The sequence below is a fragment of the Sorex araneus genome, chromosome 9, assembly GCF_027595985.1.
Source record: "Sorex araneus isolate mSorAra2 chromosome 9, mSorAra2.pri, whole genome shotgun sequence".
Classification (NCBI taxonomy): Eukaryota; Metazoa; Chordata; class Mammalia; order Eulipotyphla; family Soricidae; genus Sorex; species Sorex araneus.
In genome coordinates this window covers 1842528-1911776 of record NC_073310.1, presented here as the reverse complement: position 1 = coordinate 1911776, position 69249 = coordinate 1842528, and the positions used below count along the sequence as shown (strand labels likewise).

Genomic DNA, 69249 nt, shown 5'->3' with positions numbered 1-69249 from the left:
CGACGCCCTCGGCCTGGTGCCCGCAATCCGGGGTCATTTGGGTGGACTCCAGTGCTCAGGCCCCCAACTCCCCTGGCTGCTCCTGCCTCACCCTGCAAAGGGGTTTCTTGGGGGCCCTGGGGTGGGGGGCTTGGGCCACGCTCAGCTGGGACCCCGCCCACCCGCGGTGCCAGGGCTCTGGCCCTTGAGCGTGTTTCATTTTGACGTTTTCTCCCCTCCCCTTCCTTCGGTGCTCACTGTGCCCTGGGCTCAGTCCCTCTGTGCCCACACACACCGTGGCCGGGTGTCACACCACGTGGCAATGCCCAGGGGTTTGTCCCCCAGCTCTGCTGCCCACACCACACCCATGGCCCAAACACCTTCTCCAGGGGCCGTTCCCGGCAGTGAGGCTCGGCCGGGCTGCTGCGGGGCCGGACCCAGGGCCTTGCTCGTGCCACACTTGTCTCTGCCTCTTGGGGTTATGTCCAGCCCCTGCGTCTGCTTTTAAGGTAGAAGAGAGGCCCAGAGTGTGGCCCTGGCCCGCCCCTCGTTCCCCAGGCCGGGTGATGCCCGTCCCGCTCTCAGGGGACAGGACTGTAAGGCCTGAGGGCCCCGGGAGAGACCCTGCTGGCCCCCAGACACGCCCGGCCAGGGAGAGGGGCAGTGCTGACTGGGCCCCCAGCCCCACCCTGCAGACTCCGAGCACTGGCCACACTCGGGGGCGTCCTGGAAGGCAGAGGGGCCCTGAGGGGTGGCACTTGGGAAGAATGTTCTGGGGGAAGTTGTGGAATTTGGAGTGAACAGGCCTGAATGCCTTTTGTTTTGTTTTGTTTTGGGTCACACCCGACGATGCACAGGGGTCACTCCTGGCTCTGCACTCAGGAATTACCCCTGGCGCTGCTCAGGGGACCATATGGGATGCTGGGAATCGAACCCAGGTCGGTGTGTGCAAGGCAAACTCCCACCCCGCTGTGCTATCGCTCCAGCCCCACCAAGAGTCATGTTTACCCTGGAAACTCCCGCTCTGCCTGGCTGCAGCTTCAAAGCAGACCCACAGGTTTCTGTGATGACAAGCAAGAGAAAGGGCCGCCTCAGGTGTGGCTGGATCCAGGCACTGCGGTGTGGGCCTCGGGACACCTTCTCTCAGGAAAGGCGTTGTTGTTGTTGTTGTCTGCTTTTTGGGTCACACCCAGCGATGCTCAGGGGTTACCCCTGGCGGTGCTCAGGGGACCATATGGGATGCCAGGAATTGAACCCGAGCCGGCCATGTGCAAGGCAAACGCCCTACCCGCTGTGCTATTGCTCCAGCCCCAAGAAAGGCGTTTTTTAAATCTATTTTGGGGCGGGGGTCTATGTTGTCTCCTCAGGCAGGCCTTGCCCTCACCACGGAAAAGCATCCAGGCAGGGCTGGTCAGTCTCCCCAAACTCTCTTCCCAACGGCCCCAGCCACCGTCCCGGGACCCCTCGGCCTGGGCCAGGCTGGGCCGACTCTTCACACCTGAGCCAGTCCTGGCAGGGGCGCGGGGTCAGGAAAGGCTGGCCGGCGGCTGCAGTGCCCGTCTCGGGGGCCGGCTGCCCCCCGAGGTCTGCACCCGAGCTGGGCCCGTGTCCCCTGGGCAGCGCCGGGTGTGGGCAGGGGGTGGCCCCGCCACAGGCCTTCCCGGGAGCGTCCCAGCAGCCGCCAGGGCCTGCCGGGGGCGCCCGACCCACAGCTGCATTTCAGAAGACAGATGGACGTCCACGGACTCGGCCGCCGAGAAATCTGGAAACTGCGGCAGTGAGCAGGAACGGGCTCACGGGCACGGGGCGACGACACCAGGCTCCCCTCAGGGGCTGGCGCTGCGGCTCCATGGGTGAAAGTCGCGAGATCAGACCTCTCAGGGTTTCCGTCATGAAGAGATAAAAAAGGCGGCAGCGGGGGACCCACACGGCAGGTCACGCACGGCCGGTGCCTGCAGACGCCGGGAAGGAGTCGGGGAGCGGAGGGGGGGCACGGACCCTGGATGGCCCCACCCGTGGCACACCCCACGCCAGCATGCACGCCCAGACCAGCGCCCAGGCCCGCGGCCCTGTCGGGGTCACCCTGAGCCCGTGGGCCCCGGGGGGGGGCACTGCCAGGCCAGGTGGGGGCAGTGCTGCCCGAGGCACACGGGGAGCCCCCAGGAGCCAGGCTCAGAGCCCAGCGGGCACCTGCCCCCCCGCCCCCCGCCCCGTCCCAGCTCCCCTGAAACCTGCGTGCGAGGTGTGGGGCAGCTCGGGTCCGAGTCCGTCGCAGTACCCTGCGACGTGGGCTTGCAGCCCAGTGTCCTGCGCTGCCCCTCCTCCTGCCCCCTCAGAGGCAGCTGCTGCGTGGGGGTGACGGGGGCCTGGGGAGCCCTCGGGCCCCGCTAAGCGTCTCCGGCTGGGCACCAACCCCAGGACTTGCCTGTCTGCGTCTGTCCGGTCTTGGGGCCCCCTTAGTGTCCTGGGGTGGTGGAAACGGGCTGGGGGCTGGGGGCTGGGGGCGGGGGCAGGGGCTGAGGAGACGGGGAGCCAGGGGGCCATGGCCCCCTTTATTCTTGCCCCTGGGGGCGGCCAGTGGCATCGCTCCCGCCCCCACCTCAGGCCACCCCGCCCCTCCCTCTCCCAAACCCTGGTTCCCAGCCCTGGGGCTCCCAGGCCGGGCTACCGTCCCCCCCGCCCCAGGGCCAGGTCTGGAGGATGTTCCCAGGGGCGCAGCACGGACCCCCGCAGGTGTCCCCGAAGGCCGAGCGTGAGAGTGACCGTCAGACGCCGCCTGCCTCCCGCCAACCTCCGTCCCTCTGGGGCTTCATGTCTGAGTCGCCAAGGGCTGCCCGAGGGGGACCCCGGACGGGGTGGGGGTGGGCAATCCGGGGCTTGTGGCAGTGCCTGGCCCCCCAGGCAGCCCCTCCCTGTCCGGCCAGGCTGGGGCTGCGTGCATGCATGTGCGTGTGCGTGTGTGTGTGCATGTGCGTGTGTGTGTGTGTGCGTGTGTGTGTGTGCGTATTTGTGTGTGTGTGTGTGTGTGTGTGTGTGTCTGTGGTGCTGCAGCTCTCCCACACCGCTGCGCCCGCGCTGCCAGCCTCGGTCCCCGCAGGCTCCGTCACCCGACAAGTGACATTTACCCATTCCTCACACAGGAGCGCGCTGGCAATTAATTACTGAGCACAGGGGAAGCTTTGCACACGAAGCTGAGGGTGACCGTGACATTCCAGGGATAACGCTCCCTCCGCCCCCGCCCGGGGCGCTGGCTGCTGGGAGGAGGTTCTGGGCCCCAGCCCGCCCCCAGCCCGCCCCCAGCCGGGCCTGAGAGCTGGGAAGGAAGGCTCTGGGCCCAGAATTCCTTTTTATTTAACTTATTAATTGGAGGAGGGTGGTGGAGAGGGAACCACAGTGGGCAGTGCCCAGGGCTGACTCCCGGCTCTGTGCTCAGGGTCACTCCCGGCTCTGTGCTCAGGGCTGACTCCCGGCTCTGTGCTCAGGGTCACTCCCAGCTCTGTGCTCAGGGTCACTCCCGGCTCTGTGCTCAGGGCTGACTCCCAGCTCTGTGCTCAGGGTCACTCCCGGCTCTGTGCTCAGGGCTGACTCCCAGCTCTGTGCTCAGGGTCACTCCCGACTCTGTGCTCAGGGTCACTCCTGGTAGGCTCAGGGTATCTGTGGGGGGACGGGAGGAGCCCAGGGGGCCGCGTGTGAGGCGGTGCTGTCCCCTGAGCTGCTGCTCTGGCCCAAGTCCAGATTTCTCGTCTGCCTGAGAAGGGGCAGTGAAAGACAGGGACAACGGGGAGGAAAGGGGGTCCCACAGGCCGCGCCCATCCCTTTGCCCCTGTGCTCGCCCGCCCGCCCCTGGCCCCTGCCCCATGAGGCCGTGGAAACGAATCTCAGCCACGCACGGAGCACAAGGCCCCTTCTGTAGAGACGGGGTGTGTCGGGCCAGAGACGGCCTGACCCAGACCAGGGCGGAGGCCTGGGGGGGGGCAGAAGCAGGAGCCCCCCCGTAGGAAGGCGGCTGGAGCTGAGAACCCTGAGTGGGAGGCCCCACTCTGCCGGGACCCCACAGCTCTGGGCCACGACCCCGCCCCGAGGGACGAGGAGGCCAGCCAGGGCTGGGGCCGGAAAGGCCTGTGCCTCAGTCTCCCTCTCTGCAAGGCAGGAAGGGGCTGTGCTGCCTCTCGGGGTTGTGCTCAGCGGCTGTGTCCTGGAGGGGGAGCCCCCCGACGCCCCCCACCTTCCTCCTACAGCTCAGGAGTCTGCACCCTCGGACCCTCGCCCCCCCCCCTCGGCCTCCTCACAGGGCAGGGGCCGGCCTGTGCCTCGTCCAGCATCCAGCCCTGACCCAGACGGGCTTGGCGGCCCCTCCCCCCCCAGGGCTGCCCACACTCCGGACCCCTGAGCCCAGCAGGACGGAACAGCCGGGCAGCGGCTCACGCAGGCCCCGTGGGTAGACTGAGCCCAGGGCCCGTGCACGGCAGAGCAGGGCCGAGTCAGAGCCCCGTGGGGCTGTGTGGCCTCTCTGGGTCCCGTCAGTACTAAAGGGGACGAGACTCGGGTGTCTTGGGGCGGACAGCGGGGCTGGGGCAGCTGCTCCCGCAGGGCGGGGGGCCCAGGCCCAGCCAGGCGGGGCTGAGGGGCTCCTGGGTGGCCCCCAGCCCCCACCGGGTCGAGCCTGAGAGTCTCCAGGCTCCGACTCGGCCTCCTCAGCACCTGGGGCTCGGAGGCAGCTGAGTCGCAGGGAGCCGGACACGGCAGGCTCCAGTCCTGGGGGGCTGGGCTGTAGCCCACCCGCGGGAGGCAGGCCCTGCGGCCCATCCTCCGAAAAGCAAAGGAAAGAAGCCCAGAGGGCACCTGGCAGGGACAGACCCAGAGCGGCACAGCGGGGGTTCTCGCGCCTCAAGGCCCCAGCCGGCTGCAGCGGGTCCGGCCATCACGACTGACTCCATCCACAGGGCCAAGAGCCGCCCAGGGAAGCCGCCGTCCCTTCCTCTCTCTTAAGGTCAGCAAACACGCCCCACAAGCCCCTCCCAGGGCAGCCCCCACACACCCCATTGGCTAGACCCGGCAGGGCCTGCAGGGGTCAGCAAAGTGCCCCCCCTGGAGGGATCTGGCCCCTGTTCTGACGATAAAAATCAGACTTATTGGGTGCGGCCACTCCCTGCTCTTCTCTTTCTGTTTTGCCCGTGGCGCTGTCCTGGCCAGCAGGCTCAGAGTGGCTGTGCGGGTCCACCCACGAGAGGGGCCGCGTGGGCCCCTCCGGACACAATGGACAGCAGGGCTATGTCCAGCCTGCCCTGAGCCAGGGCCACTGCGGGCTCGGCACGGCCGCCTGGGGCACCAGTCGAAACCCCGGGGCTGGCCCAGGCCCGTCCTGCCTCCTGGTGTCCCGGGCCTGGGTCAGCGCCTGCTCCCGGAGGGCGCCCAGCCCACTCCCTGAGGGTCCACCGAGGGCCCCACCTTAGTGCGTTCACGGCCCTGCGGGCGGGCACACGGTCAGCCCTCACTCGGGCAGCAAGCGCGTGGCGCAGCTCAAGCGGTGTCCAGGGCGACGGGCGGCGGGACGGCCACTGGCCAGCTGCTCGCAGCCTCCTTCCAGGTCAGGCCTGAGCACTGTGCGAGCACCCACGCGGGGTCCCTGTTTCAGGGCCCCCACACCCACGGCCCGGCAAAGCCAGCATCGGACTACGAGGCCCCTAACGGCCCCGACAGCCCCGGCCCCGCGCCTGACCGCTAAGGCCGCGTGCGGGGCAGCCCCGAGAGCGTGAGGCCGACGGCCCAGGCCCTGCCAGCCGCCTTCCTCCCAGTGCGCCCGGGCAGCGCAGGGACCCTCGGCCCCCGAGCCCCGCACACGTGTGAGCCCCTGCGAGGCCTCCGCAGGGCGTGTGTCCCCGCCCCCGGCACGTGGAGAAGCTGGGGGAGGGGGAGGGAGGCTAGCATGGACGCGGCCACACACAATCAGCAAGAACAAGGCACCGGCCACGGGCTGGGGGAGGCTGGCACGCGCCAGGCCGAGAGTCCTCCTGGGGCCACGGCCAGGAGCGCGAGCCCGGGCTCCGTCTGTGTCACAGCCACCCGTCACAGGCCACCCCCACGGGAAGGAAGAATTTAGATGCAGACAAACACGTGTACACGGACTGCACGCACCCACATGCATGTACACGGACCACACACCTACACATTTATATGGACTGCAAGACATATGCACATGAAGTGCACATACATATACACGAACTGCACACACCTAAATGTGTACACAGACTGCACATATTCACACTCATGTTCTCAGACTAAGAACATGCACACACATATACACAGACTGCACACATTCATACACGTGTACAGACCGCACAACCACACACGTGTGCAGACTAAACACATTCACGTGCATACACAAACTGCGCACACACCTACGTGCATACACAAACACGCGTACCTATAAATACGCCTGCAAATATGTCCATTTATAGCATGTACACACCTATATAGACGATGTACACCTGCAAACATGCATACACATGCAAGCATGCCTAACCACATGAACATGTGCACACACATACATATAAACATGCCTAGGTGATGCTCACATGTCTAACACATGTGAATATGCCTAAATACGCACAGCACGGACACGCATGCACATGCCTAAACATGGACACAAACCTACACAAACATGCCTACAGAGACACCTGTGCGCCTACAAACACGCGTGGAGCAGGAGCGCGTGGCCTGCCGAATGCGGGCCAGGGGCACCCACTTGCCCCGACGCCGCGCCCAGCCCCGTCTCCCCGGCCGTGCCAGGCGGGCACACGGAGCTGCGGCCCCCAGGCCCCGCCCTGCACTCGCCTGGGAGCCCCGCCCCGCCGTGGAATTTTCCAGAAGAGCCTGTTCTGTGCAGGAGCAGTGCTGGTCTCGGCTCCCGGCGCCGGGTGGCCCCTGGCCAGCGGGAGGCGCCCCACGGCCCACGGCGGCTCGGGCCTGACATGCTTCCCGCTACCAACGCACACGCCCTTTCTGTCCTGATCCTCGAAGGCGCTTACACTCGGCCCCATTTTACAGAAGGGGAAACGGAGGCCTGGGTGCCGTTCTAGCCAGGGGCGGAGCAGCGTCGGGGCCGGCCTGGGTCTGACGCTGACGCGAGCATCATCTCCTGCAGGAAAGGCTCCGGCTTAGCTCCCCCACCCGCCACCCACCCCAGTTTTCATTCTAGATTGTTCTACGACACCTTTGGCCGCAGCACTTCACATCAGGGACACCCTCGTGCCCAACAGCCCCGGGACCCTGTTCCCTTTCAGGCCCCTGCGCGCCCACGCGGGGCCCCACAGCCTGGTCCGCGCTCGCTTCACTCCGGTCACTCCAGGTGCCGGAACCCGCAGCTGCCCGAGAGCACGGAGGGACCCAAGGCCCGGGGGCGCCGGGCAGGGAGATGAGTGTCCCCAGGGCCCCCGGCTGTGGGGGCAGCGCCGTGGCCAGTCCCTGCCTGAGGACCGGGCTCCCGGGGCGCCCCTCCACGTTGCAGAGCCGGCCCCGCCTCGGGCCTCGGGGTGCGGGCGAGCACCAGCAGGAGGGCGGCGGCTCCCCGGAGTCGGGCGCCAGGCCCTGGGGAGCTGGCGGGGGCGGGGCTTCGGCGCCCAGCCTGGACGCAGAGCCGAGAGCTGCTGTTGGCCCACACGCCCTCCAGCCGCGGGCGCAGGGCAGGTGCTGGACACAGGCGTGCACATGCGTGTGCGGTCGAGGGCAGCCTGTGGCCGGGGACCCCACGACCCGGCCCCCGGCTCACGCTTCACTGCCCAGAGGTGTGTGCCCAGCAAGCCCGGACACGCGGGCCGTGAGGGGCCGCCCCAGCGTGACCGGCCTCTGCCCCCTGCGCGCCTGGACGCCGCCAGCCCGGGAAGCCACGGCCGGCCGCACCCCTGAGCTCTGGCTGAGCTGCCTCACGCTCCCCCGGAGTGCGGTCAGGGGTCTGGGCAGGACCGGGGAGACTGGCCTGGGGTCTCCGAGGGACAGGAAAGCCCAGGGGCTCTCCCCAGCCTTGGCCTGCAGGCAGCCAGCCCACGGCTTTCTCTGGACCTGCCAGTCTTGACACTACATCACCTCCTCCAAGAAGCCCTCCAGGATGACCTTGTATGGATTCCCGCCCTTGCCAGTGGCTTCTGTCCTGTCCACCCCCCCTCCCCGTCTCTCTCCCAAGTCTCTCCTACCGCCAGCCTGTTTGGGGGTGTCATCTGGATCGTGAATGAACCCCTCTCGCTTCTGCCCCTTGCCTGGGGTATGGGGGGAGGGGCAGGGTTTTTATGGTGCCGGGTGGACAGCAGCTGCTCAGTGAAACGTTGCTCAGGCCGCCGAAGCCAAGGGGGGGGGGGTCTGAGCCTAAAGAACCGAGAAACGGGCCCCGTGCCCTTGGCACAGGCCAGCCTGCCTGCCTGCCTAACGGCCCTCTCACAACCTCGTCCTCCAAGTGGACGCAGCTCCACGAGCACTGTGCAGGGAGGGCGCCGGCTCTCTCCATCCGACACTGCGAACGGCCCCGGGCCCTCCAGGAGCGATCCCTGGGCACCCCCGGGTGTGGCCCCAAAGCACTAACGGGAAGACTCGAAGTGGGGTGAGGGGCCGCAGGGGAGCCCGGGGTTGGCCTGCAGGATCCCGGCCACGGTGCCCTCAGAGGTGTGAACACTTAGGGGTGAGCAGCATCTCTGCCCCTCGGCTGCTGGTGGGGGCTGGGGGCGGCTGGCGGCGGCAGCAAGAATGCGGCCCCACTGCATACCTCCCTGACCACAGGCCTGAGCCGCCTCCTCCGGCCACCAGGAGCAGTTCCTCATTCCCACAGTGGGGCCGGCCCGGCCGCCTGCGGGCTCGGGGTCCCCGAGGGCCGGAGGCGCTCATGAATCTCTAACTGCACAAGCCTGGTCCTGGGGCACGGCCGCGCCGCGGGGGGGGGGGGGGGCCGGGACTGGGGACGCAGCCGCCCGCCACCCCCTGCCCACCCTCCCGTGGAAGCCCTGTAGCTACTGACTTTGACCAGGACACACGGCGCCCCGGGCCCTGCCCCCGCCCCCGAGGCCACGGCTGCTGGGGCTCCTCCGTGAAGCTAAAGGGTCTCTGGAATTCCTGGGGCGCTCCCCCCGCCGGCCCCCCGCGCCCCCAGAATGGCAACGCGGCAGACGTTCTGCTGCACTCAGCCCTGGCGACCCAGCACCCACCCAGCCGGGCCTCGGGGCTCTCTCCCCTCTTTCTGGAAACATCCATGCTCCTCCTGGGGCCCCTGGACAAAGCTCGAGACAAAGGAAGTGCCTGAGAGCGGCCGGGACAGGGCCGAGACCAGGGGCGAGCCCCGGGCCGGGGGTGAGGGACAGGCGGGAGCACGGGCCGCAGGCGGGACACCAGGGCGGCCGCTGGCCTCGCACACGCGACCTAAGTTCAGTCCCCGACTCCCAGGGTGGCCCAAAGCAAACAGGAGGACTGGTCAGTGTCTGGAGACTGGCCACAAGTGTGTGGGGGGAGGGCAGAGACGGAGGCCAGAGGAGGCCCACGGTGACAACAGGAGCTGGGACCGTCACTCGGGCAGGAGCTGAGCGTGGAGAGCAGGTGAAGGACACACCTGGCGGCCTCTGGTGTCTCGATGGCAGCCAAGGTGGATGGAGGGAGGGAGGGAGGGAGGGAGGGAGGGAGGGAGGGAGGGAGGGGGCGGCGAAGGGACGGGTGCTGGACACTGCATGCTGAACCCCAATCGTGAACGGCTTTGGAACTGCATCTCGCTGTGCTTCAGTTTTCCAAAGTGAATCAATTAAAACACAGACAGAAAGAATGGACACGCAGGGGAGGTGGCAGGACACGGCTCACCCTCGGCGGGGGGCAGCCAGGGGGCCGCTGAGGGACGGGTGAGGACACTGGCAGCCCTCCCCCGAGGCTGGGGCCACCCCCGCCCCCGGGAGGACCAAGGGAGGGGCCAGCACGCCCCCAGGGCTGCCGCCGCGAGCCTGTCCCGGCCCGACCCCCACAAGCACGCAGGCCCCACACGCGGACGCCCTGCATCTGGCCAGCGGGCAGCCCCGAGGAAGGCTGACCCGCGTCTCGAGCCAAAGCAAACACTGGCTCACAGAACCTTCTTATTATCTCACCCCTGCGCGGAACAGGGCCGCATTGACGGCAGGAGCCGCCCGCCCCGCCGCCCGCCTGGGCTCGGGCAGGCCCGCCAGTGTTCCCAGGCAGGGGGTCTGTGCGTCTCCACAGCAGCCCCCGCCCCCCAGACTCCCGACCGTCCCCCCGGGGAGAGTGAGCCACTCCCTGCACAAGGGCCTCCCAGCCCCTGCTCGGCCGTGAGCCGGAGGGAAGTTTCCAGAAGGAAGCGCTTGTGCAGGGAGGCCAGGGAGAAGCGCCCAGGCCTGTCTGCCTGCCCTGTCGCCCCTACTCCCGCGGTGTCCCAGGGGCCCGCACGCGGCACCAAGCTCCCCGAGGGTGCCGGGCACCTGCGGCTTCCGCCCCCCTGCAGGAAGGCGGCCTGATCCCCGTGCCCGGGGCTGGGGCCGGGGCCCGAGAGGGCTGCGGGCGGCTCGGTCAGCAGTGACTGAGGGTGTCTGGCCCTGCCCTGGGGGCGCCTCACCCTCGCCTCAGACGACGGCTGTCCCGGGACTCGGGGCGTCGTACCGCGGCAGCCGCCACCCGCTGCCTGCTCTCCGGAGAGCAGGTCGGGAACCAGTGGAAGGGCCGCCCTGGGGGGACCCGCTGCAGGGACGTGCTCAGAGTGGGGCTTGGTCCTGACTGCCACTCCCGGGTGACCCTGGGCGGGTGCTGCCCCTCTGGCCTGTCCGTTCCTAAACGGGGACAGCGTGGCGAGGGCCGGCCGGGAAGGAGCGGGCAGGGGTGAGGGCGACGGCCACCGCGGGCTGCAGAGCCAGCAGCGGGCGGGGGGGTCCTCCCGAGGAGTCTCCCACCCGGAACGAGGCCGGTTCGCTGGTCGGGAACAATGAGGCCGGAGGGACCGCGGCCCCCTCCCCCCGCGTCACGGCTGACGTCAGCCCCCCCGGGACCACCAGGGCACCTCTGGCCATTCTGAAGTGTCTGTGACGGTGCCGAGAGGGGGCTGCCCGGGCGGGAGGGGCCGGGCTCGGGGCTGCCCCCGGCTCCCTCCCTCACGCGGCCACCTCACTGCGGCTGCCCGGGGCCCGCCCTGGCCTGGACCAGCCGAATCTGTGTGTCAGACGCTGCCCCGCCCCCGCCCCCACGTCCCGGGGACGAACCTGGAAAGCACTCCAGATTCCCGCACGATTACGTGCTGCTTGGGGCGAGGAATGCACATTCCGGAACATTCCAGAACAAATGCGGTCAGCAGGCGGGAGGCGGGTCCAGCAGCAGGAGGCCCACGGCGGCCAGGGCGGCCTCCCCACCCTGCTGGCCGGGGTCTGCCCTGACCTGCACGCTGGCCCCCTGCCCCCCCACAGGCTGTGTGTAAGCAGGGAGTCCTTCCGGGTCAAGGGCCAGGCCTGAGCAGGGGTCTGGGGGCGCCTGCTTCGGGCCACCAGGGACCTGGACACGAAAACCCCTTGGCTGCCAGGGGATAGGGAGAGTTGAGGTGGCCCTGGGGTCTCCAAATGTCCAGCTAAAGGCCCAGAAACCCTTCCCGCCCACCTTCCTGAGGTGGTCACGGCCCGGCACGCCCAGACGCCCAGAGACAGGCCCTGGCGCCCTGTGGTCCCTTCAGAGGGGACGCAGAGCCACTGCTCGTGGGGACGCGTCCTGCGGCGGGCGACTGCGTGCCCTCAGCCAACCTCCCCGCAAGGATGCTGGGGAAGGAGAAATATTCATACGTTCCGCCCTAATCGAATCTGGGTGATTCCACTAGAAACCTGCCCGTAATTTCATCAGCATTAAAGGATTACAATAGCAACAAATTAAACCAACAGGCAGGAATTCAGTTGCTCAAGAGGAAAATGTAGCCTGATTTAGAAACGGATGTTACAGTTTATTAACCAATCTAAATTAATTCAATTTTGAGCCTCTGTTAAATATACATCAGGACATACTACCAGGGCTGGCAGGGAGAGGCGCGTGGCGCGGGCTGCCCTGCCGACGGGAGCGCCCACGCACCCACGCGCCCCAGCACCTCACGCCCACTCGGCCGGGCCGCGCTCGCCCTGGGCACTCGCTGCCGCAGTGTCTGACCCCTTGGGCTGTGCAGGCTTCAGGCAGGGAAGGTCCCGGTGGCCAGCCCGTCCCCCTGTGGAGCCCAGCGCCTGGCGTGAGACCCGGCTCCCCGGAGTGGGGGTGGCCGCAGCGGCCCCAGGGTTCCGCTCGCCATCGGGAGAGCAGCCAGGGCCTCACTCCAGACCCCGAGCCCAAGAGAAGGGCCGGAGAGTGGGCCCGCAGCTGGGCCGCCCAGTCGGACAGCGGGAATACAGCCTCGGAGCCTCCGGACGCCGCCGTGCCCCCGAGACGCAGGGGCGTGTCCAAGTGCCCTGATTCCGGGTGGACAGCGAGTGGCCCTCCTGAGGGCGGGGCACTGGCCCCCCCATACTCGGGTATTTTGAATTCCTGACCGGCTCTAGCTCCCTCCTTCTCAGAGATAAAGGCCGCCTCGGGCCTCCCTTCACGTGGAGGGCCCAGCTGACCCCCCGGCCCCCAAGCCCCGAGCGCGCGCCCGGCGCCCGTGAACGCCCTCACCCTGCTCTCACACCGCAGGTGTCTTTGACAGGCAGGGTCCCTGCTCGGGTCACTGGTCCCGGGCCGGAGCCATCACTCACCAGGTCGCGGGGGCCGCAGGCCCAGGGGGAGGGGACGGTTTCCAAAGATCTCCCCCCACAACTGCTGCTGTTTCAGTTTTCTCAAGTGCCTGCCTCAGTCACTGTTCAGATTACAACGCAGAGCTGGAGTGTGCCGGCTCGGGGGCCTGCACAGCCGCAAGCACGCGGCGTCCAGGCGCTTCTGGAACAGATTCAGAGGCCGCGCCCGGTGGGGATACCCCTTACCTCGCAGGCCAGGCTCATGCCCTTCCCGAGACCCAGACCGCATGGTCCTTACTGGAAGCACCTCGCATCCGTCTGCCGGGAGCCGCTCGCTCTATGCCACTGCGTTCCTTAACACCGACTCCGAGGGCACCCTAGGCTCAGGAGGGGAAAATGGGCATTTCCTGAGTGTCAGCCCTGACAATCACATCATCTCATTCTGTCTGCACGGGGCATCCTTCCTATCTCATGGCTGGAGCTCAGAGAGGCTGTGGAACTTGCCCAAGGCCACACAGTTCTCGAAAGAGAAGCAGGATCCAGGTAGGGAGCGATAGCACAGCAGGTAGGGCATTTGCCTTGCATGAGGCTGACCCGGGTTCGATTCTGGCATCCCATATGGTCCCCTGTGCACCGTCAGGAGTAATTCCTGAGTGCGGAGCCGGGAGTGACCCCTGTGCCCCGACGCAGTGGGCAAGGCGGCCGGTGGGGAAGCTCGGGGAGACCCAGGCGTCTCTCTCCAGCACAATCGTCCAATCCGCGCCCTGCTCTGCAGCTCCAGAGCACGACTGTCCAATCGGCGGACACTCGTGCAGCGTCAGCCAATGGGAATCCGATCCGCACCCTGCGCTGCGCAAAACTGTCCAATCAGCGGGCACTCATGCAGCTCAGCCAATGGGAATCCGATCCACGAGGGTTGAGGTCCCTCCACCTGCCTGTCCGGTGCCCAGTGACTCTGCGGCTAAACTGCAGCCGTAAATAAAAACCCACGAACCTTCTGTGCGGGGTTCTGGCACAAAAGCTTTGCAACATGTTACTTGGACCAGAGAGTCCTTGCATATGACGCCTGGGTGCTTATGATGGGGGTCCCCTGAGAACCGACCCCACCCCTGGAAATAGCCTGGCAGTGCCCGCGGGAGATCCCAGGGGACTCGGGGGAGCTCAGGGCCCTTTGTCCAGCTCACGTGCAAGGTAGCCAGGCCATCGCCCTGGCCACTGAGAGCGTTTCTGGGCGGGAGCAGCCCTGGCGTCCTCCCAGCCCCAGACTCTGAGAACTGTCTCCACGTCCTGCCTCAGTCTCCGCCTCTGCAGGACGGACACCGCCGGGCCTTCACTGCAGATCTGAGTCACAGCCGCCTGGGTGCTTGGTCGGTCCCCACCGTGCTGGACCTGAGCCCTGTGAGGACGGGAACCCCGAGTGCGGATGCATCCCTGCTCCCCACCTCGCTTCCTGGGGCACTCAGACACCAGCAGGGAGATCTCCCGTGGGGGGGCAGAGAGGGGTACAGCGGGGTGCCCCCCGCCCCTCGACCAGCCCCCTCCCTTTCCTCTGTGGCTGCGGGCTGGGGGTGCCACGCTGGGCCTGTTCCCGAGACCGACCACCTCGTGCCTGTGGCTGGTCTCGGAACAGGCGAGGTGTTCCCGAGCTCAGGTGCTCGGAGCTCAGAGCTCAGGTGGCCCTTTGGAAGCTGCCCGCGGCCGACACGTGGCAGGTTCTCGGCCACCCAGCAGCTCCGCAGCCTTAGTCACTCTGTGGCCGAGTGGGGACAGCCCTAAGTCGGGGGGGGGGGGCGGGGGGGGAGGGAACAGGAACCAAGTGCTGCCGGGGTGCTCACCCGGGAGAGAGGCAGATGCTACAGACCCCAAACCACTCCACGACCACAGGGCCAGCGAGAGGGACGGGCAGCAGCACGCAGGACCTGGGATCCGATCCCCGCCTGGTCCCCGAGACAGCTGAGGCCCCGACCCACTCTCCCGGGATGTATCGGGGGAGGGGATCAGGACCTGACCTGCACCCCAGTGTGGACAAACAGCAGCACGCCAGGGCCAGCAGGCCAAAGGACAGCCCCAGAGGGACCCCGGAGGCCACATGGACCACAACGGCCCTGTGTGCGTGATGACCCCGCGGTGGCCTGTCACCCGTGTGGGGGACGAGGGCCGGCACAGACGATGGGTCCACACAGTCCGTCTACACAGCCCAGCCCGCTTGGCCAGGCCGGCCCCTGCCTGGGCGCACCCCTGCTTGCCCGCCCATGCCTGCCGTCCCCCGAGACCACCCCGCACTGCCTCTCCCTGGCTCGCAGCAGGGGGTGGCGGCTGACTCTGGGCCCAGGCCCCCACCTTGGGCCTGGAGTCTGTGGCTGGGAGGAAGGGGGGACGGTCAGGCCCTCAGCCCCAGCGCCCTGCCCTCCCGCCCTTGGGACGCGGCTCTGGGCCCAGGGGAGGGCGCACACTGCCCAGTGGCCAGCGCTGCCCGGCGCAGATGCGCCGGAACCGGGGCAACACGTCCTGCCGGGGACGTGGGGGCAGTGGGGGCCCGCAGGGTCCCGGCAGCGGCCTGGGGGGCGGGGACTCCCCTGAGGGACCTGCTCAGGGCCGTCCGTCCGGGATGGCGGCAGGGACGTCCCCTGGGCCGAGTCCGGGCAGAGGCGGCTCTGCAGAGTGAGCCCGGGGAGGGCGGCCAGGGGGACACTCAGGCCTCTGGGCCACACAGGCTGTCCCGGGGCCGCAGGCTGGGGTGAGAGCGGAGCTGGGACTCTGGGTGGGTCACTGGCGGGGGTGACCCAGGGCAGCGGCTGACACCAGCAGGACCGCAGAGCCCCCAGAGCATGGGCAGAGCAGGCCTGAGGGGGCTCTCGGCCCTTCAGCCCCAAGGGCACAGAGTCAGCATGGGGGGACAGGGCAGGTGGGTCCCCCAGGGCAGGCGGGGGGGGGCAGGGTCCCCTGGGGGCGGGCAGGGGGCAGGGCAGGCGAGGTTCCCCCAGGGGGCACAGCTACGGAAAGTTCCCGCCCTGGGCCGCGTCTCCCCAGGACCCCCCCATCTCTCCCGGTCTCCCCTGGGCACCATCCTGAGCCCCCCGCCCCCCCCCCCCCCCCCCCCCGCGCGTCCTGGCCTGAGGCGCCCACGGCTGAGCTCAGCGGAGGCGCAGGCGGCACATTACATCAGCCAGGGACTATTCCCGGCACCAGGAACCTCTCGGCGCCTCCCAGCCCCCAGGCACCAAGTGTGCGCGCGCGCGCGCGCGCGCGCGCGTGTGTGTGTGTGTGTGCACGCGCGTGTGTAACGTGCAGCTGTATGTGTGCGTGCATGTGATGTGTGGCTGTGTATCTGTGATGACTGTGTACGAGTATGCGTGAGTGATGTGGCTGTGTGTGTGCATGTATGTGATGTGTGGCTGTGAGTGTGCATATGTGTGCTTGTGCGTGTGTGTGGCTGTGTGTGATCTGTGGCTGTGTGCGTGTGTGCATGTGCATGCATGTGTGTGATGTGTGGTTGTGTGCATGTGTGTGTGCGTGTGGCTGTGTGTGTGCATGTGTGTGTGCGTGTGGCTGTGTGATGAGTAGCTCTGTGCATGTGTGTGCATGTGTGTGCTGTGTGTGATGTGTGGCTGTGTCCAGGTGTGTGCTCTGTGTGATGTGTGGCTGTGTGCGTGTGTGATGTGTGGCTGTGTGCGTGCATGCGTGTGGCTGTGTGTGATGTGTGGCTGTGTGTGTGCGTGCGTGTGGCTGTGTGTGATGTGTGGCTCTGTGCATGCATGTGCGTGCGTGTACTGTGCATGTGACGTGGGCTGCGTGTGTCCCGGGAGGGCAGCACAGGTGTCTGGGCTACTCTGGGAAGCCGGGGGCTGCGGCTCCATTTTTCAGGAGAAGAAACTGGGGCATGTTCAGTGACAAAACTCAGGGAACAAAAGGCGAGACGCAGACGACAGGGCCCCGGGAAGGCTGGGGCAGCGAGCATGGCTGCAGGCACAGGCCCTCTGCACTGCAGCCAGGACACGCGAGCACTCGGCTGGGGAGCACCCGCTGGGCTGTCGACAAGGGGGGGCAGGCAGAGCCGGAAACTCCTGAGCACAGCAGCAGAACATACACACACACTCACATACAGACACATACAGACATACACACATTCACACAAATACACCCATGTACACAGACACATATACACTCAGACATACATACACATACATATTCACACATACACACATACATATACTCACATATACACATACGTATGTACACGCATATACACACACACTCATATATACACACACACATACACAGGTATGTATATACACACATACATCACACACATACACTCACATACATACACACATACACTCATACACAATACACATATACATATACACACAGACACACACAGACACAGACACACACACACAAACACGCACGCAGACACACAGACACGCACAGACACACACGTACAACACAGAACCGCACACACAGACATGCACACACTAGACATGCACACACAGACATGCACACACACAGACAAGCACACACATACACGCACAGACACGTGCACACAGACACGCACACACACAGACACACACAGACACACGCAGACATGCACACATAGACACACATACACAGATACACACAGACACGCGCACACAGACACGCACACATAGACACACGCACAGACACGCGCACACAGACACGAACACAGCTCTCGGCTGGGCCTCGCCTGACTCCGTGGCTTCAGCCAAAGGGGACTTGGCGCTGTGGGGCCCAGAGCTTCAGGAGTCGGATCGTTTCAGGCGCAGCCGATCCGGAGCTGAGAGAGTGTCCGGGCGAGGCCCCCTCCCCGCGCTGTCCCTGCAGCACGCTGCCCGTGTTAACAGGCGCCAGGGGTGACGGGTTGTGGGAGCGTTGTGCCTGGCCGTGGGTCCAGGCAGCAGGAGAGGGGCCCTGGGGGCGCCGGAGGGTGGTCCTGCGCCGGCCCCAAGGGCCAGGGGCCTGCCGGGTGGGCGCGGGCGGGCGCTGGCGGCCCAGGGCTGGGCTAAGGGCACCAGGGCTGCTGCCCCACCCCCGGGCCCTCGCAGGCCGCCCCTCCCTGCATCCCCCTGCCCCTGCAGGGCCCCGGGGACAGCCCAGCCCCTGCCCTGAAGCCTGTCCCCCCCTTCTCGGCACCCCCCGCCCGTCTCCTAGCCCAGGTGCCCCCACCCAGGACCCCCCAAGCACCTTTGTCTGGCGCTATTCCTGTGGCGCTGGGTGCAGTGCCGGGACCGGGCCCCCGCTCAGCCCTTAGAAGGTCTCCCGGGCCCGCGACAGCCCCCTGGAGCCTTGGACCCCGTGACTGTGGGGACACCCTGTGGGGGAAGCTGGCACGGCTGGGACGCCCGCCTGCAGGCAGGAGAGGCCAGCCTCAGATGGCCCAGCGGGACTCAGCGGGACAGTGCTCCCCTGCCACGAGAGGCCAGGGCAGTCCCTTTCCCGGACGGGAACCGAGCACTTGCTGTCCACCTGCCACTTGTCCCTGCTCGGGAATGCCCGGCCTAGATCAGGGCCACCCGGCTAAGGGGCCTGGCCACCAACGGGGACCAAATCGCGGCTCCCGGGGGTCCGTGAGCAAACGTGGGTAACAGGCGCACCAAGAAGCTGGTTCCCGGGAGGGCCCTGAGTCAGCGAGGGCCGGAGGGCTGGCTCGGGACGGGGGACATGAGGCCTCCTGACACCCTGGACTGCAAGCCTGATGCCCCAGAGCAGAGAGAGAGTAAGAGGGACGGTGCCTGCCACAGGGGCGGGGCGGGGCGGGGTGGCGGGAGGGATACTGGGGCGGCGGGTGGAAAACAGGCACTGGTGGAGGGATGGGTCCTCAGAGCGTTGCATGACTGAAACTTGTTTTTGTTTTTTTTTTTTTTTTTGCTTTTGGGTCACACCCGGCGATGCTCAGGGGTTGCTCCTGGCTCTGCACTCAGGAATCACCCCTGGCGGTGCTCGGGGGACCCTATGGGATGCTGGGAATCGAACCCGGGTCGGCCACTTGCAAGGCAAACGCCCTCCCTGCTGTGCTATTGCTCCAGCCCCTGCGTGACTGAAACTTAACCTTAAAAGTCTGTAACTGTATCTCACGGTGATTGACTGGAAAAAAAAGTAACCGATTCTCTGCTTTCCTGCAGAACCTCAACAGTCTCCGCCCCCGGCCTCTCAGCCGGTAAAAGTGACTTCTCTTTCAGGACTGACCACAGTCGACCACAGTTCCTGCTCTCTAAGCCACATTCAAGTGTGAGCCACCGGTGGTACACACTGGCCTCACCGTGTCAATCCTGTCTCGGGGGTTTCCGAATTGAACCCCGAGAGCTAAGCGAAGCCTGAACTTCTTCCCTCTCTCTCCCGTGGAATTCTCCAGAAGCGAGGACCGGCGGAGCCAGGCTTCATCAGGCGCCGGCAGGCAGGCAGCGGGGGCCCCCCGGCCAGGGAATCGAAAGCCCGGGGCGTTCCCCCTCCGCAGCTGCTGCTGCCTGCACACTCGCTGTGTCTGGGAACTCTGCCCGGGGCCTGCGACCTGCCGGAGCTGAGGCCCACGCGGCCCCTCTCACCCCACCACGTGGGCAGGGCGTACAGATGCTGCCTGGCACCGCCCTTCCTTCCTGGCCCACGGAAGCCTGGCTCTGGAGGGCGGCAGCCATATGCCTAGCCCCGGGCACGGAGCTGCCAATCACAGCAGCCGGCTCCTCTGCCAGCGAGTGGGCCGCCCAGTGAGCCGTGAAGGGAAGTCAGCCGGGACCTCGGAAAGACTTGGCTTCCTGGTAGAAGAGAAACAAAGGGACCTTCCTCGCCGCCACCGCAGCCGCTGCCACCAGCCCCGGCCCCTTTTCATCCTGCCTGAGACACCCTTGTGTGAAGAAGTGATGCCTGGAGCAGCTGCAGCTATTTTGAGACCGTGAGGAGAGGAGAAAAAACAAACAAACAAACGTTGGCAGAGGGATGAGAAATGAGCAGTTTGGTCTTGAGGCATCACTGAGGGCGGGGCCAGGCGGACCCTCCCGCCTCTGACTCAGGAGCAAAGGGCCTCCCACGAAACCCCAGGTGGGTTTTCTGCTCGCCTTAGTGGGCTCAAGCTGGCTCACGTGACTGTGACGTCAATTGTTCAAAGTCGATTCCTGAGCTCAGCTCCAGTGCTCCTTCCCTTCAGAAGCCCCACTCCAGACTCACCCCAAGGTCCTCAGCATCCGCCACGGGTGCTGGTGACTCAGGAGACACCTTCGGAGCCGGGACCTGGGTCCAGAGGAAAGCGGGCAGGGACGGCTTGCTGGCCGACCCCAACTCACAGGGTGGCGTCTGGCTCATCCTCGCCACAGGCCAGCCCGGGTGCTTCCTCACTGGGCCCCCCAGGCAGCGGCCACACCTCGGGGCCCAGGGAAGGGCCACTGTGGGGCTGAGGGAGGGTGGCCCCCACCTCCCAGGGCGCTGGAGCGAGGCTGTCGGGGACCCCGCCAGGGAGCGATGCTCAGGGCCATCTGATCCAGACGTCCACGGAAAGGTCAGGAGACCTGCCTGGCTTCCCCGTGACTTTCTGGGGTCAGAGGTCAAAGGCCAAGAGAGTCACTCACAGTCCCGGAGTCATGCATGGTTCTGGGACAAGGCACCTGCCAGGGGTCAGCCCAGGACAGGTCAGGGTAGGACCCAGGGGGTCCAAGGCTGGCCCAGCCACCGGGGAGGGCGCAGTGGAGCCGTGGTGGCCCAGGCTGACATGCTCATGGGGACCCGGGCACACCCCGAGCCCAGCCCCCGGGCCCCGGCCCCCACGATCCCCGCTGACCCCACTGTCCCTCTGCAGCCCAGACCTAGTCCGGGACCTCCCACGGGGCACTGGGGTGGGGGCGGGGCCTGCGGCTCCTCCAGCCAATCAGAGCCGGGCACGCCGGTGACGAGACGTGTCCAATGCATGCGGCGACCCCAGGGCTCGAGCCCAGTCTGCAGCTGAAAGTCCTTTCTCAGCCTTGACCCCGCCCCAAGGGGAACTGGGCATTGCAGGTCAAGGCCTGGCCTCGGGCTGAGGAAAGGGCCTGTTGGCTGCGCTGACCCGGGCTCTGCCGGGGGCCTGCAGCCTCCTGCTGCCTCCTGCCCCGGGTGACCCCCACAGGGGGCACGCAGCCTTCAGCGTTTGGCCTCCTCCGGAGACGGCGATCGAGAAAGCAAGGGAAAACCTAGTGAATGTTTCTTTTCTTTCTTTCTTTTTTTTTCTTTTTGCCTTTAATCCCGGCAATGATTAATCCCAGGAGTGATTCCCGAGTGCAGAGCCAGGGGTTACTCCTGGCTCTGCACTCGGGAATCACTCCTGGGGTGCTCGGGGGACCCTATGGGATGCTGGGAATCGAACCCGGGTCGGCCGCATGCAAGGGAAACGCCCTCCCCGCTGTGCTATCGCTCCAGCCCCTCTTTCTTTTTTTTAGAAAAATTTTTATTGAGTCACCATGCCAACGGAGTTACAAGCTGATCATACAGTGCTCCAACACCGTCCCTCCACCAGGGCACATTTCCCACCACCACTGTCCCCAGTTTTCCTCCCGCCACCCTCCCCATCTCCCCCCCTCAGTCCCCCCTCTAGGGCAGATACTTTCCTTCTCTCTCTGTCTCTCCCCTGGTAACGTTTCGAGCTCCTGGATCGAGCCTCACCTGAAGCTGCACGCCTGGCCTCCAGCTCCCGGAGGGTCCTGGGCTCCCTTTCCTTCTGGGCCGCCTTCAGGTTTCCTCGTGCTCCCCCTGCGGCTGGGCAGTGAGAACAGGCCAGGTCCCCACAGCCTGCCCCACGCACACCCGCCCCTGCGCCCTCCTGGGGCGTCATCCTGGCCTCTGTCACCCCTGGCCGGGCCCAGCCTCAGCTAAGCCAATCCCCCTCCTCCTGCTCTCCCCGCAGCCGGCTGGCAGTGCCCAGGACACGCTTTTCCTTCCCGGGACGCGGCTCCCACACGCCGGCGCCCCTGGGCCCCCCCCCCACACACACACACACTGGCTGGCCGGAGGGGCGGCGCTTGTTTCATCACCGTGATTCAGGAAAATAACCAGGGCTGGCGGCTCAGGGCCGAGCACGAGCCGGGCAGGTGAGACCTGGGTCTGCCTGGGGCTCCACGGGCCCAGCAGCCAGCAGCGACCTGCATGCACCGGCTCGGCCCGCTGCTGGCGGCCTCGGGCTCCGGGCATCTTCACCGCCGGCCACCAAGAGGAAGGAGCGGGTGCAGGGCCCAGCTGCCCAACCGCCACACTCTGCCGAGGCGGCGACCTCCCCACCGCGTCCCCAGCTGCGGGACCCTCCCCTGACCTCACGGCGGGGCCCCCGGGGACACTCAGGACACACGGCCGGCCGAGTCGTGTGGGGGTCACACTGCCCCGGGAGGCGTGGTCAGCACCCTGGGGGAAAGCGACCCTGGCCACGGGGACGCCCAGCCCGGGCCTGAGGCGAGCTGGGGGGGACGGGGCGGGGCGTGAGGTGGCAGTGGGTGTGTGGAGGCGGGCTGGCCGGGACTCGGCCACTGCCCCCTGAGCTGGGACAGTGGGCAGGGCAGGAGCACCAGCTCTGGGCGCGCCTGGGCCGACCCTGAGGGTCATAGGGGCAGGGACGGTGCCCGTGGGCAGCTGGGCGCTCCCGTGGCTACCCAGCCAGGTGGCGGGGGCGAAGGGGACACTCTCTGTCTTCTGCTTGTCACTGTGCCCAAGACACGTCCCCGCCGGGCCGGGCCCCGACCAGCAGGCCGCCTGTCCTCCGCGGGCAGCGTGGGGCTGACTCAGGCCAGACCTGGCCCCGGAGGGGGGTGGGGAGGCCCCGTGGTGGCCGCAGCGTCCTTGCCCCCTGCGGCCCGGCCCCGGCTGGGAGCTGGAGCTGACGTGCCGGAGATGAGAGCTGGGGCCGGCCCCACCCTGCCACCCCACGGCCCGGCCGCAGCACCCGGGGCCCCAGGAGAGCCCCAAGCTGGTCCTGCCCTGCAGGGACCCCCTGGGCGTGCCTGGGCCTGAGCGAGGCGGGAGGCGAGGGCTCTGCCCCCGGGACTGACCCTGAGCCGGCCAGGAGACAGAAGTGGGTCTGGGGGGCGACAGACCCAGCAGGGGCAGGCAGGGACGCCGGGCGGGAGGCAGGCCCTGCGCCCCCTCTGAGGGGCCTCACAGGGAATCACAGCCAAAGCCCAGGGGCCTCTCGGGGGCGGCCTCAGGCCACTAGCGAACCCAGGCACAGCCCCGGCGCCCGGCATTTGCTGGAGGGGCCGGACAGTGAGGGTCGGCGACCCCTCAGCCAGGCCCCCGCCGTCCCAGGAAAGCCGGGGCTCGAGGGGGGGCTCAGCCGACCCCAGCCTGACCGACGGGGGTCTCGTGGAGAGACGGCACAGCAGGGAGGGCGTTGGCCAACCCGGGATCGAGCTCCGGCACCCCACAGGGCTCCCTGAGCACAGAGCTAGGAGTAACCCCTGATTCGCCGGATGTGGCCTGGAAAGACAAAGGTCCTGGATGGGGCCTGAGTCAGCCTGCGGGCGCCATGGGCTGCCCCGGCATCGGGCTCTGCGTCACCTGGCGTGTCGTGGGGGCAGGCACGCGTGGCAGAGATGTGTCGGCAGACGGGGAAGCACGAGGCGCCCCACGGGCCGATGGTGGGTCGCACCCCGTGAGTCGCGGCCCCGCCAGCCCCGGCGGAGAGAGAGGCCTTCCTCTCGTGGGGCTCGGTCTGCTCTCCCGGGCCTCAGCCCCGTCCACCCCGCAGGACCCAGAGGATGCCGCGGTCACGGACTGCAGGCCCTGAGCAGAGCGGAGAGCGCCACTGCCCCAGCCAGGGTCCGACCGGACCCACCAGGCTCCTCCGCAGGGACACGGCAGGCGCCCGGCCCTGCTCCGGCACCACCCCCTGCCCCGTCCCCTGCCCCGTCCCCTGCCCTGTCCCCTGCCCTGTCCCCTGCCCTGTCCCCTGCACTGTCCCCTGCCCTGTCCCCTGCACTGTCCCCTGCCCTGTCCCCTGCCCTGTCCCCCTTGCACTGTCCCCGGCAGCTCCTCCCGGAGACCGTCCTGGCCAGAGCACGCCCAGGCCGGCCCTGGGGCTAGAGTGGGGACCCATCCCGCGAGGCCTGGCCGTGCCCGAGATCAGGACCCCCGCCCCCGGCAGATGCCGTTTCCCGCCAACACTCACTTCTGATGGACGCTGCGCCTGGCCCGGCCACCCCAGCAGCGGGGCGGCTGCCCGTCACCCCCGACATTATCTCTTAGTCAGAATACGCAGCGCGGGGAAATGGCACGTGCAGGGCTCACGGGGGCTCACGGGGGAGACACGTGGCCACGGGGGGAGGGGCCGGGCCATCAGCCTGGCGCCCACCGACGCCCGGCAGGCAGCGGCTTGGGGACCTGAGCTCTGCTCGGGGAGAGGCAGAGAGGGGCCCCAGGACCCAGAGGGGCCCAGGAAGGGGCTTCGGGGCTCCTCAGGGGGCGGCCAGGGCGAGGTGGGCTCCGCCGGTCAAGGGAGCTTAGGAACTCGGGGGCCGCCACTCCAGGCCCGTGAGGGCCCCACTGCCGGGGCCCTGAGCAGTGCAGAGGGGGGCAGCCCTCTCCAGAGCCCCCAGCCCAGACACTCAGGAGTGCAGAGGGCCCCTCCCCACCCCGGGCGTGTCTAGAAATGTGGTGTTGGGGCTGGGGGCTGCTAAGAGTCCCCGGCCCAGGCAGCCCCCAGGGGGAGGCAGGCGGTGAACACGCCTCCACGGCCCGGGAAGTGAAGAAACGCGACACTGAAAACCAGCGTTGGGGCTGGGGAGACACAGGAGGGTCCCCGAGCCCCCCCAGGCAGGAGTAAGTCCCGAGCAGTGCTGGGGACCCCCACCCCAAAAGAAAAGCCCAGCAAAGGCAAAGACCGCAGGAACCCAGAGGGGTCCGTCCAAGGAGGATTCCTTCGGCCCAGAGTATTCTGTTTCATCTGGAGAGGGGCCGGGCTGGGCTCGCCGAGCACTGCTGGGGGAGTCTCCCGGCCTCCTGCAACGCTCCTCCCGTGTCTCCGGGAGCCGCCCGCCTCCAGCAGGGAAGAAGCTCCTGCGCCAGGCCGGGACAGCCCAGGGAACGTGCCGTGGTGGTGACGGCAGTGGCCGGCCCACCCTGCTGCCCTGGGCCGGGCGGGGGGTCCAGTCCCTCACGTCCTGGCAGCTGGGGGCCCCTGTGTGTCCCTGGCCAGGACCCCACGCCTGCTCTGACACACCCAGGGCCGCTGACGGCACTGAACCCTGGAGGCTCCAGGTCAACCGTCGGACATCAGCCCCGGGAGGGCCAGGCTGGCTGCGGGGGAGGGGGGTCCCTGCCGGCCCTGGCCCCCCTCCGACTCCTGGCCCCTTCTGCGGGGCCTCAGCTGCGTCTTCAGACCCGTTTCTTGTGGGAACCCAGAGACTCGGGGATGCCCAGGATCCCGGGGGGCCACCCAGGCCCAGGGGCCCGCGACCCGGGTTCACAGGTCGGAGGTGCCTCACCCTCAAGGGCTCTGGGGGCGCCCCAGGCCCCTTTGAAGATCTGAGGGTGAGGGCAGGGGAAATGCCTGGACGCCTGCGTAGAGCCCCACTTCCTGGGGTTCTGTTCCGGAAGCTGAGCCGTGACCTCAGGTAACCCCTGCCAGCCCACAGCGGGAAGCGCTTCTCCCCGCAACCTGCGTGCGCAGCTCGCCCCCCAGTGGCCAGTATGGGAACTGCGCAGGAGCCCGGCTGGACCACGTGGCCTGGCCACTTGCCAGAGATTTCCCAAGCCCGGAGCGCAGCCAAGGCCGGGAAGCGTCCACGGGGTAGGGTGGTGGGCGCACACGCGAGGTCCCTCCCCCCAGCTCCTCTGTGCCCCGGGGCAGGGAGTAGCCCCTCAGGGAACGGGACGTGGGTGCAGTGACTGGAGGGCAAGGGGGGGCGGGGGGTGGAGGCCCCTCCTGGTCACGCGTCCACCCAAGAGCTGTGACGGCCCCGAGCCAAGGGGCTACTGCAACTGGAGTTGGGAGTGCACATTCTGAAACATTCTAGAACATTCTAGGGTACGCATAGCCACTCATGCAGACATAAATCCAGCCGCTGTGCTCTGAACAAAGGTTCCCAGTGGTGCCTGGAGGCGGTGGGGGTGGGCCCCCGGGGCCCAGCTCAGGGAGGGGGCAGGGCAGCCGGCCGCTGTCCCCGAGAACTGAGAGCTGGCCTGGACAGCAGCGCCGTCTCCCAGGCCCCCGGAGGCCCCTGCAGCCAGCTCCTGCCCCTGTGGGGACACACCCAGTGAGGGGCCTCGAGGGTCTGCAGGTCGGGACGCCTGGGCCAGAGGGGCTCCACAGGGCGTTTCCTCACGCACAGCAGGGTCGGCGGACTTATGGGCGCTGGACGGGGCGGTCCCCACCCTCGGCCCGGACCCAGGCCCGGAGCACCTGGGACATGCCTCTCGGTAGGATCCGGGGGGCTGGGGGCGGCCATGGAGGAAACCCGTCACTGGGACCCCGAGGCCCCGCCCAAGGCCCAGGCAGCAGCTTCACGTCCATGACCGCCACAAGGGAGACGACACCCATGTCCTTCTGCACTGGACGGTTCCACTGACAGAACTTTCTGGAATGGGGGGAGCTGCAGACAAGGAGCTTGCTCTGGAGCCTGGCAGGCGGCAGGCGGTGCCCACACGCTGTGTGAATCCTGGGTCAGCTCCACCCGCAGACAAGCCGTGCACGAGCGCGCGCACACACACGCACACACGCACACACACGCCCACACACACACACACACACACACATGCACACACGGGGGTCCCCCGGGCCGCACCCCCTAAATACACACATGCACGCACATGTGCACACACGCCCACACACAGACACACACGGTGGCCAAGCCCAGATCACTTTTTTAAAAGGTTTATTACTTCAATTATGATTCTGAGACCGTAAAATTCACGTCTCTTCCAGTAGAAAAAGACCAGGATGGAGGCTGCGGCCCGGCACCTCTCGGGGGGCTGTCGCGGGGAGTGGGCGGAGTCTCTGTCGCCAGGAGGGCTCAGTGCTCATGTGCTGTCAGTCTGGCGGGGGAGGGCGTGTGCAGCTCAGGGCCACGGCCTGACGCGGCCTCCCCGTGTGGCCAGTGCCCTGTCCAGCGGCGGCTGCTGGCGGTGGAGGGGCTGCCCCGCGCTCAGCCCCGCACGTGTGCTTGGAGAGATGTGGATGTAGAGAGAAGGTTCCAGAACAGCCTCGAGGCGGGGCCTCTTCCGAGCCTTCCGTCCCTGAGTGTCCGTGCCTGAGCCCACGCGCACTGGGCGGGGCAGCGGCGTGGGGGGGTCAGACCGAGGGGCTGCTGGACCGCCGGCTGGGTGGGTCCTGCAGGAGGGGGGTGTGGGGGCTGGGGGCCTCGGCGGGCGAGGGTGCCAGGCTGGACTGGCTCTCGGCTTCTTTGGGTCCCTGTGGGGAGAGGAAGGCCTGGGTGACCCCGCCACGCCCTGCCTCGTCCCCGCACGCCCCTGCGGCCCCCTCTGCGCCTGCGGTGGGAAAGCCCGGGGCAGCCCCCACGGCCCCCCGCATACAGGCACATGGAGGGCCAGGACTCGGCCCGGCCGGTGCCCCAGACGCCCCAGCTCGGCTACTGAATGGCCCGGGGTCCGCGGGTGGTTCGGACACGACTGTCCCGGCGAGACGGCGAGACGCGCCGCGGCCGGGGGTGAGGCCCGACACCGAGCGGCTTCAGACGGGCAGACACGCGAGGACAATGCGCCACCCCCTGCCAAGGCGGCCAGCCGCACCCCAGCCTCCCGAGCCGGACGTGCACGTCGCCGTGGGCATTGCCGTGGGCACCCCGGTGTGACCGAGCCTCCCGGGCCCGGGGCCGACGGGGTGGCGGCACCTGGACAGCGAGTCCCCGGCAGGATAGTCTGTCCCCGGTGGCTGCCGTCGGGGCTGCCCCGCCGCAGAGCAGAGGGAGGAGGCCTGTGTCCGGCGGTCAGACGCTGTCCCCCCCGGGCCACCCGGGCCTGCCTGACACCCGCCCCCGTGGGGGCAGGGCTGAGGCTGGGCTCGCGCCCCCTCGGCTGTTCCAACCTCAGCATCTCAGGAGCAAGCCCAGACAGACGGGCCTCGGGCAGGCCCGCTGGGGGCACGCTCAGACCCGGCCTGGCGGGTGACCGGTCCACCCGCAGCTGGGCCCGACCCCCACGGCGCCAGCCCGAAACCCGCGTCCATTCTCGCGTGGGCACGTCGGCAGCCTGCAGCGGGGTTGCACAGACGGCCGGCCCGAGCCTGCCGAGACCCTTTCCTGGCTGGTCAGCGCTTCCAACAGGGCCCGTCCACGCAGACCAGCGCCCCTGCTCCAGGAGGCGGCCAGAGCCAGGCCGGAGGCCGCCGCTGCCCCGTGTCCGGGGCCTGGCGGGGTGGGGGGTTACCTGGTACCCACCTACAGCCTGGCCTCCTGCAGCACCGTGCCCCTGGGGGTGGACGTCATCAGGGACTCGGAGTAGGCCTGAAGGGCCTCCTTATCCTTGGGGCCCTTTTTACTACTCCAAAAGAGATAGCATTTCTCCTAGAAGACAACCGGGCTCGTTGGCAGTCACACCGCGGCCGCACACTCGAGGCCCGAGAGCGGCTCCGGGGGTCCGGAAGCAGAGAAGGGGCAGCAGATGGCCGGGCCCAGAGAGAGAGAGACAGAGAGCGAGAAGGGCCTTGCTCGGCCGGAAGGGGCCCGGCACCGACAGACAGCCCGAAGGACGCGCGCTGGCAGGAAGGTGGCGCTGCGACCGCACCGGAAACACGTTTCCCACAAGGTCCTGATTCCGTCTCCGAGCCTGGCGGGAGGCCCCCCCAAGAGCGATGTGAAACGAGGGTCCCTGCAACGTGGCTTTTCTCACCCAGGACAGACAGCTCAGGGCGGCCAGAACGGTCGACTCTGTGAGTCGGCCGGAGCGACCCGCAGGGCCTGTGTCAACCTCCTGACCCCAGGGAACCCGCGGGGCCACCCCGACCACTCGGCCGTGCAGTGCAGGGAGGGGCCGCGGTCTTCCCACCAGAGAGGAAGTGAGTTTGTGAGTTTGCTGGCCTGGGCGGGGACAGGGACCCTCGCCCCTGCTGCGCCCCCTGACGGCCAGTTAGGGCACAGCAGGGGGATGAACCCGACCCCCTCCCCCACCCCGGGTCCCCACGTGGCCCTGCAGGTCAGGGGTTCTGCTGCCCACAGACCCCGAGGGTCTCCTCCAGCCCACCCGCACGTGTTCCTGAGTGTGGGGGGTTCGAACGCGCCCCTGCCCCGCGCAATCCTGGTCTCCCCTGGGAGGGCGACAGGCCGGGGACAGGGCCCGGGAAGGGCATCACCCGCGCGAGAGGAGAGGAAGAGGAGGAAGCAAGACAGAGGCGCCCCGCGGCCCTGCCACCTGGGGAGGGGCACCCAGGGCTGGCACGAGTGACCGGCACCGTGGCCAGTGAGGAGGCGGACGTGTCGGCGAGTGGACGAGCGGCCCCATGGGGACCCCCTCCCCGCTGGACACAACTGCAGGCTCCTTCAGGCCCCCGGCCCCTGGGGTCCCCCGCAGAGAAGGGCTGAGGCCCAGCGTCCGCCTCCTCGAGGGGCCTGGCTCAGAGCCACCCCTTGGACAGAGCCCTGGGCAGGACTCGAGCTCACAGCTCAGTGCTCACTTGCACACGGCCGGCGGGTACCCGGCAGCAGTGCAGACCCTCCCCCGGCCCCAGGTCTTCGAGGTGGCCCGTCCCCCAGCCGGGCCCGGGGCGCGAGAGAGCAGGAGAGGACGAGGGACAGCGAGAGGCCCGGCCCAAGGACAGCAGCGGGGGCTGGGCCGGGGTCGCCCCTACCTGGCTCCGGAGGAGGAAGGCGACGGGCCCGAGCAGCAGGACGCAGCCCAGGCCGAGCAGGACGAACTGCGCGTAGTACAACACCTTGGGCATCAGCACCAGCTGCCGGTAGAAGGTCCGCAGGGGGGCGCCCTCCATGGCCCCACTCTGGGGAGGATACGAGGCTGGGCAGGTGTGCGCCTCCCTGCGCCGCCCCCCCCCCCCCGCCAGGCCAGCCACCCTCCCAGGATCCCGCCGGCCCCGCGCCCCCCGCGCCCGGGGCGGGACTGACCTCGCCAAACCACAGCAGCGGCAGCACCACGGGCTTGATCTTCCCCGTTTGCCTGCAGCGAGACACGCAGACGCCACTGAGGGGCGCCAGCCCCGCGCCCACCCGAGCACTACCAGGTGTGGCCCCTAAGCAAAGACCCTCCTGTGCCCGGGGTTGGGGGGCCCTGGCCGGGCTGCGTGGAATCAGGTGTGGCCAGGCCTGCACCCTCCCGTCTCTCCGCCGCCGAGACCAACGTGGGCCGAAGGGGGTCCCCGAGAAAGGGGCTGGCCGGAAGGAGGGGCAGCGGGAGCTCCAGGGGGAGCAGGGCGGGGCACCGTGCCAGGGCGTCGGAACAGGGGCACGGGGCATGTCCCCAGAGCCTCACGCGACACGGCAAGTCTCGGCCCCTTGACAGGTTTCTTAGACGTTGGGGCCCCGTCCCCAGCACCCGACACGGTCCCCGAGCCCGCCAGGAGTGTTCCTGGGTGCAGAGCAGGGGTGAGCACCGGGCACGGCTGGGCGTGGCCAAAGAAACCCTGAATAAACAAAACTGATGGTGGTGCCGGGTGCAGCCGCCCACCGGGAGGGAGCGTCTGGGGGGGTCCAGGCCCGGCCCCCCAGGCCCTCGCCCTGCTGGGACCGACGCTCAGTGGCCGGGCTGAACGCGAAAGCGTCTGGGCGGAAGGTTCTGGCGAGCTCGGGGCACACGTGAAGACGGGGATCGGGCAGGGAGTCGGGTGTCGGTCGGGGGACGGGGCCCCACGTACCCGATCCCGTCCACCTTCTTGATGAACAGGCTCAGCTGCAGCTTCACCGAGCAGTTCATGGGGATGCCCGTGACCTGCGGATGGGCGTGGTGAGCCGGGCCCAGGACACGCCCTGTCCCCAAGGCCCCCCGACACGTGACACAGACGCCCTCGGGCCATGCGGGGGCTCCTCCCACCCTGGGGGGTCAGACACCGTGAGGCGAGGCCGCAGTCGGCTGGGACCCCACGGAGAGCCTCGCGCCCACACCGGGGCCGCCCCCAGCCCGCCCCGTGCCCAGTGCTGCAGGCAGCGCCCGCCGGCACGAGGCCGGGCAGTGTCCGTCCGCCTCAGGTGGGACGGGCACATCCCTCCCCGTGACGGCCGCCCCTTCCCGGGGTTCCCTGGGTCTCGACTCGCCCCTCCTCCCCCAGGGGCCGCGCCTGGCGCCGTCTGTGACAGGAGTTCTACTCTGCCCACGGCCTGGCCTCCCGCGCCCAGGACGGGACCCCACGAGCGACCCCGCGCTCGCCACCCCCAGACCCACGGCAGAGCGTGGGCGTTCCCGGGGCGGCCAGGGGGAGGGGTGGCGGGAGACGCGGGACACCCCTGGGGTCGGCTCAGAGACAGGCCGGAGCGTGGAGCCGGGGCAAGGCAGCAAGGGGATGGCCACGTGGCGGGTCGGGTCCTCCCGTCCCTGCCACTGACCACGTCCCCAGGACAAATTCCCCAGGGCTGGCCGTGGGCGCCTCTGGTCCCGGGTGCGTCCGAGGGTGTCTGGGCACGGCCCGGAGGCGCCTCCTCTAATTTGCAGACTGATAATCCCTAATTAATTTACTGCCTTATGGCCCTCGCAGACAGTTTCCTCCTGCAGACGGTGCAGCCTGTGGGGTCAGGGCAGAGGGGAGCGTCCCCGGGGGCTGCGGGCGTCGACTCACCGGGTGGATGTCCAGGAACAGGGAATGTTCCTTGGCGTTCGGGTGCAAGCCCTGCACGGCGTCCACCAGCACGGGGTCCGCGTTGTAGAAGTGGGGGTGGGAGAGGAACAGGGGGGCGCCTGCGGGCAGAGGCCGGAGGGCGTCGGACACGAGCGAGGCCGGCACCTGGGGCCAGTGCGGGGCCGGGCGGGCAGTGCCCAGGGGGGGCCGCGAGGGGGCTCCCAGGCAGAGGCCAGACCAGGAGCGGGTGACAGTGCCAGGAGGGCAGGAGAGAGGGATGTGAGGACAGAGGGGTAAACTGAGGCAGATTTGAACCGGGGGGAGGGAGTGGTAGAGCCAAGCCCCCTGGACCCTGTCGTGGCTGCCCGTGGCCAGGCAGGAACCGGCGCAGCCTCGTGGGCTCCGGGCAGGCCGGGCAGAGCCCAGCAGGGCAGATGGGGCAGCCGTGAGGGGACGGGCCATGGCCCGAGAGACAAGGACGTTCTGGGAGTGGGCGGTGGTGGCGGCTGTCTGGCCTGGCCCGAGGGCTAAGCCTGGGGGCTCTGGGGCCGCCAGGGCGAGAGGGCACGCGGGGTCCAGGCTCGTCCACGCGCGTCCTCCTGCTGTGCTGGGGCGTCAGAGGCCGGGACCAGCCCTGCCAGCCCTTGGGCCCGGGGACGGCGGAAGCCTGGAGGGCCCCAGGCCCGACACGCGGGCGGCCCCGTGGAACCGGGCGGCTCACCTGCGTCTGCTCTGCGCCCCGGCAGACACACCTGCCCGCTGATAAGCACTAATTAATTTATGCCTTTACGGCACCGGGCGGCATCCCCGCGCCGCCGGCAGGGAACACCCACCGGGCCGGGCTTATCTGCGGGGCAGCGACGGTGCAGACAGCGCAAAGGACTGGGGCAAGTGGCAGAGGCCGTGGCCGAGGGGGGAGGGGCGGTGTGGGGGAGGGGCGGCGTGGGGGGAAGCCGGGCCTGACCCCTCCACGGCCATGAAGGAGGCGCCCGCTGGCCAGGGCCCTGCTTCCTGCTCTCAGGTCCCCCAGCCTGCAGTGTGGCCAGGCCCGAGGGCAGCTCTGGGCCTGGCGCGTGTCCTCCCACGGCCCCGGGCGGGGAGAGCACGCCGTGGACTCGGGGCCGGCACTCACTGAACCTGCAGGCGCTCACGTTCTGGATGCCCGACTCGCGGCAGGGGCAGAAGCCCTGGTTGGGCGGGTACACCGACCCGTTGGCGAACAGGGTCTTGGGAGCCACGAAGCGGTAGGTGGGGATGCCCTCGAACAGCCCCGGCTCCTTGAAGATGAGCTTCATGGACCTGCGGGGACACGCACAGGGGCGGGCTGGCGGCACATAGGGAGCCCCCCAAAACGCAGACACATACATGCACACATGCATGCACATGTATGCTTGCACTGGGCCCCGCCTGGGGCTCTCCCCGCTCGGCCAGAAGGGCCCAGTGACCACTGCCCAGTTAATCTGGACCAGGACCCCACGCCCCAGGGGCTGCCCCCTCACTGCACCCAACTCCTCTGCTCCCTACCCCTGGGCCTTTGCACCTGCAGGATTCCTGAGTGAATTCTGAGTCCGGGCGCCCTGTCCAGCCCGTCCTCACACAGCCCCTGCTGTCCCCAGTGCCCCAGTGGTGCCTCTGGGCCTGGACGCGCGTGGCGCTGCCTGCTGGCCCGAGCCCCGCCAGTGGGCACACCCAGACTGTGCCCGCAGAGGACGAAACGGCTTCTCACTGGGTCTAGGGAATCGCGTCGTGAGGACCGTGACTCCACCTCAAAGCGACATGCTTGGGGCACGGGCCAAACACAAGATGCCGCTCATCCATACGGCCTAAGTCAAGGCTTTTCCCAAAAGCGCCCCCATGGGGCAGAGGGCAGGGCAGGCCCAGAGAAGGTTCTAGAATCCCCCTTCCGTTAGCCCCCCGCGGGCCTCCTCGGCCGCAGCTCTGGAAAGAGACTGTGGGGCTGCAGGAGAGCGTGTCCACACGGCCCGGGACCCTCCCGAGCCTGCGGGGGCGGGGGGGGGGGGCGGTTACCGGCAGGCCTCGGGGCTGTAGAACTCCAGCGAGGACTCGGGCGTCATGAAGGGCGCCCACATCTGCCCAGAGGTGCCGTTGATCATGTTGCACTGGTCCGAGTGCCAGTAATTAACCTGCGGGGGGACGGGGGGCTCAGGCGGCCACAGTCTGGGGGACCCGGGGGCCGCGGCCCCCTCAGCGCTGCTCTAGGCACAAGACCCCAGGAAGCCGCCCGAGGCGGTGTGGACTGGACAGTGGTGGGTCGGCAGCGGTGTAGACAGGACAGCCGGGGCCTCAAACAAGCAGCTCTGCAGGCTCTCGGTTACTCGGGCCCAGCTGGGAGCAAGCGGTGCACGGGGCGGGCCCGGGAGGATGAGCCGCCCCCTCCGGAGGCCCCCCGCCCCCGAGTGGACACTTGCTGGCCGAGCAGCGGGCAGAGCCCAGGGGCAGCCAGTGGCGAGGACACGCCCAGCACAGGCCCTGCGGCGCCCACGGGAGCATTGCCCGGCCACGGGCGCCCCTCGGCATCCCGTGACACCAGCAGCGGCCGCACGCGGGCGCGTAGGGACACGGCAGGGGCCCACTCGGACCCCCGCTGCTGCACACACCTTGCTGAGCCCGTTCCACTTGTCCACCAGGTGGATCCTGCTGAAGTCTTTGACCCCCGTGAACACGGTGAAGAGCCCCGAGTCCGAGTTGTTGAGCTGCAGACAGGAGAGGGTCAGCTGTGAGCGCCCGCGCAGGGTCACGCACACACCGATACATGCATGCAGACACACGTGTGCATACACCAATACACACTGGCACAGGCACTGCACACACCAGCACACACACACACACGATACACAATCACACATGACCAACACTGGCACAACCCCTGCACACACCAACATACTTGCACATGCACTTATACACATACAAACGTGCACAGCAACACGAACACCTACATGGCATGTATGTGCATACACTTGTACATACACACTAGCTTGCACACCTATGTAGACACTCGTGCACACACATCTGCACGAATACACACAAGCACGCTAACACACATGTGCACACTAGCATTAATGTGTGTGCACACACTTAGACCTGGGTACATGCACATCTGCACACTCACATGCACTCATAAATGCACACAGGCACACACGTGCACGGCAGCCCGCGCCGAGGGGCAGCCGCCCACCCCTCCCTCGGCCGCGCCCGCCTGGCCACAACACGTCCCTGTCCGGAGCTGCACGGTCGGAACAGGAAAGGAAGCTCGGTGCTGGGTTCGGGCTCTGGCCACGCGCGCAGGGGCTGCTCGTCACCGGAAGGACCCGGCAGCCCCGCGACACGAGCCGAGGCCTGTGGCGGAGCCGAGCGGGGAACCGAGGGGTCTGGGCAGAACGCGAGTCCCGTGCGGTCCTGGCGGCCCCCAGCCGAGAGCCCAGCAGGCGGAGAGCAAAGCGCTCCAGAGCGAGCCTGACTCGACGCCCCGCCCGAGCCGGGGCTGGTGACCCCAGGGCAACTCCCGAGGGAGACGCTCCGGTCCGGGCCGGGCGAAGCGCCCAAGTCAGTCACCAGCAGGCGCTGGGTGGCCCAGAGGATGATCGAGTGACAGGCCGGGCGTGCACTGGCCCTCCCTCCGCAGCGACCCCACGCCCAGAGGAGAGCACTGCACGCCCCGGGAGGTGGCCACGGGAGGGGGCAGGGCGGGAGGCCCGGCAGTGCTGGGCTCCTGGCCTGACCCGCCCCCCCAACCCTTCCTTCCTGCTCTGCCGTTTGGAGCGTGGCGAGAGGGCCGGTGCCCCGCAGCCGCCCTGGGCCAGGCGGCCGGGCCCACTCTCACCTCGGCAAACAGCCCGAACTTGCCCTTGAAGGGCAGCATGCCCGGGAAGAACTTGTTGATGAGGTTCACCAGGGGGTCCTCGTAGCCCCACATGATGTCCTTGACCGTGCGGTTCATGAAGGCGCGCTCCTGCAGGGTGCTGAAGGCCAGGGTCAGCATGAACTTCAGGCCGCCCGGCTTGTCCTCCATCATGGTCGCGGCGCCCTGCGGGGGAGGGGCGGCGCTTGCAGCAAGGGCCTGGGGGTCCCCGGCACCCCCTGGGGAGACGCCCAGGCTGCGAGCCCCACCCCCAGGCTGTCTAGGCCAATCAGAAGCCCTTCCCTTCGACCTGGCCAATCAGTGGCGCCCGCCCTCCAACCCGACCAATCAGGAGCGCCGACCTGGCCAATCAGAAGCCCCCTCCCTCCACGCTGGCCAATCATTGGCCTGCTTCTCCCACTGCAGGGACTGGACGGTGACGTGCCCCGGTGCAGCTGCCCTGGGCCTAGAGCTGCACCCCGGGGTCCCCACCCGACTCTGCGCCCAGGGGCCTCGCCGGGGGGGGCTCGGGCATCGAACCCTGGGTGGGGGTCCTGCAGCCCTGCGTGCACTGCCAAGCGGCGCGTCCCCGGGAAAACTGTCCAGACCCCGAGCGTCGGGGAACAAGGAGGGCGCAGGCGGCCTGGGCCTCCCGCCCACCGCAGCAGGACGCGGCTCTGGGCCAGCGCCGGGCGGGCCCCCACGGACACCTGGGCACGTGACCGCGCCCCTGCTGCCGGCACTCCAGGCGCCCCGGACAGGCAGCCCAGCCCCCCTCGCCCGTCGGCACACCCGTGACCCGGCGGCCCCACACGACGCAGTGTGGTCTGGGGGTGCCACCTTGGCCCGGGGACGGAAGTGGCACGCGGCTCGGCCAGTGCCCCCCGACCGGACACCGCAGGCCGGGAGCCCCCGGGAGCCCCCCAGCAGCCCCGGCCGGGCCTCACCAGCACCAGGATGTTGGGCATGACGATGTAGTCGCCCTCCGAGCCGCCCGAGCGCTCGGGCTCGAACTGGAAGCTGCGGTGCTCCACGAAGGACACCGTGTCGTTGTCGTGGAAGGTGATGTTGGTCTTGTGCCGGAACTCCCTAGGGGCAGCGTCAGCCAGCGGGAGGGCAGTGGCCCGGCCCCCTGGCCCCAGCAGGGGCAGTCCTGGGCCTGCAGACGCCAGGGGCCACCGGCCACCCCCACCCACGCGGCCCCTCCCTCTGCCGCCCCTCCAGACCCGCCTGGGCCCTGGGTCCGGGGACTGTTGGCTTGTAGCTCCAGGCCACCTTCTCCACTGGGGCCCCTCTGGGGTCCCCGAGGCCCACTGGTCGGAGACGGCGGAGGGGGAGGGGTGGCGGGGGGGGGAGGCCCCGCACGGCCTGGACCGGCATAGCGGCTGCGTTTTCACCGTGGGGGAACATTCTCGCCTGGGTCCTGTCCCCAGGTGCGCCCTGCTCTGCCACCCCATTGCCGGCAGTGCTGCCTGGGGCTGTGTGTGCGTGTGCACATATGTGGACACGTGCAGCGCACCCGTCACCCACGAGTCTGCTTCCGGGCACCTACTAGCCTGGCCTGAGGCCTTCAGTGAGCACCTGCCCCCGGGGCGGGCTGGGGTCCGCCCCTGCCCCCCCGCCCCCCCACCCCCCCACCCCCCCCGCCGGCTCACGGCCGCGGCCCAGTGAGCGTGGCCGCGTGCACAGCTGTCAGACCACTCGGTCCTTGCGTGCCAGGAGGGAGGCGTGTGCCCCGACCGTGACCCTCACCTGTACACGTAGGGGCCCCGCTCCCGCACCGACGGCTTCTGGCCCTCGAGGATCTCCTGGGGGTTGAGGACGTCAAAGAAGTAGACGGAGAGGTAGAAGGGCACGGGGATCTCCTTCCACATGTTGAACGACAGGCTGCTGGGGTCGATGCGCACGTTCTGTGGGGACAGGGCCGGGCGCGGGGTCTCACGAAGAAGAATTGAATGAGAGGTTCTGAGGGTCTCCTGGAGCCCAGCGGGGAAGCCGAGCTCCACCGAGGCTGGAGAAACAAGCAGTGCTCGGGCTCTGCAGGCCTGGGAGGCTTCCCGGGGGAGGAGGTACGTGAGCTGGATCCACACCTGGCTGTGCCCGCAGCCCCCACCCTTCCCCGGGCCCCTGCAGTGGGAAACGGGGAGCCCCACTCTGGGCTCGGAGAGCTGGCTCGGTCCCCACTGCCCCGCGTGACCCTCCTCAGGGTCCCGGGCGTGGCCAGACTGGGTTCGGCCTGTCCCCAGGACTCGGCACACGCAGCTCCACCGGCCTCCCCCAGAGGACACCGCAGGCCGGTGCAGAGGACCCTTCCACCCGGCGGCCAGCATTTGCCTGCAGCTGACCCCACCGGCGCCCCCAGGAGCTACTTCCCACTGTGGCCTGCTCTTGCCGATGGGGAAACTGAGGCGCGGGGCACACAGCCAGGCCGGCACTGGAGCCTGCAGCCCAGCACAGGACCCCACGTGCCAAAGCACAAAGGGCCCCTCGGCTCCGGGGCCCCACCTGCAGCACACGGCCCTGGCCCCGCCTCTGCTTCCCGGACGCCCACCCGACCCAGCTGCCTGCGGGCACCGGGCACCCACCGGGCAGTGCCCAAGGCGCAGGCCCCCTTCAGGCGGGGTGGCCTGTCTGGGTCTGACGGGAAACTGAGGCTCTCCCAGCTGACGGCAGCGGAGTGACAGGCTGGTGGAGACCCACGGTCCCACCCCCACCCCGCAGGGCTCAGACTTTGGCCTGCAGTGGTCACAAAGGCCCCGAGGCGGCTGATTAGATAAACCCCTGACCAGACTCTGGCCTTTCACCCAGCCTTGCTCACCCCAGGCCCTCCCCTGCCCCGGGGCTGAAGGTTGCTGCCTTGGCACGCAGGGTGAGGGGACAGAAGCCAGTGACCTCACAGCCACCTGACACGCTCAAGCCCAGGGGGTCTGCCTGGAAGAGGAGGCACAAGCGCTGGGCACTTGGCCCGTGAGCTGGGCTTCCCCAGAAGATACAGGAGTGTCCAGACTGGCTCTGCCCACGCACCGGTCACCCCGCACGGCCTCAGCACACAGGCACCGGCTCCAGACACCCCCATGGCAACGGGGGAGGGCGGGGGCGGCCGGGACTCCCGCGGCAGCAGCTGTTTCCTGAGCAGCCGCGGGAGACGCGGATGCAGGACCCGCCAGGCCCTGTCAGAGCACTGGGGGCAGGAAGCTCCAGCTGAGGCCTCCTGCCTGGGGCGGGCTGAGGGGACGGGTCTGGCGAGGCCGGCAGGGAGGCGCAGACCCGCGCCTGGCCGTCCCTCTCGTCACCCGAGCAGAAGGGGTGTCCCTCAGGGCGCCTCCCCGCCCGGCCCCCCAGCCCTGCCCAGTGCGCCAGCTAGCCGCCCCCCGGGCACCGCGGGGGCCGTGACCGCAGCCACAGCCAGGGTCTCCGTAGACAGGGCAGGGCCAGGCCCCGCACTGCAGCCCCCAGACCCAAGCCCAGCTCAGCGCCGCGAGGGTGGGCGGGGGCCCAGGACGGGGCACAGGCTGTGTGCACGCAGGGACCCCAGGACCGCCCCTGGCGCCAATGGTCCCAACGGTCAGGGTGGCCCTTGCTGGCCTGGACACCAAACCACGGGGCCCACTCTTGGGTAAGTGGGATGACCCTCGGGCCCCCAAACAAACAACATAACCTCCAGTGACCCCATCCACAAAACCTGCGTGGTTCTATCTATTTGCCAAACAATCGTGGCGTAAAAGCCGAGCGTGACCACGGCCCCGCCCCAGGACTGGACATTCAGTCCCTCCCCGCCAGTCCCCGCTCAGACGCCCCTTCTCAGGCAGGGCCCCCCTGTCCTGCCCTGGGTGGACACGAGCCTTCCGCATGGGGCACCCCACGGGGCCTGTGGGCGCTCAGCAAATATTTGCTGGGCAAACGTGGGCTCGGGAACTAATGAAGCCCAGGCGGCAACAGGGGGGCCGTGGCAAGGCCGCTCCCCACCGAGCTGTCTCAGGAGCTCTGACGCGGAGCAGGAGGGCCTGCAGCCCGGGGCGCGTCCCTGAGCCCTGCGGGGCAGGGCCTGTCCGGGCCGGGCTGGTCTGAGTGGAGCAGAGAACGGGGCAGTGAGACCACCCGGATCCAGCTGCTGGCCGCTGCGGGCCCTTCAGAATGGGCACGGAACCGGCCCACGGCTCCCACCCGCCATCCCGGCCAGGGGGGGTCGCTGGCACGGAGGGTGGCTCCGGCCCAGGAAACCCGGGGACTGGCCACAGGACACAGGAGGGGGCAGAGCAGGAGCGAGGCCGCCGACCCCGGGCCCTCCACCCCTGCCCGGGGCCAGCAGACAAAGGTGGGGCCTCCGGGCACCCGGGGAGCTCGTGCCCATCCCGGGGAGGGTGGGACACAGCCAGGCAGAGCCCCGTGACGGGGCGCTGGGGTCCCATCACGAGCCGAGCTGGCCGCCCAGGACGCTGCAGGGGAGACAGCCCGCTGCTTCTCCAGGGGGCTGCCCTCCGCAGGCCCAGAGGACGCCCCCGGGTGCACACGCCTCCCAGTCACCCATTAACTTAACCTGCCCCCGAATTGCAAAACCCACCCCCGCCCCCGGCGATGACCGAGTGTCCCAGAGAAAGCACCTCTGTCCCCCCAGCCCAGAGGTCACCCCGTCCCGACCCGGCTCTGCACACCTGCTGGGGCCCCAGGCTCCGAGGGGGGTGGCAGGGACTGCAGAGGGCGCCCACCCATGAGTCCAGAGCACCAGCAGCGAGACAGACGCTCTCAGAGGGTGCCACGACGGGGCAGACACGGCGGGGCAGACACGGCGGGAGACCCGCCGAGGCCAAGTTCTTCGCCCCAGTTTTGGTTTGTTTGGGGCTCGCATGCTGGCAGTGCTCAGGGAGCACTCCTGGCGGGGCTCAGGGACCTCTGCCTGCCCCCAGCCCCACCCCTCAGCAGACCTGGCACCCCGCTCCTCCCCACCCTGCCCCGCGGGCCCGAACCTCCTCCGCCCGCTGCCCCCCTTCCCAGGGTCCCTCATACGAGCCCGAGCCAGAAGTCACATGACTGTCCACCAACAAGCCCAGGACGTGGACACAATCTGGAGAACACCGGGACGGCAGTGCTCGTGCTCATGTGTGTGCAGGGGCCCGGCAAGTCAGGGCGGGGGATGATACTCGGACATACGTGTGCACACAGGTACACATGTACAAACGGCATGTGTGCATCTGCATGTGTACTCATGTGAATTTCCTTGCATACACAAACCCACACGTGCATCATGTGCAAATGCATGACGCACCTACAAGCAGACACGTGCGATGCGTGCAGTACGTCTGTGCATGTGTGTGTGCAGGCTGCCTGCACCACCCCTGAATGATGATGCCCCGTGCTGTGGCCGTCACTGGGAGTCCACGAGGGCGAGGCCAGGAGGCGCGGAGGCTGGCCCAGCCTCCTGATGTTTACTGCACTGCCGGGAAGCGCCCGCCCGAGGGGTTCCCTGAAGCCGGACGCCGAAGGTCACGCTCTCAAGGGCCCGTCCAGCAAAGCTTCTCTCGGTTCCGTCCATCGCAGTCCTGTGGATGAGGCCACTGAGGCACAGCGAGGTCAAACCGCTTAAGCCTGGGCACTCACCAGCGGCAGGAGGTCATGAGCTTGGGCCTGCCCCCAAGGCCTGGGCTCCAACCACTGCACTCTCCTGCCTCTGCAAGTTCTCCCCCGGGGCCAACACGTAAAGACCCGGGCAAGGCCTCTGGGAGATCCTGAGGGGAGCCGGGCACGCCCACCTCCCAGCCCCCAAGACGCCACCGTGATGGGACCCAGGCAGCCACCGCCTGTGACGGCCACTGTGTCCACCGGGCGGGCGGCCACCCGCCCCGGGGGAGGAGCAGGACGAGCTTCGGCTCCCCCAGGGGCAAAGCTGGTTTCCCTCGAGCCCCCCAAGGCCCGAGGCTGCTCCTACTCCCCTGGAGCTAATGCTGGGGCCTACATCCTTTGGCCCCCCCCCCCCCCCCGCAGTGCTGGGCGGAGCCGGGGTGCTCCAGGAGCCGGCCAGAGACTCGTCCACACGCGAGCGGCGCCGGGGCCTGGTTCCACATTTTCGGGCCTTTTTTATTTGAGGATGAGCCTGTGAAGATGGGACTGGGCTGGAGCGATAGCACAGCGGGTAGGGTGTTTGCCTTGCACGCGGCTGACCCGGGTTCCATTCCTCCGTCCCTCCCGGAGAGCCCGGCAAGCTACCGAGAGTATCCCGCCCACACGGCAAGCTCCCCGTGGCGTACTGGATATGCCAAACACAGTAACGACAGGTCTCACAATGGAGACCTTACTGGTGCCCGTTCGAGCAAGTCGATGAGCAACAGGACGACAGTGCTCCAGTGCTCTTATTTGAGGAGGTGGGTTTGCTGGAGCCTGCCCTGTGCTCAGGAGCGACTGGCAGTGCTCGGGGCCCTGGGTGGTCGCAGGCAGGAGAGCAGGCTCAGCGCGTGCCAGGCCTCACCCAGCCCTGAAAGCACCTTAAAAAATAAAAAATCAGGGGCCGGAGCGATATCACAGCGGGGAGGGCATTTGCCTTGCACGTGGCTGACCCGGGTTGATTCCCAGCATCCCATATGGTCCCCTGAGCACCGCCAGGGGTAATTCCTGAGGGCAGAGCCAGGAGTAACCCCTGTGCACCGCTGGGTGTGACCCAAAAAGCAAAAAAAAAAAAAAAAAAATCAAAAGGCAACGTGGGGGTGGCGCGAGTGCTCGGGCGTCGGGGTGAAGTTCCTGGATTCTGTTCCCCCCACCCCGGCAAAAAAAAAAAGAACTAAAATTAAAAAAGCACAAGAACCTCCCCGGGGCGGGAATTCACGACGAGCTCTGCCGGGCACACCGAGGCTGTGACTGTCCCTGCACAGTGTGGCTGGGCCCGCTCTCAGGAGCCCCTTCCGGTCACTGCCGTGGGGGTCGCCGGGCCTGGAATCCCGCCCTCCAGGGCCCGCGCCAAGCTGCTGAGCCTGGCCCGCGGGGAGAGGCGAGGCCTCGGGTCTCATGCGTGGACACGGCTGAGTCCCCAGCGGAGGGGGGGGGTCGGGCTCCACCCGCGGGGCACTGACCCAGCTTGACCTTGAGCCCACGTGCTCCCCACGCGCCACAGCGTGAGAACCAACCTCCCCGGCCCGAGGGCTGGAGCAGAGCCCTGGGCCCACCCCTGGCACGGCCCAGCCGCCTGGGCACCACCCGCACGGCCCTCGTGGCCCCCCCAGCCAACGCTGAGACGGGGGGCACCAGTCTCTCGGCTGGGGACGACGCCCCCACCCCAGCAGGAAGCCCCCGAGGGCCGCTCGGGCCCCACCGTCTGCTCGTCTCTGGGGCGGCCTCGCCCTTCCCCCAGCCTGAGTCTCGCTCTGTGACGGCCACTGCGGCGTGAGCATGGGGACACGCCCCCCACGGCCACTGTCCGTTCCGGACGTGGCCCGGCCCCCGCACCCTGCCCTGCTGGGGCTGTCGGGCGGGAGGGGTCAGTGAGGGTCACGTGACAGGAGTGAGGGGACACAGGGGTCTGTCCCCACGGGCATCCCTCCTGTCTGGGGACCCGAGTCACACCCCGGGCCCTTGGCCTGTGTTGACTCACACGCGTGTTGAGCCTGTGGAATCTGGGCATGGCATGGGCCACGCGCCCCCGACTCAGCGGGGAGACAGGCCCAGGACACGGGGCGCGTTGGGCCGAGTCCCTGGCCCGTCCTCTGCATCGTGGCAAGGACATTCCTGTTTCCACTAGAAAGCGGGCCCCGAGCACCGCCAGGTGTGGCCTCGATCCGGAACAAAACAGGAATTCACTCCAGCACGGCTGGCCGCTCAGCCAGGCCATGGCCAGGCCAGGGGCTGCTAGCCGGGCGGGCACTGACCCACAGGGCAGAGAGGCCGGGAGCAGCCCGTCCCTTCCCCGCCCGTGGCCAGGGACCTGCAGATGGACGTCCGGGTGCCAAGTCCTGGGTGCCCGTGGCCAGCCGGGGCTCCAGACTCTGGCTCTGCGCGTGGGGCTGGAGTGTGGGCACCAGAGGGCACACACAGGCCCAGCCGCCAGGCCTCCCCGTGGGGGCCACAGGGTCCAGTGCCCCTGGGTGCCCGTCCCAACGGCTGCCGCCCCCCGTGCCACGCGCCCGTCTCCCAGTGTGGCCTCCGCCCGCTGGGGCACGCCGGCACCGGGAAGGGCGGCTGGCAGGAGGAAAGAGCTGGGGCACAGTCCCAGCCCCCCGCCGCCTCCTGCCCAGGGCCAGACCCCCATTTCTCTCACCCGCGGGGGCGCCTAGTTTGGGACAGACTTCAGACCCTGGCAACTGCCCCGTTAGCTGACAGCCACCGCCTGTGTCCAAACCCCAGGGTTCAGGGCCTCCCCATGTAAACCTGCGGGGACACCAGCCCCCAAGCACACACGCACACACACACACACACACACACACACACACACACACACACATTGACTCAAACACACTCACACATACACACTCACACATTCACACACAATCACTCACACACCTATACACACATACTCGCACTCACACACTCACACACCTATACACACATACTCGCACTCACACACTCACACACATACACTCACACACCTATACACACATACTCGCACTCACACACTCACACACATACTCGCACTCACACACTCACACACCTATACACACATACTCGCACTCACACACACAATCATACACTCACACACCTATACACACATACTCGCACTCACACACACGCACACAATCATACTCACACACCTATACACACATACTCGCACTCACACACTCACACGCACACAACCATACACTCACACACCTATACACACATACTTGCACTCACACTCACACACACTCACACACACACCCAGCCCTGGTCTCCTGCCCCCGGCTGCCCTGGACTCCCACAGCCCGGGCTCTGCTTATCAGCCAAATGGTCACAGCGCCCCACCCGGCCCGGGCTCCTCCTGCCCGCCGGAGAGGCCCGCTCTCCCGGGCCGGGGCTCTGCTCCCTCCGGGTCACCCGTTCCTGTGGGCGCCCCACCAGCGCCCCCCGCCCTGCCTGCCCAGGGCCGCCCAGCCCCCAGGTCACAACTGCAAACATTCCCGTGTCCAGGCTTAGCGAGTGTCCCGTGCCCAGGCTCAGGCTGACCCGTGTCCAGGCTTAGAGCTGAGTCGCGGCCGTGCCCCGGCCCTGGGGACGAGTCTGCCTCCTGCTTTCCTGTCCGTCTGGGCCACACCAGGAGGGCCCTGGGACTGCAGGGGTGCCAGGGACTGAGCCGGGGTCCCAGACTCCCGTCCTATCTCTCTGGCCTCGTCGACCTTTCAAATCTCTCCCGTGACTCCACGGTCCTGCCACGGGCTACGGAGACCACGGGCACGGGCCACGCAGACCACATGTCCACACGTCACAGTCAGGAAATTCAGAGCTCAAGGTCAGAATCGGGGGCGGGGGCAGTCTCGGGGGGACGCCAGCAAGCGCCCAGGCCCCTGCCGCGGGGACCCCGCCCCGGGGGGAGCCCTGGGGCTGTGGAAGGGCGCGGGCAGGGCGCCCCGAGGGAGCACATCATGTCCCCGGGGAGACACGTGGGGCCACGGCAGCCGCGGGCAGAGCATGGCCGTCTGTGGAGCTGCCGGGACCCTCGGCGGGCGTCAGCCTCGGCCTGGTCAGCCCGCTGGGGCCAGGAGGTGCTGGCCGGGTTTCTGCGGCCCCAAGCAGAGCCAGGGCAGGGCGGAGGCGTGAGGCCCGCCCCCATCTGTCCCTCGGGCCCCTCATGCCCACGGCAGGCCCCGGCAAGCCAGGACCTCTGCTCCTTCCAGCCCCAGCAGGGCGGTCCTGGCTGGGCCCAGGCCGGGCCGGGGAGTGCCGCGGGCTGTAGGGGCTGGGGGCACCCAGGGGAGTGGCCAGGGCCAGCAGGGACAGCGGGGACAGCGGGAGCAGGGGTGTGTCGGAGGCCCCAGGCCGGCAGGAGGCATCTGTGTGTGGACCTGTCGGCACAGCCAGGGCAGCTGCAGGAACAGGCCCCTGGAAGGCTCGGCCAGGACCAAGACTCTGCAAAGTGTGCGGGGCGGGGCTGGCTGTGGGCGCGCCCGGAGCCCCAGGGCTCCAAGGATGAAGGGGCTGCAGGGACAGGACAGCGGCCTGGACGCAGCTGACCCAGGTCCCATCCCCGGCATCCCACAGGGCCCCCCGAGCACCGCCAGGAAAGATTCCTGAGCACCGTCAGGTGTGGGCACCCCTCCCTGCAAAGAACCAAAAAACTGAAAACAAAGGGCAGAAACTCAGGCGGCAGCTGGCACGGGCTGGGTGGCTGGGGGCTCGGCCCCCGCCCCACTCGCCGTCACTCCATGGCGGTGGCCACCAGGTGCCAGCTGCTCCGCCTTCGGACAGGCTTTCCCCGGCTCATTTCTCAGAGGCGGACCCGAGGCCAGAGAGGCCGAGGGGCAGCCCCAGGCCGGGGCAGGCGGCGCCAGCGTCCCTCTCAGGGGCCCACGCCAGGGCCGCGACCTGCTCTCTAGGCAGCTCCCACACACGCCCCCGCCGTGTCCTGGGCCTGGGCCGACGGCCGGCCTCGGGGACAGCTGCCCACAGGTGTGTGGCCTTGCGGAACCCAGCCACGGGCTACGAAAGCTGTGCCTGCGCCTCCGTGGGCTCCGCGCCCGCCCGCCCGCCCACAGGGGAGGCTCCCTCGGGCCAGACAGAGCCTGAACTTTGGCACAGCCCGGCCCTGACATCTCTCCCAGTTTACAGAGCCCTCCTCCCGCGCTGCCAGGATGCGGGGGGTGGGGGGGGTGTGGAGGCGGGACCCCAGGAGCTCTCTGGTCCCTGGCGACCCCCGCCCGCCCCCCCCCGCTTCCCGCAGCCCTCTCCCCTCCTGCGCGGGCACCTTCCCGGCAGGACTCACCCCAGCGTGCTCCGCGGCCTTACGCAGATCTGCTCCCTCTGGGGTTTGGTTTCCCCAAAGAAAACATAAAAGACGCTGGGTCGGACCCAAGTTCCGGATCTAACAATCCAGAGGTTTACGAAAGCTTCCCTGAGAGAAAACAATTAGCTGATGAGCCTGATGCAAAACAAAAACAAAGCAAGAGGTGCCGGAGTCAACGGTTCCCAGGGCGAGAGCTAGGTGTGGGAAAATCACTGCACACGCCCGCTCCTGCCCACCAGCCTCAGGGGTCAAAGTTCCCGCGGCCGGGAAGTCTGCCTGCACGTGGCAGACCCAGGTTGCAGCAGACCCACGTGGTCCTCTGCAGCCCACCAGGGGTGATCCCCGAGCACAGGGCGGGAGTGGGCTCTGAGCACCACCGAGCAAAGGCCCAAAGCCAGGAGCCCTGTCCTCTGGGGGTGCGATCCACGGCCTGAGAAAGAACTTCCCTCCCCCGCCCCGAAGACGCATCGGGATAGAAATCTGACCCGTCAGAGCAGCCTGGTTCTCAGACCAGTGACACAAGGCCAGCCAGTGAGGACGGGGGCATCCACGCTACAACTTCCCAGCCAATCAGGATCGACAAGCATCATGCTACAACTTTCCCTGCCAACGGGAAACCTCTCTGATGACTTTTTTTTGGGGGGCACCTTCCCAAGCCATGGGGGTCCCCCAGTCCCACGGTAAGCTCAGGCCACCAGGACCAGCACCAGGTGCTGACCAGTGATCAGGGCTGGGGCTGGGGCTAACAGAAGCTATTGTCTTTATTTTGGCCCAACACGAAGGGAGGGGGGACCCCCAGTGGTGCTGGGGGGCCTTGTCAATTCTCAGCCGTGAAGCAGGGGGGTGGCGGGGTGGGGAAGGGGTCTTGCTGTGGGGCCGGGACCGTGTTGCTGGCCCCCAGCAGGCGCCTGGGGCTCCCACACGGCCTGGGGGGCCCCCCGGAGTCCCGGTGTTCGCCCGGCAGGCCAGCAGACACACGCCGTGGGCAGCGGGCAGGGTCAGGCTCCACACACGGCCGGCCGGGAACACATCCAACCTGCACTTTTCAAGAACACGCTGGCAGCCGGAGCGGGCCGTGCCGAGACGCGTCTGGAGAGCCCCACGGGCTGCCACAGGCACGCTCCTCCCCGGGAGCCCACCTGTCGCCCCCGAGACACACGCCGGACCCTGCCACGTGCTCGGCGTCCCTGCCGGGAGGGGGCCGGGGCCCAGGCCAGCGTGTTTGGGTTTGGTTTGGGTCTGACGGTGTCGACCCTGACGGTGCCGGGGTCACTCCTGTCTCTGTGCTCAGGGGACCACACAGGGTGGTGGGGATCGAGCCCGGGTCGGCCGCGAGCAAGGCAAACGCCTCCGCGCTGCGCCACCAACTGCTCTGCCCCCGGAGCAGCTGGCACTGAGCAAGGGCCCACGCGGGGGTCGGGGGGAGTCAGACCTGGGCTCAGGCAGGGGTGCGGCCTCCAGGCGTGCCCAGGGGCTGCTGTGGCAGTGTCCACGGGCCGGGCCAGGCCTCCTGCCCCTCGCCAACGTCTCCCTCCCCCACCCGCACGGCCACAGTGGGCAGGCCCGGCGGAGAAAGGGGGCGTGCGCCCGCGGGGTCCAGTGCGAGCACCTCAGACCACAGTGCGGCCCACAGCCGTGAAAGGGGTCTGACGGCGAGGGGACGAGAGCACCTGCAGGAGGAAGCGCCGGGTGGTGCCCACGGCCCCCAGGTATGGCTCAAAAGGTCAGGGGTGCCAGGGGACGGCCTGGGGACCAGGGGAGCAGAGGCAGAGGCAGGCCCGGGGGGTCAGGCAGGAGCTGTCCAGGGGGCCGAGGGAAGCCAGCCCGGCAGGCACGTGCCCACAGAGGATGCCGAGGCCCAGGGCTGGGGAGGGAGACCAGGAGCCCCGCCAACGAGACCCTGGCCACCCGGCCAGGGGCAGGGATGGAAACTGAGGAAGGATCTTTCAAGAGTGTCGAGAACCAGGGCTGGAGCGATAGCACAGCGGGGAGGGCATTTGCCTTGCACGCGGCCGACCCGGGTTCGATTCCCAGCATCCCATACAATCCCCCAAGCACCGCCAGGAGTAATTCCTGAGTGCATGAGCCAGGACTAACCCCTGAGCATCGCCAGGTGTGACCCAAAAAGAAAAAAAATAAAAAGAGTGTCAAGAACCTTTCAGACGCTTCCAAAGGAGGTGGAAGGAACTTCACCAGATGCCAGGAAGTGACAAGGGTCGGCCACTCCCGTTCCTTCCCTGTCCCCAGCGTGCGTGCTGGGCAAGCAGGAAGAAACACGGGCGGAGGGAGGAAGAGGGAAGTGAGGGCAGGGGGCAGTGGGCCCCTGGTGGGGATTCCAAACGGGCCACACCACACCAACGCCTGCCCTCGGGAGCGCAGCTAACGGCCCTGCAGGGAATAGGCCTCCGCAAGCTTTTGTTTCTCCTTGCACTGGCCCCGGGCCACTCCCAGGGCAAGGGGGGCCAGGGTCACTCTGGGGCAGGGGCTTCTCCCTCGTGTCCTGTCGTGTCCTGTTGTGTCCTCTAGTGCACTGAATTGTCTGCCTTGAAGGTGTCTGGGGGCGGCTGGGATGGCTCCCTGGAGGTGGAGGCCGTTCCAGGAGCTGAGCTCAGCCGGGTTCCAGGTAATGGGGCGAGTCACTCATTCCAGGAGGGGAACAGGACATAGCACACGTACTCAGGCACACCACCCACAGGGCGCACGCACAGCACAGGGACATGTCCGTGTACACATGTGCACGAGCCCCAGCACACAGCCACGCCCACGCATGTTCACAGGCTCCTGGTCACACATGTTGCTGCACACACCAACCATCACATGTGTGCACTCGCTCCCACACACACACTCGCTTACGCTCACGCACACTTGCACATACTCACACATTTGCTCACTCTCTTGCACACACCATGCACTCACATTCACACACTTGCTGTCATATTCTCACTCACGCACACCTGCACACACCATGCACTCGCTCACTCAGTCACACACTTGCACACTCGCTCACACTCACACTGCATACACCGTGCATCATATTCACACTTGCTGTCATATTCTCACTCACGCACACCTGCACACACCATGCACTCGCTCACTCAGTCACACACTTGCACACTCGCTCACACTCAAACTGCATACACTGTGCACTCACATTCACACACTTGCTGTCATATTCTCACTCACGCACACCTGCACACACCATGCACTCGCTCACTCAGTCACACACTTGCACACTCACTCACACTCACTGCATACACTGTGCACTCACATTCACACACTTGCTGTCATATTCTTACTCACGCACACCTGCACACACCATGCACTCGCTCACTCAGTCACACACTTGCTCACACTCGCTCACACTCCATCACTCTCACACGCACACTCGCTCACACAGCTGCGGAGCAAAGGGATACACAAAAATAAACCCGACTCAGGGAGACTAAAAATAGCCCCACTGCTGGGCCCGGCTGCTGGGCCGAGGCTGGGCTGGAGCAGCGGCCGCCGAGCCCGGGAACAGGAAGCCACAGGAAGAGGAAGAGCCAAGCCAGGGCCCCAGCCGACACACAGGAGCCCGAGAGTCGGACCCCGACCCCTGGCCCCATGGCCGCGCTCCCAACTCCTGTCTCGGGCGGGCAAGTCGGGCCAGGCCGGAAGCTCAAGCGGCGCCCTCCCCGCCCAGAAGCCTGCAGGGGAAGCCCGGAGCCACAGAGACACGGAGACGCAGAGACACCCCCCCCCCCCAGCTCCCGGGACAGCTCCAGCCCCGAGTGCTCGGCCAGGCACAGCCCTCCCTCCACAGTGTTCCGCATATGGGGCGTGCGGGACCACACCCAGCGGTGCTGGGGCTCCTGCGGCATGGTGCTCCCTGCAGTGCTTGGGGGCCCCCTGGGGGCCGGGCTGGCCCACCAGGACCCCTTCTCTTGGTGGCTTTGCAGAGGGCGCCCCTGGCAGGAGGCAGGAGTAGCCAGAGCCCGTGCTCCCCGTGCCCGCCTGGCACACTGCGATGTGTTCCGTCCCGCCCCGCCCACGCCTCGCCCGCGGGCAGAACGGGCACCTTCCGCCGCTTCCCACGGCCCCACTGCCAGCTCCTGCGGGACCGTCCCCTGGCACCCCCCCAGGAGAACACTGGGGGCCGGGCCCCGGGAGGCCGAGAGGGGTGTCGGGCGCTGGGCTGAAGTCGGTGCCCCCGGGCTGTGCCCCCCTGGGGTGGCTCCTCTGGGTCCCCACCACAACCTCTTCCACCGCGGGGCACGTGCTCTGCCGCGCGCCCGAGACGGGGCCCAAGGCTCGACACCCAGGGCTTCGGGACCCCCTTCCCCCTTCCTAAACTGTTTTCTCGCAGGGACCAGGAGGGGCTGAGCCAGCCGGTGGCCTCAGGGTCCCTCCCTGCGCTGCCGGGCACCAAGGCAACACCCACCCTGCACTCCCGCCCGCCCCCCCAGGGCCTCCCAAGGTGAGAGCCTTGAAGGAACAAGAAATAAACAAATAGACAAAGAAGAAAAAAGTGAGCCCGTGACGTGCACCAGCAAGGCCCCGCCTCCTCTGCTCACCTACACACGCCCCCACACGCATATGCACCTACACACATGCAGCTACACGCACCTGCACACGCATGCACCCACACTTACACACACAGGCACCCACAGGCACACATGCACTCATACACCTACACACAGAGGCACCCACAGGCACACACACACACACACACGCACTCACACACACAAGCACTCATGTGCACCTACACACACATGCACCCACACACCTACACACATAGGCACCGACAGGCACACACACACACACACACGCACACACACAAGCACTCATGTGCACCTACACACACATGCACCCACACACCCACACACATGCACGCACACACATATGCACCCATGCTACACACACACATCCACACGCACCTACACGCACAGCTGCCTTCATGTTCCAGCTTGTGTCCGGCAGGTGCGTGACCCCAGGCCACTGGAGGGAACTGTGCTGCCCCGAGGTCAGTGCTCACGGGCCATCCCCAGCTGCCATGTGAGCACTGAGCGACAAGCCCCGGGGGTGAGAGCCAAAGGTGACCCCCAGAGGACGACCAGACCGGCCACTGCCCATGCTGGAGGTGGGGCGAGTCGCCGACAGCCAGGCCGTCTCACGCAAGCACGGCGTCGGCCCGGCCCGGCCCGGGGCCCGCACCCGCCCTGAGGACCTGCTGCTGCGGCCCAGCCTCCCGGCTCCGGGACTCAGACGCGGGAAACCAGGCGCCAAGGGGCTGAGCCCACCGTGCCGGGGGCTGCACGCTGGCAAGAAAGCGCCTCCTCCACTGGCGCAGAGCAGTGTGGAGGGGCACGGGGAGAGGGGTACACACGTGTGAGCATACATACACAGCACACACCCGATACACACACACACACACACAGGCTCATGCAGGCACACACAGGCACACACCCGCTACACACACACACACAGGCTCATGCAGGCACACAGCCGCTACACGCACACACACACACAGGCTCATGCAGGCACACACCCGCTACACGCACACACACACAGGCTCACACCCGCTACACGCACACATAGGCTCATACCTGCTACATGCACACACCCACAGGCTCACACAGGCTCACAAGGCACACACCCGCTACACGCACACACACACACAGGCTCATGCAGGTACACACCCGCTACATGCACATACACACAAGTTCACACACCCGCTACACGCACACACTCACAGGCTCACACCCTCTACAAGCACAGAGGCTCACAAACTCATACCTGCTACAAGCCCACACGAAGGCACACACCCAGGCTCACACACTCCTGCTACACACTCTCACACGCCTACCGCATACACATACACAGGCTCACACAGGCATACCCACTACACACACACAGACTCACATAGACTCACACCCACTACGCACACACACACACAAGCTCATACCTGCTACATGCGCACACACACAGGCACAAACATGCTACATGCACACACACACAGGCTCACAGACTCATACCCACTATACGCACACACACAGGCACAAGCACTGCTACATGCACACACAGAGGCTCACACATACTATATTACATGCACAGGTACACATGCACTCATGCAGACAAACATACACTCACAGCTGCTCTGAATACTACACGTGGGCAGGGTCTGGAATGATAGCACAGCGGGCAGGGTGTTTGCCTTGCACGTGGCCGACCCGGGTTCGAATCCCAGCATCCCATATGGTCCCCTGAGCACTGCCAGGGAAAATTCCTGAGTGTATGAGCCAGGAGTGACCCCTGTGCATCGCCGGGTGTGACCCCCCCAAAAAATAGCAATACTACACATGAGCAGACTCACACATGCTACACATACAACATGCTACTCACACACACACATATAGGCACAGACATGCTACACACACAGATACATATGTACTCACACAGGCACATACTCAGTTACACGCTACAAAGACACAACATATTTCATACTCACACATACGTACACATATAAACTGACTCTCACACACACATGTGCAAACAGCTTGAATCTGGCCAAGAACGACCAACCCAGCCGGCCGATTCTGCCTGGGCCACGATTCCTGCCTGGCCCACAGAACCAGGGGCACGGCCCCACCTCGCCAGACAGTACTGGGCCAGCCGCACTCATGGCCCTGTCCCGGGGAGCTGAAGAGACACCCCCACCCGGAGAGACGGGTCCTGTGACCCCTCGGCTTCCATGTGGTTTCCCTGCAAAGGCAAAGCAGACACATACATACACGCAACCACACACATACATCCCACACAATACACTCCACACATCACATCCCACACATATACACTCCACATATCACACCCCACACACACCTTACACACATACATCCCTACATACAAAGCATAACCCTTCACACGCACATCACACACACACACACCAGACGTACACTCATACACCTCATACATAACACACACAGATCACGCACACCACACAGACCACACACATGTGTACATCCACACACCACGCAAACACACACACAGAGGAACTAACTGGGGCTCAGCTGAGCTCAGACACCTCCTGGCCATCAGATTAGAGAACTTATCAGAACAAGATTTGAAACTCAGAAGTCACGGTGAGGCCAGGCCAGAATGACTCAAAAAGTGTCTGAGAACCAGAAGGAGGAGCCACACCTGGGGCGCGGGAGCCGCGGGTGCCCTCGGAGTGCTCACCGGGCCTCCCCTCATTCATTCCGGGCAGGCAGGGAAACGCAACAGTGCCCGGTGACCAGCACACACACTGGAGGAGCACTCACACACACACACACACACACACACTCACACACACACACACACACACACACACCGCACACACGTGCGCACTCACACGCAGCAGGTCCAGGAGTGAGCAGACCCCCGACACACACACACACACACACACACACACGCACACACAGCAGGTCTGGGCGGGAGCAGACAGACCCTGACAGACAGACACACACACACTCACACGGCAGGTCCGGGCGGGAGCAGACCCCAGACAGATAGACAGACAGTTAGACAGACAGACAGACAGACAGACAGACAGACACACACACACACACACACACACACACACACACTCACGCGGCAGGCCCGGGCGGGAGCAGACCCCGGACAGATAGACAGACATGACCGACAGTCAGACAGACAGACAGACACACACACACACACACTCATGTGGCAGGCCCGGGCTGGAGCAGACCCCGGACAGATAGATAGACAGACAGACAGACAGACACACACACACACTCACGCGGCAGGCCCGGGCGGGAGCAGACCCCGACACACACACACACACACACACAGAGCAGGTGCGGGCGGCAGCAGAGACCCCTGTGCGCACACGCGCGCGCCCACGCACACCCCGCAGGCCCCCGCGGCCTGCACGCGTGGGGTCCGGCCCCCGGCCCGCGCCGCGGGAGGGCAGAGTGCGCCGGGCAGCTGACCGCCGGCCGGGAGGGGGGGCGGGAAGGTGAAGGTCAGCGCGCAGGCGGCGGGGCCGCGGCGGAGGGTCCGGCCGGGCGGGCGGCCGCGTGCGCCGCGGAGCTGCCCGGACGGGCGGACGGACGGACGGGCGGACGGGCGGACGGACGGACGGACGGACCGGCGGCCCGGGCGGGTCCGCGGCGGCCGTTGGCGGGCGGCGGCGAGGGGGCGGCCGCCCGCGCCGGCCGGGGCCCGCACCCACCTTGAGGACCTGCTGCCGGATGAGCGAGGGCACCAGCACGATCATGACGGCGCCCAGCGCGGCCAGCAGCAGCCCGAGGCCGCCCAGCGCCAGCGCCGCCCGGCGCGCTCGGACGCGGCTGCCCATGTCTGCGGCCGGCACCGCGCGGCGCTCGCGGGCGGCGGGAGGCGGCGCGGCCGGCTCGGCGGGGCGCGGAGGAACGGCCCGGCGGGTGGCCAGCGGTTTTATGCGCCATCGCGGGCACCGCCGGACCGCCCCCGCCCGCCCTGGGCACTGGGGTTCGGGCCGGCGCGGGCGCGGGCGGGGGCGGGGCCTCCGCTGGAGGGCGGGGCCTCGGCGCTAGCGGGCGTGGTCTCGGCGGGGATTGGGCGGGAGGGGATCGGACGGGCCTGGGGCGGGGCCTACGCAAGGACACGCCCCCAGCGCCGCCGGGCCCGTTTCCGCGGGCAGGCGGGTGCGCACGTGCCAGGATGTCGGTTGGGCCTGGCCCCTCGGCTCCCCTCCCCTCCCGTCCTCGCGTCGGGGGTCCCTCTCCCCTGCCTCTGGGTCTCCTCCCGGCGGCTCCGCGCACGTGCCCGCCTCCCCCCTGCATCGCCCCTCGCCGGCCCCACCCCCTGTCCCGCTTCCTCCCTGTGACCGGGACATTGTTCGTGTTTAGTAGGAATTTCCCAACTCACCAGGGACACCAGAGCTCCCGCCCCACGTCTGCGACCTCATCCTCTCCGGGACCCCTGGACAGACACACACACACACACACACACACACACACACACAGGTACACAGACACATGTACACACGTGCACACATGCACACGTATACACACATGCGCACATATACACACTCCCCCCCTCCTCGCCCTCCCTCCCCCTCCATTCCTGCCTTGGGGCCTGGCTTTGGAATTCTGTCCCTCTGCTCTGCCCGTTGCCTCCTTGATCCCTGCAGCACCTTATCACAAAGCCCCCACCAGAAAAAATTGCCCCAGCCCTGCCCCTCAGCCCAGGCCCTTATCTTGGGCACCACCGGGCTGGTCTCGCCATGGCTCCCAGCTGCGGGCAGGAGCTCAGTGGCCCAGAGACCTCCGTGAGCCAGGCCCGTGGCGGAGCCTTCACCCAGGGGCCCTGGAGAGCCGAGTCAGTCCCCGCCTCAGCCCGAGCACTGGACCATGGGGCTAGGTCGGACAAACATCCCTGGGCCAGAGTCGCCCGGGGGAGCCCCCTCCCCAAAAAGCTCCAAGGAAGTAAAGCAGGGCCCACGCCCCTCGTGCTGCAGCCCCTGCCCTCCGGAGCCTCGCGACCCCGCGACCCTGGTGCAGGAAAGTGAAGCCAGCCTGGCTCCAGGCCACACGCGCTGTGGACAGCGACGGCCGTCTCTGGCCCGTGTCTGTGTGTCTGCTCAGCTCTGATGCCCTCCCTGGGGCCGGGCACTCGCAGATGTCCACCCTTCAGGCTGTTCCACCCCGGAGTCCTGGGGCCAGGGGCCTGCTGGCCTCTGTGCCTGCCTCTTGCCTCTCCTGTCTGTCCCCGCCCCTGGGAGATGGCGTTGGAGAGTGACAAGTTGAGAACAGGCCCAGGAGAGGTGAGCCTGGGTCCCCACACCTCGCCCCACTGGTGCTCTCTGGCCCAGACGGCTGGGCTGCTTGGCTGGGCGCTTCCGCTCCTTCGCGTCCCAGCTGTTCTTGCCACAGGGCATTTGCACTTGCCCTCTCCTCAGCCTAGAATGCTCTTCCCCCACATGCCCCCGGGGCGGATTCCTGCACCTGTAGAGAGGATAGGTCTCTTCAGCTTCAGGAATCACTCCTGGCCCTGAGACCCACTCTGTAAGGCCTGAAGAAAGGAATTGGCTCATTTGTTTACTCCTCTCTTGTTGATTTATCAGCCAGCTTATTGCGTTTGATTGTTGATCTATTAAGGAGGTTACCACATTGAACCTAGAGAGATGAGGCCTCGAGCCCGGCAGCTCGAGGCCTGTGGGCCCAGCGACCTGTCCTGTCCGGCCCCTGCTGCTCGCCAGTTATCTGGGGTCTGCCCTGGCCCTGGCCCCCGTCCCTCACTTGCCTTGAGCATCGCCCCGTACACATGCATTTATCCCCCACCCTCAAGGTCCCCGCGTGCGTGCTGCTTACCCAAGAGCCCCCAAGGCTGGGCACACATGAAAGAGATCTGGCCTCAAGGCGGACGGCCACTTCCGAGGGGGGGTGACCTCAGAGCAGGGGGCTGCGTCATGCTGCAGAGGCCTTGCAGGGGAAGGACGGGCTGAGACGGGCGCCCCGCCGGGCCTGGGGCCTGCTCCGGAGAAGCCCCCCGAGGCAGAGGCAGGGCGGCGGCACCACCAGGCCCGCAGCAGGGCGCCAACGTGCCCAGCACCTGTCTCAGCGGCGGGGCCCCTCCGTGGCGTGTCTGGGCCCAGCCGGAGTTGGGGGCTGCTCCGGGGGGCAGAGCATTCTGCCACGGTGCCCACTCGCCCTGTCTGGAGCACCCCATGCTGAGTCACTGTCATGTGCCCTGGCAGCCGGGGTGGTCAGGCTGGCACGAGACGGGCCGAGGTCCCAGCATGGGCATCCTCAGTGTCCCCCCCCCGAACAGCCCCCCAAACAGTGTCGGAGGCCCCAGGACCCCGTCAAAGAGAAAACCCGCCCCCTGAACCTGCTCTCACCACCACCCAAGGTCACATCCACCGGCCTTTGACCTTGAGCGCTGCCCCAGGCCGGGCTCCTGCTTCCGCCCCTGTCCTTGCTCAAATGTCGCTGTCAGCAGTGGCTTCCTGGCCGTCCCCTCCCTCCCTCGGTGGCACTCCTTGGTACCCCGGGCCGAGAAGCAGGGCTCAAGGCCAGCATGGGGCACCGCAGCGCCAGCGTCGGGCCCACGCTCGAGGCCCGTCCGCAGCACCGCCCGCTCCGGTGCCACCCGGGAGCCACCCAGCTCCAGTGGCCGTGGCCGGGGACGGTGACTGCCTCGCGGCAGGTCCACGCGCTCGTGGGCACCCGGGGGCTCCATGAGACGAGCCTCGCTGCTCGGTGCTCGGGCGTGTCTGGGCCCGTCTGCAGAGCAAAGGGGCTCGTGGAGAGAGGAGGAAGGGGGTGGGGGCGCAGGAGGGAGAGGCAGGAAGTTGTCGGGAGGACCGCGGTCACGGGCGGTCACGAGCAGCCACATCTGCCGCCCGCGTGGCCCTGAGAGCCGCGCCCACGGGCAGCGCCAGAGCCCCTGCAGACGGTGCCAGCCGAGGCGAGAGGGAACCAGGCAGCGTGCGTTTCCAGGCGGGGGGAGGAAAAATCAAATATTCCAGCGCTCTCGTAGCGGGCACTGTCGTGTCGGAAGGCGCTGGGCGGCGTGTGACGCCTGCCGCTCCGCCGGGCAGAGACATCGCCCACTGCGTGTTTGCTGCAACTGACCCGCGACCCAGGGCCAGCGCCGTGCACGGCCCCTCTGGCTCCACCCTGAGCCCTGAGCACAGAGCCAGGAGCACCAGACCCTGAGCACCATCTGGTGAGCTTTGCCGGAGTTCCTCACCCAAATCCCCTTCCGAGACAAGTGAGAGCGAATGTGGCGTGGATGTGAGGACGGGAAACCTGTGTGGTGGTCACTGGGGTCAGTGGGGAACAATGTTCCTGAGAATAAACCAAGGCCACGATACTGCCCCTGGGCCGGGCCGAGGCCTTCGCAGGACCCAAGTAACAACAACCAGACCCAACCCCCAGTACTTGCAAAAACTTATTGGTCTGTTTGTTTGGGGGCCACAGCCGGCGCCCAGGGCTTCTGCTCTGCACCCCGGGGTCACTCTGGGGGCTCAGGCCGAGGGCTGCAGGGGACCAGGCCCAGCTCGGCTGCAGGAAAGGCAAATGCCCTACCTGCTGGGCACACACACACACACACACACACACACACACACACACACACACACATTTGAATTAAATAAATTTAAGACTAAAGTTTCACCGAGTGTTCTGAAACTAAGGGTCTCCCGTGGCCTCTCTGCGGAGTCCCGCCTGGGGTGTGGCGCCGCTGGGGCACAGTCCACATGGAACACACACACACACACACACACACACACACACACACACACACACACAGCCTCTTCCCCACGTGAGGAGAGAGACTGAGCCGGAACAATGAGCACACAAACAAATAAACAAAGATTTCAGATTGGCCGGACACAAGTAAGGAAAAAGCGTGAGGTAAGAGCCCGAGAACTGAGGGGGCGGAGGGCAGGTCAGAAGGCTGCGACACGGGGAGGGGGGGGGACAGTGCTCACAGCCCGGCTGGCACAGACTGGGAGGGGGGAGGGGGAAGGAGCAGAGAGTCCGTCGCAGGCCCGCAGCCGCCCTGCCAGCCCTGCTTGGGCCGGGAAGGGGGCTGCTTGCTTGGAAGGGACAGGGGGGCCGGAGCCATAGCACAGTGAGCAGGGAAGGCGTGTGCCCTGCACAGGGCCGCGCCGGGTTCAATCCCCGGCATCCCACAGGGGCCCCGAGCTCTGCCAGGAGTAATTCCTGAGTGCAGAGCCAGGAGTGACCCCTGAGCATCGCCAGGTGTGACCTTCCCCCCCCCCAAAAAAAAAAAACAACCAAAAAAGAAAGGGCCAGAGCAGTGCTGTGATTGCTGGAGAAGGAAGCACGCGGCATCCGCGCTGGCCGAGGGCACCGCCTCGCAGGAGGGGGAGGAAGGACCAGGGTGAGAGGTGGCGAAAGAACCCAGAGCCCAGCAGAGACCTGGTGCGGTGTGGACCGGAAAGGGGCAGGAAGGAGCGGGGGGGTGGGGGGGTTCGAGGCACACGTGCCCTGGGCCCGTGTCGGCTTCTCCTACGGACCCGTGGCACATCCCCACATCCCTGCAGGAGCCCCAGCGCCCGCCGTGAGGAGGCTGTGAACAGGAAGTGCCCCTGCTCGGAAGCTCCTGGCCCTGGCCCCGCGCCTGGCCCGGCCCAGCCAGGAGAGACGCATCCAGAGTTCCCGCCCTGCGTCCTCTGGGAAAAGTCTGGAGGGATGGGGCCCAGGTCTTTTTTTTTTTTCCCATTTATATTGGCTTTTGGGGTCACACCTGGCAATGCTCCTGGCTCTGCACTCAGGAATTACTCCTGGCAGTGCCCGGGGGAACCATGTCAGATGCCAGGGATCGAACCCGGGTCGGCCACTTGCAAGGCAAACACCCTTCCGGCTGGATTGTCTCTTTTTGTCCTGGGTTTGGGGCCATGTCTGGGAGTTGTCAGGGGTCACTCCCAGCAGGGCTCCGGGGACTGGCTGGGGTCCTGGGGATCAGTCCCAGGTTGGTCACGTCCAAGGCAAGAACTCTGCCTGCTAGGCTCTCACTCTGGCTCATGAGTTATTTAAAACAAAAACACGTGATGTTGGGGACCGGAGCGATTGTCATTGTCACTGTCACTGTCATCCGTTGCTCATCGATTTGCTCGAGCGGGCGCCAGTAACGTCTCTCATTGTGAGACTTATTGTGACTGTTTTTGGCATATCCAATACGCCACGGGTCGCTTGCCAGGCTCTGCCGTGCGGGCGCAATAACCGGAGCCATAACAGTGGGGAAAGCATTTGCCTTGCACGCGGCCGATGCAGGTTCAATCCTGGCATCCTGTGTGGTCCTCCCCCGCGCACAGCTAGGAGGGACTCCTGACCACCACCAGGTGTGGCCCAAAAAGGAAAAAAACAAAAGCAAACAGACATGGGGGAGGGCCAGAGGGAGGAAGGAGTAAGGTGCTCGCGTCGGCCGACCCCACTCTGTCCCCGTCGTGGACCCCCACGCTGCAGCCAGAGCGGGACCACGTGACACCCTGGGGAGGCTCCAGCGACAGACCGCCGGCCCGAGAGCAGCAGCCCCCGAGCTGGGAGGAGCAGCGGGTCCGAAGCGGCAGCCCCCGCATGAGGCCTCTCGCGGCCATCCCTGCAGGAACCAGATCACGGCCCAGGCCAGTGCCTGCAGCCGCTCCGGCCGGGAGCTGGAGCACTGGGCGCCGTGGGTGAGCTGGGGACCCTGACGGGCCCAAGGGTGTCCTGGTGCAGGGCGAGGCCCGGAACACAGGCTGACACCAGAGGACAAGGCCCGGGTGGTGCCATTGGTCTGAGGGCCCTGGAGGAGGCGACTCGTAGAGAGGGGACGTGGGGATAGCGAGGGCCAGTGTCCACGCTCAGTGCTGGTGGCTTCCGGGTTGCAAGCCCTGCAGGTGGAGAATGAGGCCTGCCCAACAGAGAGACGTACTGAGTGTCCCCAGACTGGCGCCGGAAAAGGGTTTAAAACTACCCAGGGGCACCAAAGAGAGAGTCCAGCGGGGAAGGCGACTGCCTTGGCCGGGCCCCTGGGCACCTCCAGGTGTGAGCGGGGAGCCAGGAGCAACTCCTGAGCATCCACAGTATAGCCCCAAACCCAAACGAACAACCACCAAGAACTTCACTGAGGGCAAGAATGATAGTTCAGCGGTGAGGCCTTGCACGCGGCTGGCCGGGTTCTGTCCCCGGCGTCCCCTAGGGCCCCCCCAGCACTGGGGGGAGGATTCCTGAGTGCAGAGCCAGGAATAAACCCTGTGCAGCGCCGGGTGTGACCCAAAAAGCCAAAAAAAACAAAATAGAACCGTGGGAGCTGACAGCTCAGCCTTGGCTGCCTCCCCGGGTCACACCCTCACACCTCACCCCTTCTTTCCTGAGGCAGGGCAGGCGGCCACCTCCTCTCAGCAGAGAAAGGGCCCCTGTGTGCGCCCTGCGGGGGGGGCTCTGGGCTGCATATTAGGTCCCTGTGGGACACCGTCTCCCTCTGGATGACTGTCCCAGTGAGCAGGTGACTGATTCCAGCCAATAAGAAGCCGTGGTGCGTGGGGGGGTGTGGCGGGGAGGGGGATGACTCAAGGAAAGCTGCCCGCGGTCAGGGGCCCAGGAAGGGGAGCCCCCCCGCCACGTGGCTCCCCACAGGATGAGGTGTGGGTGGAAGTGCCGAGGCCGGAAGGAACCCGGGTTCGAACATGCTCCCCAGCCAGCAGGGCCGCTGCTTGGCTCAGTTTCCCTCCGCCACAGACAGCCAAGGTCTTCTCTGCCCGCAGGCTGGGCTGCGGCTGGCCAGGGCCTTCAGGCAAAGGCGTGTCTGTGGACGCAAGTGGCAGCCGCAATCCAGGCTCCCCTGACCGACGCCCACAGGGTCTGGCCCAGGGCATGTGGGGTCGGGGCGGGCGGGAGCTGGATCAGGGAAGAGGCCTCGGCAGGCGGGGACGGCCACGCAGCACAAACAGGCCGTCAGGCCCTGTCCATCCCGGAGAAGAACCAGCCGGCCACCAGGGACTCGCAGGGTGGGGCCTGCCGGGAAGGTGAGTTAGTTCGGAAGCAGCGAAGGGAAGGGACCAGGCAGGGGTGTAGCTGGGGGAGGGGAGAGCCTCCGGCGGGGGCGCAGCCTTCCAGGCTGAGGGTCTGGGATGAGCCTTGCGGTTGGGGCGGGCGGGCGTGGCTGTGGACAGAGGGTCTCAGGGGCCCCTCTCCGTCCTGCCCGGCCTGTGCTGCAGTGGACAGCCGGGCTCTGAGCACGGGAGCACGGGAAGAGTGGGCTCCGGCCTGCGCCAGCCCCGCAGGCCTCGGGGGCGTGGGCTCCCCTCGCCAGCCGCTCCAGCCCTGCGACTCTGCTCTCTCCCCCTGCCCTGCTGCAGTCCCGGGCCTGGACGTGGCCGAGAGCAGGAGACGGTGGGCACAGTCCCCCCAGGACGGGGAGGAGAGGCGGCCCAGGGGCCACGCGTGCCCGTGGACTCGCCCGCTGGCTGGCCTCACTGCCAGGGCCCGGCCTGAGCCCCTGGCCCGAGGCAGCCGCCTGCTGGGCCTTACAGGGGGCCTTTCCCTCCCCCCCCCTCCCCAGCAGGGCCCTGGGCACAGCTGGACTCTCAGGGGGTGTGGCCATGACTGTGGCTGGCCTTGCTTGTGGCTTTATTTATTTACTTTTTGTGTTTTTTGGTTTGGGGCCAAAGGTCGCTCCTGCTGCTGCCTGGGGGACCCTGTGGGATGCCCGGGATGGAGCCGGATCGGCTGAGGCGAGGCCACCGCGTTCTGGCGGCTTGGAACCTGGGTCTCTGCAGGCTCCTGTGCCTCCCCAGAGGGCCCGTGGCCCCAGCACCCTCACAAGCCCCCGTGTCCTCATGGCCCTCACCGGGCTTCGTCCACACTGCCTGGCCGTGGCGGAAAAGCACCACGGAGCCCACAGGGTCTGGGGTGGGCGCAGAGCACAGGCAGGTGGCACAGATGAATGAATGAATGATTAAACGAATGAATGAATGAGCAAACAAATGAGCAGCCCCGCCTGGGCCCAGGGCCCAGAGACCCTGGGACTTGAGGGAGCCCAGGCTGGGCCCAGGCGGCTTCTCTGTCCTTCCGCTGACCAGACCCTGTGCTGGGCGGGCCAGCGGGCGGTGCAGGAGGGAGGAGGGGTGAGGCAGGCGGGCGGGGGCAGCTGCCTCCAGCTCTCCAACCGGCCCGGCAGGGCTCCCGGGGCATTGTTGGGCTTCCTGAAACAGGACCCTCAGGACCTCCCCTCGGAGGACCCGGACACAGGCCGGGAGCTGGCCTCTGCAGGGCAGGGCCTGCGGTCACTCCCCCCACACTTCCTCCTGGCCCTCTAATTACTAAGCTCTCTCTGCTAAGATTTCCCAGACTCACTTTCACTTGCTTTGTGATGCGGGGATGGGCCCCACCTCTCCCCTGCCAGCCGGTCTCGGCCCCCCACCCTCGGCCTGGTTTCTGCACCCCTTGACTTCAGGGTGTGCCCTAGGAAGCGGGGCCCTGAGAGCGGCCCTGAGTGGAGCAGGCCCCGCGCAGACACGATGGGGGGCGGGGCCCGGGACACTGAGAGAGGAAACACAGACGGGGAAGCCCCCGAGCCCAGGGGCCCCCACCACCACACTCCCAGGGGGAGCACAGGGGTGAAGGGTGAGTGCTGTGGCCGACCCAAGCGGGAGCCCAGCACTGCCAGGAGTGACCCCCACCAGCACCCCAAAATGGAACTGGAGTCCCCGTCCCCCCCCACTCCCAGAGCGCTGGGGGCGGAGGGTCAGGATGTGCCCAGCCGGCCTCACCTCCTGCGCTTCTCGAAGGTTTCCCGGGCCGGATGGGCGCTGACCCTCTGTCACCCCCCCCACACACACTCCTTGCTGCTGGTCTCACTGTGGCCCTGGGGACCGACACCCCCTGCCCAGGACACACTTTCAGTCACTGACTTGGGGGCCTGGAGTCGGCACGGCAGGAGAGTTGGGGCCCTGGGTTTTAATTCCTGACGCCGCAAACTGAAAATAAAGAATAGCAGAGGGGCCGGAGCGATAGCACAGCGGGGAGGGCGTTTGCCTTGCACACGGCCAACCCGGGTTCGATCCCCGGCATCCCATATGGTCCCCCGAGCACTGTCAGGAGCAATTCCTGAGTGCAGAGCCAGGAGTAACCCCTGTGCATCGTGGGTGTGACCCAAAAAGCAAAAAAGAAAGAAAGAAAGAAAGAAAGAAAGAAAGAAAGAAAGAAAGAAAGAAAGAAAGAAAGAAAGAAAGAAAGAAAGAAGAGCAAAGCCCTAGAGACACTCGGTAGACACAGACGCCAGAAGCCCCTTAATAAACAAGGGGGCAGGTGGTAGGGCCCCGGGGGCCCCGGGTCAGACCCCCACCACCACATGGCCGGGGCCGGCCCCCAAGCACGGTGGGGTGTGAGCCAGATCCCCAGATGGGAGGGGGGTGAGGAGGGGGAGAGCTCTGGGGCGGGACCTGCCAAGGGCCCCCGAGTGCCACCCCCACAGACACCCCTAGGTGGCCCGAGTGGCCCCAGCTCACCAGGCCGAGCACTGAACTGTGAGGCCAGAATCTCCTGGGTCCCGAGCACACGGGGAAGGACCCCCAAAACAGTTAAGATGACACCTTTTCTGAACCGAAGTAAAACTAAACAGCTGTCACAACAGCTTGGCCCGAGCCTGCCTCAGGCCCACCAGGCTCTCTGGTGGGGGGGGGGGGGCGGGGGGGGCACGGGCTCCTTCCCAGCAGGGCCTTGAGCTCCGCCTCAGCCCGGGCTCGTGCCCAAGGCCCCAGGGCTGGCCTTGCCCGGCTCTGTCCCCTGCGCCAGCTGCCCTGCAGGACGAGGTCGGACCCAGCAGTGAGCACTGTCCCGGCCGAGCCCGCTTCCCTCGGGGCCTGCCACAGACCAGCCTGGCAAGCCGCAGGAGCCGAGACCACGCGGCACTGGACAGGTGGCCCCTGCGGCCACTGTGGGTGTGGAACAGTTTAGGCAGCAAGGGAATAACCAGACAACAGAAATCCGCCACACCGTCCTAACTGCGCAGAACCTCTCATTCTTAAAATGAGCACCGGAGCACTGTCGTCCCGTCACTCATGGCTTTGCTCGAGCGGGAACCAGTAACGTCTCCATTGTGAGACTTGCTGTTACTGTGTTTGGCATATCAGATACATCACGGGGAGCTTGCCAGGCTCTGCCGTGCGGGCGAGATACTCTCGGTAGCTTGCCGGGCTCTCCGAGAGGGATGGAGGAATCGGACCCGGGTCAGCTGCGTGCAAGGCAAATGCCCTACCTGCTCTGCTATTGCTCCAGTCCCAAAATGCTGAAAAAATATATTAAAAAAATATTTTTCTATGGGGCTGGAGCGATAGCACAGCGGGGAGGGCGTTTGCCTTGCACGCGGCCGACCCAGGTTCGAATCCCAGCATCCCATATGGTCCCCTGAGCACCGCCAGGAGTAATTCCTGAGTGCAGAGCCAGGAGTGGCCCCTGTGCATCGCCGGGTGTGACCCAGAAAGCAAAAAATATATATATATATTTCTAGTGGACAGTTCTTTGCCCGTGTGCGGCCTAAGGAGCAGCTTTCCCGGCTCCTTTCCCAGCTGCAGAGATGCCTGAGCGGTCCTGGGCCTTCCTGGGGAGTTCAGTGGGGCCCGGGGCCCGCAGGTGGCCGCACGTTCTCCCCCGCGTGTCTCCAAGCTTGACACTGCTTCACTGCGCGCGGCAGGAGAGGCACCGACCAGCCGAGGCTGTTGCTGTGGCTCTGAGCTGGCCGTGCTCTCTCTGGAACACACACTCCTGCCTTCCTTCTCCGCACGTCTCTCTAAATAAGGTTCAATAAAAATCATCTTGCTTCAAGTAAAAATGAGACGTTGGAAGTAGGCGCTTGCTCACGGTGACATACTCCCCCAGCCTTTGCGTCTCGGTCCACTGAGCACCCTCACCCCAGCCCGGCCGCCCGCCTCTGTCCCCAGGCTCCTCGCCGCTCCCCCGACAGAGGCCCGGACTGGTCTCTGGGTGCCCGACCCGTGACACGACGATCTTATGCCTTTCGGCACACTTAGATGAGAACACAAAGTCAACTATGAGAGAGGGAGGAGAGAAGGGGGGAGGGGGAGAGAGGGAAGCGTCTGCCATAGAGGCAGGCAGGGGTGGGGTGATGGGAGGGATCCTGGGGACACTGGTGGAGGTTTGGATGTGGGAAATACTGTATGATTGAACTCCAATCATGAACAGCCGTGTAAGGGTCTGCGTCACAGCGATTCAATTGATCACTGATCACTGTCATCCCGTTGCTCATCGATTTGCTCTAGCGGGCACCAGTAACGTCTCATTGAGAGACTTATTGTTACTGTGTTTGGCATCTCCAATACGCACGGGTAGCTTGCCAGGCTCTGCCGAGCGGGCTCCATACTCTCGGTAGCTTGCCGGGCTCTCCGAGAGGGGCGGAGGAATTGAACTCAGGTCGGCTGCGTGAAAGGCGAACGCCCAACCGCTGTGCTTTCGCTCCAGCGATTCAATTAAAAAAAAATTTTTTTTAATCACCTATTTGAATGTGAACAATCCGGCAGTGTTGGTGCACTCACAGCCGGGCAGAGCATTTCTCAGAGTAAGGAAGCGTCCCTGGGGGAACCAGAAACCCTCCTGAGCGGGCTGAGGTCACGGCAAGCAGACGCTCGGCTGCTCAGGACAGACTTCCTGTCTGCCTCCCTCCCCGAGCTGGGGCCCCTGACGCCCGCCTGCTCTTTCCTCAGACCTGGAAAAACACACATGACTGGTTTTTCAACTTGTTTGTGCCCCCTCCCTGTGCTGAGGATGTGCAGACAGCTCCCCCTGCCCGCCTCGCCTCTGCTCTCTGCTCCCCACCCCATCCACGTCACCTTCGCAGGCTCTGGGGCGAGGACAAAAGGCAGCACGTGTGACCCGAATATTCCCTCCTCCCACAGAACCCTGCTCCCACCGGCTGCGCAATCCACTCTGCTCAGGGTTTCACCACATGAGCACTTTGTAGAGAGGGGCCAGCAGGCGTGTGCCTGGCACGTGGCCGACCAGGGTTCGATCCCTGGCATCCCCGAGCACCGCCAGGAGTGAGTCCTGTGCAGAGCAGGAGTCAGCCCTGAGCATCGCCGGGTGGGACCCAAAGAGCAAAAGCACTTTGTAGTGTAGAAAGGCGTCCTGTGGGCAGGGGGCAGCTGGGTGTGCCGAGCCCAGCTTTGAGTGACCAAGGCCCCGTCCCAGAATCACCAGGAGTGACACACAAGCCCCACACCGGAGCGGCTCTCAGGATGGCACCCGAAAGTGAAATAAGGGGCCAGAGCGATAGCACAGCAGGGAGGGCGTCTGCCCTGCACGCGGCCAACCTGGGTTTGATCCCCAGCATCCCATAGGGCCCCGCAGCATCGCCAGGAGCGATTCCTGAGTGCAGAGTAACCCCTGAGCATCGCCGGGTGGGACCTAAAATAAGTAAAAATGAAATAAAGAGGAACCATGCAATGTGCAGCATTTGGGGTCTCTACTGATCTCCGAGAAGGAAAATGTTCCTCACACACTTGCTGGCCTCAGCTGGGTCACTCCCACTGCCAGTCCTATCATTCTTGTATGCGTGCGTGCGTGTGCGTGCGTGTGTGTGTGTGTGTGTGTGTGTGTGTGTGTGTGTGTGCGTGTGTGCGCGCGCGCGGTCCAAGGGATCAGAACACGGGTCTCACACGCAGACCCTGGGCCGGCCTGAGTCTCAGCAGTGGCCCACGTCCTGTCGCCTTTCCCTCCTCGCTGCTGAAGAGGTGTAGTGATGCGGGGGTGGCTGCAGGCATGAGGCCGTGAGTCTAACCCCCAGGCTGCCCACACGCTCTGAGCTCTGCCAGGGGAGAGCCTGGCAGGCGGAGGGTGTGGTCCCGGTGGGCACCAGAACCACAGAGCCACGTGAGCACCACCATGGGCTGGGCGCCAGTGAGTGTATACCCAGCTGTGACATGTGGCCACCCCTGGTGACCGCCAGGGCTGTGTACCTGGGACACTGCCACCACACGCTGCCTCGGTCGCCACCACAGGAAGCACAGGAAGGGGGGGGGAACTCTTTATTCTTCCTGCGGGGGCGCAGGGATTGAACCCAGGGCTTCTCTCCGCGAGGCAAGTGTTTCCCCTTTTCATTGCATCCCAGGCCTGGGAGAATCTTTTGAAATGAAGAAGGGTATTTCCTGAAGAGGACAGATGGAATATCTAAAACAAGAAGGAGCTCAAGCAATAGCACAGCGGGGAGGGCGTTTGCCTTGCACGCAGCCAACCCGGGTTCAATTCCCAGCATCCCGTATGGTCCCCCGAGCACCGCCAGGAGTAATTCCTGATGGCAAAGCCAGGAATAATCTCTGTGTATCGCCGGGTGTGACCCAAAAGGCCAAAATTTTTTTTTCTTTGGTTTTTGGGTCACACCCGGCGATGCACAGGGGTTACTCCTGGCTCTGCACTCAGGAATTACTCCTGGCGGTGCTCAGGGGACCATATGGGATGATGGGATTTGAACCCGGGTCGGGTCGGCCACGTGCAAGGCAAACGCCCCACCCGCTATGCTATCACTCCAGCCCCAAGGCCAAAAAAATTTAAAGAGAAGAAGAAGCCACAGCCACTTGTTTCCTCGGTGAGCGCGTGCTGACCACCTCTGCTGCCCCGCACTGCCCAGACAGTGGGCAGCAGGGAGCATCTGCGGCCAGTCCTGCCTTCAAGAACCACCAACAGTCAGTAAGCAAACGCCCGTAAGGAAAGAGGGAGAAACGTCAGGAAAAGAAACACGGGGCCAGAGCAACAGGACAGCCGAGCGGGCACTTGCCCTGCACGTGGCCAGTCGGGTTTGATCCCCACATGGTCCCCTGAGCCTGCCAGGAGTGATCCCTGAGCACTGCTGGGGCTGGTCCAAAACAGAACGAAAAAGACCTTAAGTTGAATGAGTGTTAGGAGTGGCCACACTAGCGTGGGGAGTCGATAACTCGACTCAACCGATAACAGAGTGTGTCGCTCACACACAGGGAATAGCATGAAGGCAGAGGGAAGGGCATGTGCACACCCAGGAACTGGGAATCTCTCCTACACAGGGAACGGCGTGTTGGGAGCAGGAAACCGTATGGGCGCCCCCGGGGACTGTGAGACTACACAGCACAGGTGTGAAGAGGTGACCCGGAGTCGGCAGGAAGCCAGGCGGCTGCTGAAAGGTAGCGGGGAGGCAGGCCGAGGGGCTCCGCGGCCAGGCTGCCCTGGAAACGCGGCGTCGACACCATACACCACTCTCCCGGCTGCCAGAGAGAGGAACGTTTATACCCCAGTTAGCAGCCCGAAGCTGCCCGCCTGCTCCTGTGCTGAAACTGTGCTTGCTCTGGCTCCTGAGAGAGCTGACATTCAGCCAGGCGGAATGTGACAGGGAATGTCTGAGACCTTGCCTGGGCCCGGGTTCCGGCCGGCCAGTGCAGAGGCCTGCAGCTCGCGGAGGCTCTTTAATGACAAGCTTGCTAGAGGCTTCTCAGAAAGCTCTCACTCTGCAACACAGACATCTAGTCTTTTAAAATAATTATTATTCTTTTTTCTTTTTTGGGTCACACCCGGCGATGCTCAGGGGTTACTCCTGGCTCTGCACTCAGGAATTACTCCTGGCGGTGCTCGGGGGACCATATGGGATGCTGGGAATCGAACCC

General features: G+C 66.6%; 1 protein-coding gene across 2 annotated transcripts; it reads right to left on the bottom strand.

Annotated features, from left to right (window-relative positions):
- Window positions 1-26501: 26501 nt before the first annotated feature.
- On the bottom strand, window positions 26502-54638 carry SCARB1 (scavenger receptor class B member 1). 2 transcript variants are annotated; one of them, XM_055147631.1, is made up of 13 exons: window positions 54343-54638; window positions 36989-37146; window positions 36184-36325; window positions 35219-35422; window positions 33996-34091; window positions 33406-33521; window positions 32510-32676; window positions 31378-31496; window positions 30463-30536; window positions 29717-29768; window positions 29446-29592; window positions 28040-28165; window positions 26502-27054 (listed from the first exon to the last, which is right to left on the bottom strand). In XM_055147631.1, exons 1-12 carry the CDS (start codon window positions 54466-54468, stop codon window positions 28040-28042), a joined length of 1527 nt encoding a protein of 508 aa, XP_055003606.1. In that variant the 5' UTR covers window positions 54469-54638; the 3' UTR covers window positions 26502-27054. The 2 variants fall into 2 exon arrangements, with proteins under 2 accessions (XP_055003606.1, XP_055003607.1); XM_055147632.1 differs by lacking the exon at window positions 28040-28165 and having other exon boundaries at window positions 26503-27054; window positions 54343-54635.
- Window positions 54639-69249: the final 14611 nt, after the last annotated feature.

Coding starts and splice junctions, on each gene's coding strand:
- SCARB1 (XM_055147631.1), bottom strand. CDS start 54,468: ATGGGCAGCCGCGTCCGAGCGCGCCGGGCGGCGCTGGCGCTGGGCGGC. Junction 36,326..36,988: donor CGGGGCCCCTACGTGTACAG/GTGAGGGTCACG, acceptor CGCTGCCCCTAG/GGAGTTCCGGCACAAGACCA. Junction 28,166..29,445: donor CCTTCCTCCTCCGGAGCCAG/GTAGGGGCGACC, acceptor GTTGTCTTCTAG/GAGAAATGCTATCTCTTTTG.